General features: G+C 39.1%; 1 protein-coding gene and 1 long non-coding RNA gene across 2 annotated transcripts; both read left to right on the top strand.

Moving 5' to 3' along the window:
- The first annotated feature begins 15,175 nt into the window (after positions 1 to 15,175).
- LOC108677661 lies at positions 15,176 to 24,084 on the top strand. Its single transcript, XM_047880065.1, has 6 exons — positions 15,176 to 15,407; positions 16,037 to 16,093; positions 16,478 to 16,656; positions 18,006 to 18,140; positions 20,874 to 21,009; positions 22,313 to 24,084. The coding sequence occupies exons 1-6, from the start codon at positions 15,324 to 15,326 to the stop codon at positions 22,880 to 22,882; spliced, it is 1,161 nt and encodes a 386-aa protein (XP_047736021.1). The 5' UTR covers positions 15,176 to 15,323; the 3' UTR covers positions 22,883 to 24,084.
- Positions 24,085 to 33,471: 9,387 nt separating this feature from the next.
- Positions 33,472 to 34,224, top strand: LOC125177738. Its single transcript, XR_007156640.1, has 2 exons — positions 33,472 to 33,788; positions 34,134 to 34,224. It is a non-coding gene; the product is annotated as an uncharacterized LOC125177738 (long non-coding RNA).
- Positions 34,225 to 52,162: the final 17,938 nt, after the last annotated feature.

Raw genomic sequence — 52,162 nt, 5'->3', positions numbered from 1 at the left:
TTTAGGCTACTTTGCAGCACACCCTCTTGTTCCTCTTATATGTTGTCCCCTTTTTCCCTCTTATGTGTGTTACTGTGTGTTTATATTGAAGTGTCTAACTATTTTATAAATTCAACTAAAATAATTCTCATTCTTTTCAGGTCAGGCTTAGATCAGTAATTGATTACCTAAATTTATGCCAAAAACTATTCTAAAGTGTGGTGCTGTATAAATTGCTGTCCCACGCTCCCTAGTCCCTAACCTAATGGGAATAAAACTTCATTTCAAAACATTTGAAGCATGCAGAGCGTACTCATCCATTACTAACAGTACTCTGAAGTCCTCCTCTTTCTTTGTAGATGATGTAGAGGTAGAATAAATGACATTTTCTGTGATTTTTACTTGTTTCTCCTTTATTGATATGATATTGCCATATACATTAATTACCGTATTATTGATGTGCAATTATCATATTATTGATGCAATATTACCGTATCCATGAACATGCCATTGAGCATTCACAACAACCTTGTCCACTGCAAGCTTCATATCAGCAGCCTTATAGAATTTTTTTCGTATCTGTAAGCTTACAGGATGGCTCGTAATTTCACATCATTTTAATTGGGTTAAGTGAATTTACTTTAGTAAAAAAGATTGTGAAAAACATACCTGAAACAGAAAGGAATGTTTCAGTGACAACCAACGTATCTTTTGGAGAAATAAATCATAGTTAAGGTCAATTACTTTTCATTCTATGATGCCTGGTGCACAATTCTATACATGACATGCTATGCACAATTTTGTGATGACCGATGATGCACTAATTTTTCGATAAGTGAAATTTATTTCGCTGAGCAAGGAAACTGTGATCAATATTCTTTGTTTTTAATCAATTTTTTTTTTTGTAATTGGAGCCTTTGCTAACTGAGGTTCTACAGTAAATGCGTTTTTGGGGGTGTCCCGAATAGCCCCGGGGGGTTGTCCCGAGTAGCTCTGCCATGCGGAAATGGCTGCCATTTCTTTTCGGAATGAGATAGGCAAATTCTGTCAATTATGTTTTCAAGCCGACACCTGGGTGCAACTTTTATGAAGTAAAATTTTTTAATACAGCGAATATTTTTTTTTGCTACATACCTTAGCAGTTGTAACTTTACAAAATTTAGTTTTTCACCATTTTTTTCAGGAATTTTTCAAAACGAGTAAATGTAGTATTTTTCAACTTCCTTTATACTACATAGATAGGAAAATTGTTGACGTTTACACCACTATTTTTAGTTTTGCAATATTCCAATAAGTTTCGCTACTACAACAGTTTTACGCCATGTTGGAGGCCTGTCCCGAGTAGCCCCGCTTGTCCCGAGTAGCCCCGGTTGACAGCATATTTTTTTATAGTAAATTCACTTGACCCAATTAAAATGGCGCATGAACGAGCGCATGGCGCATAACCGAGCACAATTGTGCTTGCCATGTCTGTCTGTCTGTCCATTCATCTGTGACCTCAAGTTTCCGTCAATGAGAAAATGCGCTCTCTGTCACTCACTGCAGTGAGTACTGAGTTATATTTTTTTTATAGTAAATTCACTTGACCCAATTAAAATGGCGCATGAACGAGCGCATGGCGCATAACCGAGCACAATTGTGCTTGCCATGTCTGTCTGTCTGTCCATTCATCTGTGACCTCAAGTTTCCGTCAATGAGAAAATGCGCTCTCTGTCACTCACTGCAGTGAGTACTGAGTTATATTTTTTTTATAGTAAATTCACTTGACCCAATTAAAATGGCGCATGAACGAGCGCATGGCGCATAACCGAGCACAATTGTGCTTGCCATGTCTGTCTGTCTGTCCATTCATCTGTGACCTCAAGTTTCCGTCAATGAGAAAATGCGCTCTCTGTCACTCACTGCAGTGAGTACTGAGTTATATTTTTTTTATAGTAAATTCACTCAACCCAATTAAAATGGTGTGAAATTACAAGCCGTCCTGTGAGCTTATAGATACAGAAAAAATTCTATAAGGCTGCTGATATGAAGCTTGCAGTGGACAAGGTTGTTGTAAATGCTCAATGGCATGTTCATGGATACTGTAATATCACATTCACATCAATAATACATTAATATCTCATCATTAATATGGTACCGTCAACTGGGGTGACTTCGGCCCCGTTTTTTTATTTTGTTTTGCAAACAAAAGCAGGGTCATAAACAATGGTCAAAGTCACTCTGGCATTTATGACCTTGTTTACGACCCTGGCGTTTATGACCCCGGCGTTTACAACCCCGTTTTTGTTTGCAAAACAAAATAAAAAACGCAGCCAAAGTCACCCAGTTGATGGTAATTAATGTTTATGGTAATATCATCAATAAAGGAAAAACAAGTAAAAATTACTGAAAATGTCATTTATTCTACCTCTACATCATCTACAATGAAAGAGGAGGACTTCAGAGTACTGTTAGTAATGGATGAGTACACTCTGCATGCTTCAAATATTGTAAAATGAAGTTTTATTGCAAGTGTCCCGAGTAGCCCCGTTCGACGAGGCTACTAGGGACACTTTTTTTTTTGCTTCTGGCACCTTACGAATAGCAACTGGAATTTTTTTGATGATGCCATTCAATAGCCCTTGCAAAGAGCTATAAAATGAGCCTAAACTTGTTTATGAAATGTATCAGAGGTCTTGCCTTCAAACTGTACCTGGAATGTACGGCCTGAGAGGTAGGCACGTAGCCATCTTAACAGTGTACCCCGCACCCCACTCTGGCTTAGTTTGTATAGCAGGCCTGTGTGCCACACTCGGTCAAATGCATTGGATAGGTCACAGAACACCACCAACAGCACTGACCTGGTGGCAAGGGCAGCACGGACTGCAGCCTCCAGTCTGGCGACTTGGTCCACTGCAGCTAGACGACGGCGGAACCCTCCCTGTGATGGTCTGAGAGAGCCATTTTGCTCTAGATGGAAGCGCAGTCGTTCATTTATTAAGGACTCCAGCAACTTGCCCAAACAAGACAACAGTGATATTGGCCTGTAGGATGAGACAGAGGTTAAACTCTTAGCTGGTTTAGGAATAGGAACAATTAAGGCTAGTTTCCAAGAGCTAGGAATTGAGGCAGAGCTGTAGCTTTGATTATAGATGCTGAGTAACCACTTCTGATAGTCTTGAGGCAAATGGGACAGGTGAGCATTATGAACAAGATCCAATCCTGGAGATGTATTCTTAAGAGTTTTTAGGGAGCGTTGTAGCTCGTAGGAAGNCCTTTTGAGGGTATAGCAAAAGCGGCAGAGGTAGAATGGCTTGGGGTGCTGATATGGGAGCCATCTGTGTAAATTGCTGTGTGACCAGAGTATTTAAAGTTAACAAGATCAGAGAAAATTTGAACAGCAGCCTCTGAGGATACATCAGATACTGTTGTGGGAGAAAAATCTACTGAGAAAAGATCATCAGTGTTGATCCAAGGAGGGAAAGGAGAAATTAAAGGGGAAGTGAGAAGGCGAGGAATTTGGATTTGCAGTGAAGCCAAGATTGTCCTGGTATGAGGAACAAAACTGATCAAGAGGTTTGTTGTTCTATTTGGCATGACATGAGGCACATTTGGGGAGAACAGTTCAGTTACTATAGGATTTTGGGGCAACTGTATCAGGCGGAAGTAGTATTTGCACATTACTTCTTTGTGATGAATGGATAGGGGAGGGATGTTTGCCTCTACCTCCATGGAGGAAACTGGGGTTGTCTTACGGCAACCCAGTGCGATCCGTAGACAATTATTCTGTATGACATTCAGCTTTGAGAGATTTGTGGGAGCTGCTGATGCATAAAGAGCAGCTGCATAGTCAATTCGACTTCTTATTAGAGCTTTATATAGTTTAATCAACATAGTGCGGTCTGCACCCCAGTGTCTGTTAGAAATAGACTGCAAGAGATTTACAATAGGCATGCATTTTAGTTTCAGTGAGTGGATATGTGGTTCCCATCGTAGTCGTGGGGCGTCAAGGACAACGCCCAGATACCTGTATTGGCTGACAAACTCCAAGTTGCATCCATCCACAGACAAAGGGACCGCTGCAACCTGCCTGTTCGTAAACAGCATGCATTTTGTTTTGGCAAGGTTCAAGGTTAAGCCCCATTGTTTGGTCCAACTGTAAAATTCTCTTAGCTGTGATTGCATTTTTGCTGTGGCTACTGTAATATCATGGCTACCTGTAAAAAAGGCTACATCATCAGCATAGTCTGCAATATGCACCCCCTGCTCTGATGGTATATCGCTCATCATCACATTGAACAACAGTGGTGAGAGTATTGCTCCTTGAGGAACACCTGATTTGATATCTCTTGTATCAGAGGTCTTGCCTTCAAACTGTACCTGGAATGTACGGCCTGTGAGGTAGGCACGTAGCCATCTTAACAGCGTACCCCGCACCCCACTCTGGCTTAGTTTGTATAGTAGGCCTGTGTGCCACACTCGGTCAAATGCATTGGATAGGTCACAGAACACCACCAACAGCACTGACCTGGTGGCAAGGGCAGCACGGACTGCAGCCTCCAGTCTGGCGACTTGGTCCACTGCAGCTAGACGACGGCGGTCTGAGAGAGCCATTTTGCTCTAGATGGAAGCGCAGTCGTTCATTTATTAAGGACTCCAGCAACTTGCCCAAACAAGACAACAGTGATATTGGCCTGTAGGATGAGACAGAGGTCAAACTCTTAGCTGGTTTAGGGATGGGAACAATTAAGGCTAGTTTCCAAGAGTTAGGAATTGAGGCTGAGCTGTAGCTTTGACTATAGATGCTGAGTAACCACTTCTGATAGTCTTGAGGCAAATGGGACAGGTGAGCATTATGGACAAGATCCAATTCAGGAGATGTATTTTTAAGAGATTTTAAGGAGCGTTGTAGCTAGTAGGAAGAAAAGGACTCATTTAAGGGTGAGTCTGAATCATCCCTCAGCGCTAGGGCTAAGGGAAGGAGTAGGGAGATGGGGCAGGATGTGTAAATATTTTTTCATAGTGGAGAGAGAGAGCTTGGGCTTTGCCATGGGAATCTGTAACAATTGAGTCTTGTTGAATGAAAGGTTGTGACCTTTGGACAAATGGTGTTCGGAGACATTTGACTTTCTTCCACAGTTGAGATATGGGGGTGTTTGAGGTGATGGTACCGTCAACCGGGGCTACTCGGGACAAGCGGGGCTACTTAGGACAGGCCTCTGACATGTCGTAAAACTGTTGTAGTAGCAAAACTAATTGGAATATTGCAAAACTAAAAATAGTGGTGTAAACGTCAACATTTTTCCTATCTATGTAGTATAAAGGAAGTCGAAAATACTACATTTACTTGCTTTGAAAAATACCTGAAAAAAATGGTGAAAAACTATATTTTGTAAAGTTACAACTGCTAAGGTATGTAGCAAAAAAAATATTCGCCCTATTAAAAAAATTTACTTACATAAAAGTTGCACTCAGGTGTCGGCTTGAAAATGTAATTGACAGAATTTGCCTATCTCATTCAAAAAAGAAATGGCAGCCATTTCCGCACGGCAGGGCTACTCGGGACACCCCCCCGGGGCTATTAGGGACACCCCCAAAAACGCATTTACGGTAGAACCTCAGTTAGCAAAGGCTCCAGTTAAGAACAAATTGATTAAAACAAAGAATGTTGATTACATTTACCTCGCTGAGCAAAAAAAAGTTCACTTATCGTCACACATATTACAAGCCGTCCTGTATGCTTACAGATACAGAAAAAAATGCTATAAGGCTGCTGATATGAAGCTTGCAGTGAACAAGGTTGTTGTAAATGCTCAATGGCATGTTCATGGATACAGTAATATCACATCAATAATACAGTAATATCCCATCAATAATAGGGTACCGTCAACTGGGGGATTTGGCCATGTTCATAATGATGGCCAAAGCGGGGTCATAAACCATCATAAACAATGGCCAAAGTCACTCCGGCGTTTATGACCTGGTTTACAACCCTGGCGTTTATGACCCCGGCGTTTACGACCCCGCGTTTAGGGCCCCAGCATGAATCAAAAACCAGGCTGAAGTCACCCCAGTTGAAGGTAATTAATGTTTATGGCAATATCATATCAATAAAGGAAAAACAAGTAAAAATCACAGAAAATGTCATTTATTCTACCTCTACATCTTCTACAATGAAAGAGGACTTCAGAGTACTGTTAGTAATGGATGAGTATGCTCTGCATGCTTCAAATGTTTTGAAATGAAGTTTTATTCCCATTGTCCCGAGTAGCCCCGACCACAAACCCACGGGGCTACTCTGGACAATCTTTATTTTGCATCTGGCACCTTAGGAATAGCATATGGAATTTTTTTTCAATGCCATTCGATAGCCCTGGCAAAGAGCTATAAAATGAGCTTAAATTTGTTTATGAAATGTTTCATCATAAGAAGTTATTAACAGTTATTAACAAAAAAAAAATGATCAAATCTGTCCCGAGTAGCCCCAGTTGACGGTACTGCAGTATTTCCTCCATGAGCTCTGCTTTGCTTGCTTTACCTCCCATTTAACCCTGGCCTCACATCGCTTGTATGCAATCAGGTTGGCAGGTGAAGGCTGTGAAATCTGAACTCTCTTAGCAGTTTTCTTGGCTTCAACAGCTTGAGCACAGCTTTGTGTCCACCATGACTTGCTATACTTTGGAGTAATAGTTTCCTTGGTCCTGGGAAAAGCCTGAATGCTGGCTGACATGATATTATTTGTAAAATTGGTGTTGCTAATCTCAATGTTTGGTGATAGGGTTGGATCTGACTGAGGTAGAGCAGCTAACCATGCACTCCATGAGCCTGATTTGAATTTCCAGGATTGTTGCCTTTTGTACCTACTGGACTGCAGAGGCCTCCACTCTGATACAGCTTTCAACTGGGTAGTGATTGCTTCCTATTTCACTCTTCAAGTTCACAGATGCTAATGGTTAAAGATTTGTTGAAACTATTGTAAGGTCAAGGGTAGAAAAAGAGTTATGATAAACACTGAAAAAAGTAGGTAGTGATGGCGGGGTCAAAAGAGCTAGTCTGCTGTTGTTTAGTAAGATATTTTCTAGGTTCCTTCCACTCTGGTTTGGGATTTTGCCTGGCTCCCAAACTGGACTATGGGCATTGAAATCCCCCACGATGAGGCATGAGGGTTCTAACTGTGAGAAATAGAAATCAAACTCTTGATAGGTGACATTTTTATTAAGGTTGTAGAGATTTAGTATTGATACTGGCACATTGTTATTTTTCAGGTATATTTTGATCCCACAAACTTCCAGAAGGCCCTGTGGAAAGGGTTGTAAGTCATGTTCCAAGTAAGTAACATCACTCCTGATCAGCAGAGCAAGCCCTCCTCTAGCCTGAGGAGCCTCTCTATATTTATAAATGGTGTTATAGTTAATAAATGTTGGTTCAAAGTTTAGTGAAAGCCATGTTTTGGACAGACATACTACATGTGGCTTGTTGGAGTAAATGTGCAGTTTTAGGTTGCTAAGTTTGTTACTGAGGCTATGGCAGTTCCACTGGAGTATTCTTAATTCTTGATGGGAAGACATTTAGTATTTGTGTTAGCTTTATCTTTGTTTTCTGGCTGCAGAGGGAAGACGCTTTTGGGTTTTTGGGTTTATTTTTACCTTGATTTGCCATTTGATTCCGACCTAGTTTTGAAGATCCCTGGGCTGTTTTCCTGATGTTTTTTCCAATGATAGGAGATGGCTCAATGAGGTCCTCCATCATTGCTGCATTCTGGGCTGTTTTCTTGTTGTTTTTTCCTATGACAGGAGATGGCTCAATGTGGTCCTCTGTCATTTCCGTATTTGTTGACCCAAGAGGACCCACTGAGTTTGGTTGGCTGACAGGGATATAGAAAGTTTTGTTGCTGAGGACCTGGTATGGGGCTGGATCTGGACAGATGGGGTCTGCAATGGAGCCGTCTAACAGCAGGATCTCTCTAGTTAGTTCAGTGACAATTTTTACTGTATCTAAGTTATCAGTTTTGGTACAGAGGGCAACAATCTTTGACATAAGTTCAATAAATTTGGTAACAGTGAGGCCTTGCAGAGTAGAAGTAGCAGGATTGTCAGCCTGTGTCCCTGTGGTCACAGTGTGGGCAGCTTGGGGATGTCTAGGCTTAACTTTTTGGGCCCAGATTCTCATTTCAGCAGTAGGAGTAGAAGATAGAGGAGACTGAGAAAATTTTTCACCAGAACTTGTTCCATTGTTGAGATGGCAGTCATTTTTTGGGATGGCTTCTTCGCCATCCTCAGGGCATCCCGATAGGAGACCCTTTAGCATAGCATAGCGATCTTGGCATCAGATGTTAGGCTTCCACAGCCTGTTGCCGATTCTGTTGTGCCTGGTACTCGTTTCTTGGTCCATACTGACTGCTGATCCTTTGATCAGCTCTAATAAAGGTGGGAAGCTCATCTACACTGTAGACAAGGTCCCGCATAACACTGTCCAGTCTGTTCTTAAAGGCATCGACGCTGGGAGCCTCCACCACCTGTGCTGGCAGTCTGTTCCACCTCTCCACCACACGCTGGGTGAAAAACCTTTGACAAAGACTCGTATTGCAACGCTGCTTCTCCAGTTTGTAATGGTGACCCCTGGTGTTTGTATTCTTTTCCAGTTTTAGTATACTGTTGTCCAATTTATAAACATTGTGCATGTACTTGTAACACTCGATCATATCACCTCTCACTCTTCTGTACGTCATACTCGGTATTTTCATCCGCTCAAGTCTTCTTTCATACTCAAGATTTTTTAAACCTGGTATTACTTTGGTCGCTCTATGTAACACACTCTCAATGAGCTTTTTGTCTCTTTCCAAGAACGGCGACCATGCTACATTTCCAAATTCTAAGTGCGGACGAACAATTGCTATAAAAAGCATCTTCATAGTCTGAGAGTCCAGATACACAAATGATTTCCTGATGAGACCTAACAGTCTGTTGGCCTTGTTCACCTGAATTTTGACGTGCTGAGAAAACTTCAAACTTGTGTCCACATTCACACCCAAGTCCTTTTCAAGTTCCGTCGCTTGTAATTCAATGCGCTCCGTACTCCTGTGCTTTCGCATATTATACTTATAGTGTCTATTTTGCCTTCCCAAATGTAGCACTTTGCATTTGTCAGCATTGAAATTAAGCTGCCAAGTGTCTGCCCAGTCAACAAGATTATCTAAATTATCTTTGCTCAACCCTGGTTCTTTCCACCACTTGGGCCTCCTTCATGAATTTACATCCCCCATAGTTAGCAGTGCGCTTGCCACCACAGTTGCAACAGAGAGGGCTGCCTTGTGCCAAACAGTCCTTCACATTGTGGGCACCACTGCATGCCACGCAGCGTGGGGCATTTTCGCAACTAATGGCACTGTGGTTAAATCTTTGACATTTAAAACACTGCCAGGGCTTGGCAATGTAGGGGCTTACTTGGAAGTGCTGATACCCAAGATGAAGAAAGGCCGGCAGTGTACTTGTGTTGAAAGTGATCTTGAACATTGATGTATTTAGTTTATCTTTCTCTTTTTGAATTCTCTCTGCAGTGGCATTGCTATGCCCTGCCAGAACAAGAGCCTCAACCAGATCTTCATTCAGGGTTGGCAATGATTAAATCAAAATGATTAAATCATGTGATTAAATCACTTGATTTTTTTATAAAAAATCATGATTTTTTTTATTTTATTCATTTTTTTTATTTTTTCATATATTTAAATATATTGAGTGGCAGTCTTTAATTTATATTGAGGTATTGTTATTCATGGTTTAGTATAAATGTACTATAAATGACAAATTGGTATATAAACTTGTTGCCTTCAGTGTGTATTAGGTTCCAATAAATTGAATGTTTTTGGTACAGAGGCATCATGTGTGCAATACATTGTACGTAGCTAGCAGCTTAGCTAAATCTTATAAGGCTATAAGTAGTCTTTAACTATTTCACCATTTGTTATATATTGATTACAATATACAATTTAAATGTGTTAGCTAGCTTATACAGGGTGGGGCAGAACTGATTGAACAGTTTTGGGACAAAATAAAAGAGTAATGGAGGTACATAAAAAAGAAAGTTTATTTTCCTCAAGATTAGCATAACATACCGTACCATTTAAAATACTTGTTTTGAAAACAATATCAGGAAAATGGGGTTTGTTAGCTGCATCACACTGTTGGAGTCATTCTCGGAAGTTTCCTACAGCACGTTCACACATATGGGGAGGTATGGCCAGAACCTCTGCTGCAATAATCCATCCCCTTAGCTGTGGTAGGGTGTGAGGGCAACTTCTGAACTTCTCTTTTAGATGTCCCCAAAGTTTGGTCTTAATTAAATGGGAACAGTGCAGTCAGTCACTCAGTCACTACTAGTCGGAGTGTATAGAGGGTAGAGTCTGGTAGATTTATAGGACATAAAACTAGTAGATCTATTGATAGTGCTGTGCACTGTGTTATCAGCTACAGTCACTACTAGTCGGTGTGTATAGAGGGTAGAGTCTGGTAGATTTATAGGACATAAAACTAGTAGATCTATTGATAGTGCTGTGCACTGTGGTATCAGCTAGTCACAGGTCACTACTAGTTGGTGTGTATAGAGGTAGAGTCTGGTAAATTTTTAGGACATAAAACTAGTGGATCTATTGATAGTGCTGTGCACTGTGCTATCAGCTACCTATCTGTTATGTGACTCTTCAATGTTTAGAAGATCTGCATTCCTGAAGTGTTTTTGTATATTGAAGCCAGTTGAATGGTCAATATTTAGCTTATTACCTTGCTCCATACAAACTTTACAAAGCTAATGAATAGACATAGTACCAATAATTGTTTAACCAAAAATCCCTAAGTGGTAAACACCACCTTGGCCTGTTGGCCATTATTGAAGGCAATAAGTGCCCTTTTTAGCCATCCATTATGATCCATATACTGTTATTGTTAGTAGGCTAATTGCAACATAAAAAATAACACATCAAAAAGACAAAAAAGTTGACAAAATCAAAAAAATCAAATAGATAAAAAAAATCATGAAAAAATCATTGATTTTTTATTTTATTGATTTAAAAAAAAAATCGCCAACCCTGTCTTCATTTGAAACATCTTCGTCAAGAGGGCCAATGACTCCAACAGATCTTACAAAACTGACAGGAAGATGACACTTTATGTTCCAAGATGCAAGCTGATTTATCTCCAACAAAGAGGCCATCTCAGTGCCAAGATCCCTCTCAAAGGTAACAACAAGAATTTTCAGGCCAAGATTTTTGCTGAATCCGGAAATGCCTGCTCTGCCAAAAGGTGAGTTGGCCAGGGCCCAGGGCCTTACTCAGAGTCAGATCGTTTGAGAAAAATTTATCAACCGGGTGGGCATCAACTGGCTCAATGATAATAACCTTCCCAAATCGTCAAAGGTCAAACAAGCTTGAGGCAGCAGGCTCTGTCCGCTCTGACTCCTGGGTGGGCTCAACCAGGTTTCGAAGGTTGGCATTAGACTGATTAGTCTTGGTGCCTGCAGTTCTATGGGCAGCACTGCAGGAGTAAGCAGGCTCTCACCCTCAGATACATTACATCTGAGTCATTTGGAAGCCAACTAGGGCCATTTAGGCAGTTAGAACTAAATCCTTCAAAATTACTTATAGGGGAACCACCCACCTTATCAGTTATCACCAGACATACTCACATCATAGCCTCTACTTCCACACACTCCACTGCATCCTCCAGGTCCAAGTCAGGCAAAGCCAGATGGTCAGTTAGAGTTAATGCTGCAGTTGCTGCTGAGTTATAGGTTTCCGGAATGTAGTTTGAGTCTCTTGTCAGAGAACTGACATGTCACTGATGTCAGCAACTGGCAATAATGGACTGTTTGGATCAGCCTGATATCCAGATATCGTCTTGGTTGCTTGTGAGGAGTTCTCGGCACCGCTGATGTCGCGGACGCAGAAGCCGATAGAGCAGAAGAACCGGCGTCCCCGTCTGAAACTCTGAATCAGACATTGACGCACTGCCTCCTTTAGGTCGTTTTCGGCGACGGATCGGCATCCTTGGAAAGTTGTTCACTGTTGAGTCAAGGAGCTTCGAACTTTTATTCACCACTCCTATCTGTCGGTACTGACGAAATTAGGCGTCTAACTATATGTACTTTATGTATTTGGAAATTGCACAGTCAGGCACAGAGCAGAACAAAGTTACGTCCATCTTCGACCACGGTTACGGTTCATCCAGCTGACTCTCCCCCATCTACCGGCAACGGGACAGTGCGATAACCCATCCTTTGCAGCGGATTTTATCAGTAAATTCCTTCTTGTTTTCATGATCTGCATGAGTAGCCTATATATAATGCATATGCGAGTGCAGTGCAACTGGAAAATAATAGAAAGAGGTAAGATGTAGCCCATAGTGTCCAAAAAAAAAGGTAGTCTTATGGAAGGATAAATTATAAAGTTGGTAAAGATGAACAATGTGCAAAATAAACAAGAATCAAACAAATTACGAGCGACACGAACGCTGCACGCTTCCTAGGTAGCCCAATTAACTTCAATTAACTTGATTAAAACGGATAAGGAAAGGGTGGCCAACGGGCCCGGTGGACTTACAGTTTTAGTCAAATCGGCGAGGTGGATGGGCGGTTAAGCCCAGAAAGATCGAAGCAGTGAGTTGCATGTTTCGAGACTCGAAATAATCTGTGAATATTCTGCGGTGTTAAAAATTGGCGACAGGTCTAGCGTCCCGATTAACGTTGACATCGCTATACTATAGAACATGAAATGCCTCGACATCAACATGTATTTGTATCGGTTATGTTAATCTTGGATCTGCTTTATCTATTAATTTTTCTATGTCTTTAATACATGGGGCTTGGTATCCGTTCCTTGCATGGTTTTCTCGATTTTCTTCCACGTTTTTTCTCATTACATATTCTATGCTTTATCAATTTAATAACGCATGTACATTTCATCTGTGTCTGATTGAATATTTTATATATATCGTGAATTTGTTTATTCCACCCGTATGTTAAGATTGCTTATTGTATCTGAATCTTCCAGTTTCATTGGGTAACCGCATAACTCATTTATATTCTGGACGAGCATAGTGCACACGTATCATGTATGCATCATGACAATTATCGCCGTATCACGAGTCTCCGGTCTGAACCGACGTACCGCAATCCTGTTGCTAATCATCGTTCTCTTCATCTGGCATTGATAGAATCAAGCTTTGTTCCTGCGTTAATAGATTAGATTGGTCCATAAATTTGGCCATAAGGCGGAAAAATAGGCAAAAATATACGTCCAATTTTTTAGTCACATTTTCCTGTATGAGTGGAACGCACCATGCCCTTGACTAGACTACGTTTGTGATGCTGTAGTATAGACATTCCAGTGTAGGAGACATGTTGCTATTCATTGTGTGTAAACTTTACATTGGGTTGTTTGGGATCTCATTAGCGGCATGATAAAATTAGATGTGCGTGAAAGTATCATCATGAGTTTGAAGATGTGATTCAGCCTCAAATAAGTTATTAGGGCTCTAGTTATCATGCACAATACTGGGAGAGTCTAATCCATGTCAGTTGCCTTAATCTAATCAGTTTCAGTTATTTAGTTAAATAGTCTCAGACAAAAATAAGGGAATGATTGGAGTTCCAATTATTTTCAAGTGGACTTATTACGAACATGAGAGTGGAGTGCTAATAATATCCTTTGAACCAAGTTCCTCTAGAAAGACGATATATATTAATTGTTGTGATGTAGACTTTGTGATGTGAAACGTATATCTAATCGAATAAAAAAAATTGCCATGTACTTAGAATTAAAACGTCATAGTTGACTTATAATGTTGTGCATAATTGATTTGCATTCGCTTGCTCATTAGATGAAGCTAATCAAAAATTGCTTTCTTTTCGGCAATATGCGCTGCATTCACAGCCCGCATTCACAGCAAGAAAATATTATTATATTTTCTTCAACAAAAATACATCAATCATTGAGAATGATTGCCCTGTAATTATTTATTGATTGAGTAATGATTGATGATTGATTGACTCAAGTCTTACGCTAACACTTACCAACCGCGGTATTGACAGCTACGGTGACTCAATGGCAAGGCAATCGGCAATAGTTCTCATTTACATGGGGGGTTTTGAGCCGTTCTAATGGAACAATAGCAATAACAATGAAATAGCAGGCGAAATATGTGTGAACTGCTGACAGCTCTGTGTGAACTGCTGACAGCTCTGTGCGAACTGCTGACAGCTCTGTATGAACTGCTGACAGCTTTGTGTGAACTGCTGACGGCTCTATGTGAACTACTGACAGCTCTGTGTGAACTGCTAGCAGCTCTGTGTGAACTGCTAGCAGCTCTGTGTGAACTGCTGACAGCTCTGTGTGAACTGCTGACAGCTCTGTGTGAACTACTGACAGGACAGCTCTGTGTGAGCTGTTGACAGCTCTGAATGAACTGCTGACGGCTCTGGGTGATCTGCTGGCAGCTCTGTGTGAGCTGCTGACAGCTCTGTGTGAACTGCTGACAGCTCTGTGTGAACTGCTGACAGATCTGTGTGAACTGCTGACAGCTCTGGGTGAACTGCTGACAGCTCTGTGTGAACTGCTGACAGCTCTGTATGAACTACTGACCGCTATGTGTGAGCTGCTGACGGCTCTGTGTGAACTGCTGACAGCTCTGTGTGAACTACTGACCGCTCTGTGTGGGCTGCTGACGGCTCTGTGTGAACTGCTTACAGCTCTGGGTGAACTGCTGACATTTCTGGGTGAACTGCTGACAGCGCTGTGTGAACTACTGACAGCCCTGTGTGAACTGCTAACGGCTCTGTGCGAACTGCTGACAGCTCTGTGTGAACTACTGACAGCTCTGTGTGAGCTGCTGACGGCTCTGTGTGAACTGCTGACAGCTCTGTGTGAACTGCTGACAGCTCTGTGTTAACGTTCATATTTTTGCTTGGCTGGACTTGACCTTGGTGAAAAGTGAATATTTTCGTAACTCTACTGGGCTTTTTTAGCTAACTTAAAAACCAAGCAACTATATTTTCATCATTTTAGTTCATTGTTTTCTTTCCTATAGAAAATTCAACACAATTAAAATGTATTTGAGGATTATTGAACGGATTTTTTCATGTACGATGCGATAAGGCTATATGATTTTTACTTTACGAAGGACAAAAATTGCGTTTTTTATCTGTATATACTATATAGATCCATGATCAATTCCTTGTATCTATTATTGAAATAATTCATGTTCAGTTTCACACAAACTAAAAAGGACAATAGAATGCGCTTGATATCTCGATATGTTTACTAGTAAAAATATGTATAGTTAATTTATCTATTTGTAGCACATTGAAATAGGGCCAACATGGCGGCCATGCGACGACACTGGATGTTGCTGATGGCGACAGCGGCCCTCGCGTTCTTTCTTGTCATGTTGTCTTCTACGTCGGTGAGTCACTTCCATTCTTACATTCAAAATATTAGTCTTAATATTAAACTTTATGTCTAATGATGACAACTCTAATACCCGAACTCTTATAAGTTATTGCTTCCACAGACAGTTCAGACATTTTAAACTACAAGACATTTTACGTTGAATCAACGATCAATAAATTAAACGTTGTTTCAACGTCATTTATCAGCTGGGTCTTGGGTTGCGTTTGGAAAAGTGCAGCGGATCTAAAAGTTCAACTCGCAGCGTTCAGAGTGCAGCGCGACTTGACCAATTTGTGGTGAAACCGAAGGGTTTTATCCCTCAATTGTATTTTACTAAAAGAAGCATATTTGTTGACTCATATACAAGAACATTTGTTGTATTCATTTAATAAAAGAAGCCTATTTGTTGACTCATATACAACAACATTTGTTGTATTTATTTTACTAAAAGAAGCATATTTGTTGGCTCATATACAGCAACATTTGTTGTATTCATTTTAGTAAAAGAAGCCTATTTGTTGTTGTTGAATAACTTTATTATTCAAGTTATACAAAAATAGTTTAACCAATCTTAATACTGTCATAATTTAGATCAATTGCAAACTTTGTTCAATTCATCTAATCTTATTTTTGTTTTGCCAGCTCTCCTCGCACGCTGCCGTCACGGTGCTAGGGGGGCAGAGTGACACGCAAGACGAGGTGCGTGAGCTCTTGTAACCACCCGCAAAAAATTACAATCGGTGGATGTAAATTTTTTCTCACTAAATTCTGTCTAATGAAGAAGTCTGTTTGTGAATGCTTTAACAATTTTGGTTTAATGTTTAAGATTTAAAAATTTTATCCCAAGTAAAATTTTATCCCAAGTTTACTAATTGCAAGTAAATACTTACATGTTTTAACATAACTTCAACAGCTTGAAAATTATGTCTTCCGGATTGCATGGGATATATAGCTGTGACTTTAACATTGTCTTGCTTAATCCGAATTCGCCATTTTTTGCATTTTATTTTGTTATTTTGTATGCATTACTAATTTTTACCCATAATAATATAATGTAAGTAATATGTTGCACAAATTGGGCAGATAGCATGGCGCATGCGTGGCCCCCTCATGGCCGACGACCCGCGCCTCATAGAATACATCAAGCATCACCTGCTCCTACCGCCCTCACGCCTGCCCTACAACCTAACCATCGCCTCCAGTCGCCGAAATGTCTACCTCTCCGCCATCTTCATCGCCAGCATCGCCAGACAGTTGTTCAGGTAAAGGCAACCTCCCTATTTTTAGGAACTTGCATGATCAGGTGCAAGTAGACTTGTTGAAATGTCTACCTCTCCGCCATCTTCATCGCCAGCATCGCCAGACAGTTGTTCAGGTAAAGGCAACCTCCCTATTTTTAGGAACTGCCATCTTCATCGCCAGCATCGTCAGACAGTTGTTCAGGCAAAGGCAACCTCCCTATTTTTAGGAACTTGCATGGTCAGGTGCAGGTAGACTTGTACATGTAAATGCAACCCTCCTCATCTTTAGGAACTTGCATGGTCAGGTGACGGTAGACTTGTGCATGTAAATGCAACCCTCCCCATCGTTAGGAACTGGCATGGTCAGGTGACGGTAGACTTGTACAGGTAAATGCAACCCTCCCCATCTTTAGGAACTGGCATGATCAGGTCACAGAAGCATGCAAGGCATGCATATTTGAGAACGTCTCTAGGGCGAACATGATTTTTCTAGAACAGTTCATGATATTATTTTTCTTTGCATGGTCTTGCATCAATGTTCATTATAATGAACATTGTGTATTATACATTTATAATGTGTATACTGAATACATACATGAATGGTACTAAAGTTCCCAATGAATTACAGTAATTTGTAGGCAAATAGTCAGAGTTTCAGTCGTAGAAACTCAGTATTCCTATGCAATGGAAATAGTACATAGCGGTGTCAGCGTTGCTTCTGCCTTTAGACCTGTAACCGATTCTAAACATCGCCGAATTTTTATAGCTTGCTGCGTGTCTCGACCACGTAACTCACCGCGCCGATTTTGCTGTGCATAACCGCCCTATCTCCTCGCCATTTCGGCCATACTGTATAGCAGGAAGCTGGGATCGAACAATAACGCACTGCTCCAATCTTGGTCATCTGAACTTTAGCTACTGGACCATCCTGCCTCATGTGGATTAAATAGAAAAAAATTATAAGAGATTTAAATAAAATAGAAAGCAGTCGTGACCAAATACAGTATGTTAGCTTAACACTGCACACTCGTGGTGCAATGAAGAGAAATAAATTGCGATGTGCAGTGGTTGTGGTCTTTGAAAAAATGCGGCAGCCACCATTGAACCTTGGTTTGTTCTGGAGTTGTTAACGTTGGGCAGGTGCGGAGTGAAGTGTTCAATTAAATATATGATTCGATATGCTTGAATGAAAAACCTATTTGTACTGGTATGTCTTCAATAGTACTGAGGAGGTGAGGCTTTGATAGAATGTACCCCTTCCCATTAGCACCCTGCTATGTAGGAAGGGCCAAGCAGTTTTGGTGCTGCTGTTATTAATATGTGATCCTTGATTTGAAATAATAATTAATGTATACTTATACTCTGGGCAGGGGGAAGAAGGGGTTCTTCGTGGAGGCGGGGGCGCTGGACGGAGAGTACATGTCGCACACGCTCAACCTGGAGCTTCAGCTGGGCTGGCAGGGGCTGCTCGTCGAGCCTGACCGAAACAACTTCAGCAAACTCAGGTCACTGGAAGTCAGACGTTTTGGTATCTGAAAATTGAACAATGATTGCGCCTGGTCGTGTGGTAGCAAACACAACAGACTCAGATCTCTCGAAGTCAGACGTTTTTGTATCTGAAAATTGAACAACGATTGCGCCTGGTCGTGTGGTAGCAAAGACAGCAGACTCAGGTCACTGGAATTCAGACGTGTTGATCTCTGAAGTTCAACCATGACTGCACCTGGTCGTGGGATGGTTAAGATTTTATATGAATTTTACAGGATGTTCATACCAGTAACTCAACGTAGAACTGAATCGGAAATGTACTGATGCTAATATTGATTAACGTTGGTAATAGATTATTAGTGCTGTAAAACGAGTATGAACGCATTCAAGTACAGACTGACGAAGCCATGCAGGAACATATGTTCAGTCTTGAAATGCCTATAGCACCTTACGAGCCTGGCATTAATAAGCCCAGCATGCAGCTATCTCAATCAATCGTCAGTTATGGAAAGATCGGGTTCAAAAGACCGGAACCCTTGTGGAATCAAGTCGCGAAGAGTACAAGAATCGGCAACAGGCCATGGCCTATTTCTTCAGTGCTGACACTTCTATTCTGTTCTATTATTCACGTCATGAATTAAGCGTTTGAGCAGAAACAAATTCGGACACGTCAGACCTAAACGAGCAGAGATGAAATGCGCAATTTACAATACACATACTGATACATTTAACAGATGTGCACTAAACATTTATCCAACAACACCATTGTTCAAAAAAGGTGACAAAAGGAGCCCCGGCAACTATCGCCCTGTCAGTTTATACAAGTATACTCATGGTTTATACAAGGTCCCCGAAGGATTACTAGAATTTGAAACAAGAACCAACACCAGGGGCCACGGCTATAAACTAAAAAAAACTGCGCTGCAACATCTCCACACGACAAAATTTCCTCTCGCTTCGAATCACCGACATGTGGAACAGACTCCCCAATGACATCGTTGGAGGCTGACATCGTTGGAGGCTGACATCGTTGGACGCGTTCAAGAACAGACTAGATAAAGCTATGGAAAAATATATGTTCAGATTTGAAATGCCTAGCACCATATCAAACCCGGTGCAAGTCTAGTAGCTACTTGAAACTATCGTCAGTCATGAAAATATCCGGTCAAATGAAACGATATTAGATCTTCTGTGAACAAGGCACGAAAAGGAAAAGAATCGGCGACTGGCCACATCAGGCCTACATGCACTTCAGCGCTGAGATCAGTATGTTATGTTATGTTATGTTAAAATAACCAACGTCAAATGAAGCTAATTTTAGTTACCACTGACGTCGTAGCCGAAACTAAATCTATCTAAATTTCGATATATAGATACACTATTGGTAACCCAAATCACCTGGAGTGGAAGCAGTACACTATAATCTCACGTGCAACGATTTCAGAAATCATAGGTTGTTTTTTCGTGAATTTTTTATTCAATAAATAAGCTTTCGTGTGTCTTTTATAGTGCTTCTTACGCGACTATTATTTAGGCATTGACATTAGTTACCTCCTGCTTAAAATTTGTTGAGGAAAATCGTTCCGGAGAAGCAGAAACTTTAAACTTTTCAGCTTCTTACTCCTCAGTTGGAAAGTGCCTTGACTTGCAAGTCTGGATGGTATAGCACTAATATTTTTGTAAAGAGGTAATTTAAGACGAAAACCCACCGTATAGAACGTCGAGTTGAATACCCCCAAGTGTTTTTCAATATTCCCAGTTGAGATTTCTTCCAAATTTCATTAGGGATGGACCTCTTAATAAAATTTTGTTATTCATTTTCCATGATATTACCAAAAGGAATTCTATGCCAATGTTTTTATCAATTAGTGTTACGAATTACATTACAGTATACTTAAGCGATGAGATGCAATTCGGACCAGGAGTTCAGAGATTTTGACAGGAGTTCAGAACAATGTAATTTCTTGGTTTTGTATCGTAAGATCGAGGACGATCTTCTACGAAGAGGGGTCGTGTCAGTGAATAGTTTGTGCATACAAATCCTGATGTATTTATTAGCAGACCTAGTTAACTTTTAGCTTGCCGTAAGCGCTGAGTCGACAGCTTATGTTTCACTAGGACAAGAGCTTTGTGGGCGGAGGAAGTAAGTCTATAAAAGTGATGGTCACTTTAATAAGCTCCTCATTAGCCAACAGGACCACCGCGCGATGTTGCACTCATTGTAAGACTTACTCCGACCGTATGGTCCAAACTGTTATAGCCGTGTTTGTACCTCTAATGACTCTGCGACGTATGCGAGTCTGTCAAGATAAGTCTATAGGCTAGACAGAGTTTGTCTTTACTTATCCTTCACATAGTCATCGGATAATTGTGCTCAGGTTAAATCTAACTTCAATATATAGTCCCGTCAACTTTGCCCCCTCCCCGGACAGTTTTCCCGCTCAGCCGAAGCAATTAGGGTGAAACATTTTCCATATTACAAGTTGCTATAGCTCAGCTTTGTCACCAAGTATTTCATGAAAAATTGGCGCTTTAAGGGTAATGTTTTCAGTATATTAATGTATTAATGTTGTAACAGCGTTCGTTATCATTGCTTCCGTCATTCGAGCATGTATTTTTGATGGTGATGTTGCCCCCATACAGGCGAGACATGTAGGGCTCAGTTTCGTAATTGACATAATTAGCTAATTAATTGCTTTGTGTCTGTAGTTAATTATAATTATTATTAATGTTCTGTGACCCGAGAACAGATCAAAACAAAGGAAGGCTTGGACGAGCGCCGTCTGCCTCTCCGTCACCCCATACGCTGAGGAGATGCTCCTCTGGCGCGCCGTGGAGGGTCATGGAACCCCAAGCCTCATACAGGGCACTGGCAGGCTCTTTTCGGTGAGTGCAGGGCATATACTCGTGGCAGGTCCTCGCCGTGGACTGCTAAATTTCGTTTCATATTATTATTAATATGTTATTATATTATAGATTAAACTAGTATTGATATTGATATATTAGTAAGTAGTGTTAGGTGCGTTCATCTGCCTTAATGAACTTACAACTAGCATATATAGTAAATGCACTGTTTGTATTCAATAGCCAACCGGAAGATTTTATCATCTGCGCTAAGTGTGGCAACTGTTGTGAATTGTTGCCAGATTATCTTGTGTTAAGCACTAATCATTTAATAAATTAGAGAATAAGCTGAATAACTGCCTGAAAATTCAACGCTGATCCGCTGGGACTTATCTATTTGCCATTACGATAATTTCGGGATAACAAAAATTGTCTTCACTTAAAAGTTTGCTTAAGGCTTGTAGTCAGAATGCAGCGAAGTCTGAGAGCGAGGTTTTCGCGACCATCGTGTAAAATCCTTGATCTGCCCGAAGCTCGGCCAGTTGCTACCCTCGAGCTTGTACTCTTTGTAATATGATATCCTAGCCAGCCCCTTTCTCGCGGCAACTGGTTGCTTTCAGGTGGCCGAGGAATGGCCAACGGTCGGCTATAACTAATTGGACTAGGCCGACCACTGGCCACGTATTATTCTTCGTTCCTCATTGAGTTCGCCTTCACCATGCCGCCCGTCGTGAACTGACAGTCGAGTAATTTACGACGTCTCTTTCCCCTCAAACTTTCCACAACGCCGCATTTGAGCAGCTGGTATGCGGGATTTTTCCTCCGCGTATCAGCAGGCTCGATCATAACTGTTTTTTGAGAAATAATATTTATAACAAGGAGGCTGATCAAGGAATACCGAGTATACCATTCAATGGAGAACAAAAATTACAGCCCGTTTACATCTCGAAAAAAGTATAAAAGTCGCAGACTTGATGAACAATAATATTCAAAGTTTCTTGAAATTTCCTTTCATTCAAACTCTTTTAATGCAAAGTTTACATATTTTTTGTTCCTGTCCACCGTTTATAAATAAATAGCTGTGTAAGCATGGAAAAATCCGCAACGCCATCTCATTTACGAGTTGAGTAAAGTCTAATCTAATTTGTGAAGAAACGCATAGGGAAGAGCCGAGCCCGTTCGAAGCCTCTCGGTTCTCAATCAGACTAGGACAAAGGATATTAAAATTGGGATAGAAACCGCCAGCGTGAAGTAAATGCTATAATTACACGTTATCGTTAGCTTACCTGGAACTGCTATATTTCTCTATCTTTGCATGTTTAAACGCCAGTTCTTTGCTGTGCAGAGATATGAGCTAGCCACGGAGTCCGAGCTTTACAACACTGTACTCTCATCGGCGCAGTGCGTGCCAGTTTCTTCACTACTTCTGGCATTAAACATCACTCACGTCGATTTCTTCGTCCTAGATGTGGAGCAAGTCGAAGAGAAAATATTATTCTACTTTCCGTTTGAGAAAATAAGCGTGGATGTTTGGGCTGTAGAACACGTGACTGGCTACGAAGACCAGAGTTTCATTCGTTTCATGATCAGCAAAGGTTACTACTATTTCGACGCGCTGTGTGCCGAGGTGCCAGACTTTATTTTCGTCCGAAAGGGGAGTGAAATTTTTGAGTCTTTGCAAGTGCCAATGGAGCCAACGAACAGATCAGCCATCTGCCACTTCAAGAAGGTCAGAACAAGAACCAACTACTCTCTCGCAGTCGAAGACTTGCGTGACTTGCATCACTATCCTCAGTTGATTTATAGAGATGTTCCTGAGGTCAATCCCGTGCCGTTGGTTGGAGATTACTTCTTATCATGGAGTCCAAAAGCTGAAAATTCGAGTACAATGACAAAATATGTCGTACTGCAATAACCCGAAGCCCATGTTGATCAGGGCTGATTACTCGCACTATTTTATACCTCGTCAAATGTGATTATTAGAATTGACATAAAAATCCACGATTGCGGCTTCAGGCACTCATTATGAATTGTATATATGAGAATTTACAGTTTACTTTACCTGCCACCATATCATCAATTACCTTAAAGAAAATTCAAGTTAAGTTCATAGTTCATCTGTAACAACTATGCCGAGCCTTCACATAATACTGAAGAATATAATCAAAAGGCAATGGACCTCCTATCAATAAACTGATGATGTGAGCAATGATACAAAAATAATACTATAAGAAGTCCTTTCTCCTCTCGCAAGATCCAAGCCTAAGGACAGCAGTATTGGATAAGCACACTTCTGACGTCTTGTGTTAAGGGCATTAGCAGTGGATAAGTACACCTCTGACGTCTTATGTTAAGGGTATTAGCAGTGGATAAGTACACCTCTGACGTCTTGTGTTAAGGGCATTAGCAGTGTATAAGTAAACCTCTGACGTCTTATGTTAAGGGCATTAGCAGTGGATAAGTTACACCTCTGACGTCTTGTGTTAAGGGCATTAGCAGTGGATAAGTACATTTCTAACGTCTTGTGCTATGGGCATTAGCAGTTGATAAGTACACATCTAACGTCTTGTGTTAAGGGCATTAACAGTGTATAAGCACACCTCTAACGTCTCATGCTAGGGGCATTAGCAGTGGATAAGTACACCTCTGACGTCTTGTGTTAAGGGCATTAGCAGTGTATAAGTAAACCTCTGACGTCTTATGTTAAGGGCATTAGCAGTGGATAAGTTACACCTCTGACGTCTTGTGTTAAGGGCATTAGCAGTGGATAAGTACATTTCTAACGTCTTGTGCTAAGGGCATTAGTAGAGGATAAGTACACCTCTAACGTCTTATGTTTAGGGCATTAGCAGTGTATAAGTACACTTCTATAACGTCTTGTGTTAGGGGCGGTAGCAATTGATAAGCAAGAGACGTCGGCAACCCGCACCAAGGAGAGACTATGTAGAAAAATTCACGTTAACCTGCTACCGTGATAACTTTACATAGTAAATAAGACGAAGTCAATACCCGAGATCTGCGCTGTGGCGTAAACGAACTGTGTCCATAGAACTACTCTCAAGATAATAGCATCGATATCAGTTTCAAAAATAAATTAAAATTTTACCCGAAACCTAATCAGCATTTTTGGTCAAAATTTTTTTTATTCATGTTTCCATGATGAACAATATAAAAATGTAGTTTCTTCACTTAAATAATTATAATCAGACACACTTTCATCTAATCGAAGGCGTACGTACCGAGCGTGACTGGATATGCTCTGCCAAGGAGAAGGGATGAAAACGAACGTGTATACAAACTGAAATGAATGTATTACGTGAAAAAATAGGTATTATTTGAGTTAATAGCAATGTCAATTAGATTAAGAAAAGATACACAAAAATACTAATAGGTAAATAAACGGTGCCAGTGGGAAAAATAATTTCAAATCTTCAACATATTTACCATCAAATTTTTCGTATTTCCCTACTTAGGTGTGAATCTGTATAGCGATATCCGCGAACAGGAGATTATTCCTTTTACATAGATTGGTAAGATTTCGTTAGTAAATATCTTATCTTTTCTTGGACAAGACGGATTAAAAAGTCGTTAAAAAGTAATTCATCCAAATTCTAAAAAGAAGTCGCAAAAGGAACTGACTAATTTGAGACATGGAATCTTGTTCTTGCTTCAATTTTCTGCTAAAATGTGTTGGTCTAAAGGCGAGTTGGGTGTTCACAAACATATGAAAGCTAACAAATGATATATAATGCAGGCCAGGTGCTGCAGCAGCACATTCGGTGCGTGGCTCGTAGCTGGACGATCCAGGAACGTCTTCTCTGTCACCAGCTTCATCTGGAGCTCCTACAGGTGTGTGCGATGCTCCATGGCCGTGCTGGTGACACAGAGACAACAATGAATTATACTTAAAAAATCAAATAAAGAAGATGCGTCTACTACCACTTTTACTCGTGCTTAGTGAGCCTCCCGTTAAGAAAAATATGGGTCACGGAAGGACCCATATCATGATAAAGATAAATTATTATGATAATTATTATGATATTAATCATTATGATGAAGTTAATAAAGAGATCTAACATCACCAAATTTCTCAAGTTAACGACACATATATTGGCTCAGGTTCTACAATTAACGCTTATAAAAAAGTTGAAATATTCCAGAAAACATCCCAGTGGAATCATTATCATTAAATTTGATTAGCTTGAATATCCATGAAATTCTCGCAATCATTTAGACAATTATGAAGGCCCAACAAATATCATCCGGCACGGCCACTGGACGGAATACGGCCGTTATTAAGGCAGAGGACTTTCATGATCGCTACGGTTACGGCACGCAGTCGCGCCACTCTACGGGATAGCATTACGGATCAGCGTACGGCGGAAAAATTACTGAGCATGAAAATTGTTTGGAAACATTTAATTCCAAAGCGGTTGATTCCGCTATATGTTGAAGAATTAGGAGTGATCAAGTGCTGAAACATCACGATCGAACATCAATCTATACACGTCTCTATGTTTTTGTAATGTAATTATATCAAACATTAAGCTATATACGTCTCTGTCTTTTGTGATATAAATTGTATCAAACATTAACTCTATGCACGTCTATGTCTTTTGTGATAGTAAATAAATTAGACATCAATCTATACACGTCTCTGTTTTTTTGTAATAGTAATTAAATCAAACATTTATCTATACATGTCTCTATGTCTCAGGTAATATTAATTATATCAAACATAAATCTATACACGTCTCTATGTCTTTTTAAATAAATTAAATCAAACATCAAATCTATACACGTTTTATTTTACGCGTAACGAGCGTTTCAATTCAATCCCCATACCCACAAGTTGCCGTTGAATATGAAAAACAAAAATACAATAAAAAACAATACAAACATAATATAAAACAAGACAATACATCCAAGCCCAAGTAAGTAGAGCTAAGTCAATTTCCCAGCTGTGTCAAACATGTAATTTTCTTTTTTTTTCTTCGTTATTCAAATTATAAATTTGTCCACGAATTATGTTGCATCCAGAGGAACCACGGGCGGTGCAGCACAATGTCTTCCCATCAATCCAACAAATTACGGGCCACACAAAGTTTCTTGCCGCGCACGTTCCTCAAGATCTGTCGGGAGCCGCGAGATCATCACACGACTATTTATTTTATAGTATGAAGGCACGTTGGTTTTATTCATTTAACGAGTACCATCAGTTTATTCTACCGTGAAATCATAACAAAGTAAAAGCGTTTAGTGTTGCAAGTTTTGGCAGTGTGGGTCAGTAGGGAACTGAAAAGCGTGACATAAGCACTACAGGTACTCGTATTGGGTTAAAGCACACACTTAATTGTTCAGAACACTACGCCTCCGCTACCAACAACAGTTCATTTGAGGTATGGCAGCACAGCAGCAGGAGGGAATCTTACTCAGGAAAAGCTCTCCCTGTGGGACTGATCTGATGACCGCATACACTTATGCCGTACATCAAAGGCAGACCATGATCGTCTCTGATAAAATATGAAAATCTTTTACAGTGTCTCTATCAGACGAAAAACTAGTACGAGGGTATGATTATAAGCATTAAAATTAAGGCAGGATAAATTTTCGTCTATTGTGCTGTTCAACATGTATTTTACCTGTTACTATTTACCTGTTGCTTCTTCTGAGACTCGTATCCAATCTCATCGTCTGACTTCTTCGAGTTCTCTACTGAACCTCCGAGGTCTGGGGATGGGACACCATCTTCCAGGTTATGACTATAGGCTATTTCTACACGATTTGCGAGAACAAATTATCAATTATAATTATTAACCGACATTAACTTTTCACGCATTTGTCACTCGAGTTTAAATGTACTTTTGTGTCACGATTTTTCTTCTAATCGTAAAGTTGATCGTCTTCACAATTCACTTAGAAGTACTAGGTATACACAGGCACAGATTACTTGATTTTGAACTTGTAGCACAGCAGAGCAAATGAAGTAATCCAACACTTCAACATACAAGACTTCAACAAGAACAATTTGTCTATATAGCTCTTGCTGCAGCTGTTGGCCAGATCATCTGATTCTTCGTCGTCGTCGCCAAGTTGATTCACTCAATAAATTCCGATCTGAGTCTGAGAGAAACTTATTAATAGCTTTAAATTTAATCTGGGTTTCTTATGTTGAATGTGAAATTCATTTATTTAGCAATTCATTGAGGTACTGTAATAATTGCATAGAATTATTAATCGAATTCAGGTAATGATCTAATGCGCGAAAACAGTTCATGTCAGTCAGGAGCATCAGTCGATCAATTTCTCACGAATAATCTTTACCAAAGTAATTGACGCAAGTTCTCGTATGTCCACTTTTATCTTATTTGGGCGGCGGGAACTTTAAATAATAATTCTTATTTACTCATCGTCTCTCATTTCTTAGATCTGCAGGATTAGCAAAAGTGCACATATTGCAGAGTGACCTCAGATCGGTTCATATGTGGACCGATTTCTAATTGATGCTGTATATAGTTTTTCGCTTGATAACTTAAAAACGTTCGTTAAAATATGACATATGGAGACAATTATGTTATATCTAACTTACATAGACTGCAAATAAATTTGAAACTTAGCATCAACAATTATAAATTGGAATTATTAATGACTCATACAAAATGCATTTTAATTTTCCACATTCATTTCCCCAATTTTGATGCCTCACAAATTCGTCCCGACATTTAATCAGATCTACCAATTTTAAGCAGGAAGGTTATCCCAATCGAACAATTTCGACCATCGATTTTACGAAATGTGCCCGAAAAACCAAAAGGAAATTACGACAGTTCCATAATCTCTCAAATTAATGTCGTGTCTCTTCATATACCATCATCTTCCATGCAGTCCTTACGTCTCGTTCGATTTGAGAATTGCCCCTTTGTACCCCGAACAGCCAGGTTGTAAACAATTCGCCGCGATTTTATTGTTAATGAACAAAGTTACTAATTATCCAATATAATTAATTTTGATTATATTGTATAATAATTAATCACACAGAAAATTAGGATTTAGTTCGTAAAATAAACACACTTATTAAGTTTAATACCATAAGAAAAATATTAAATTGGCTTACTTTAAACAAAATGTTGAAAACCAGGGAATGCAGGACCGGGCAACACGTCTCCCTGCTACGACAATCAATGCACTAACTTATGTGCTATTATTACCTTATGCTGTTGTTCAATATTAAATTTTAATTCATAAAATAATGGACGTATCCTTCTGTTCCGTATGCCACATTTTACCGCACTTTCTCCTATAATATTGACATTGGCAAACTTGCAAATAAATTTCATAACATATATTAATAAAAATCTCGAATCATGCCATAACATTTCAATCTTTGGTTCAGAGCCTATACTCAATGATTGGAAGAATACAATTCAACAGGTTAATCATGGTTGTTACTCAAAGCAGTTATTCGTTAAAAAAGTTGAAACATAGAAGCAAACTATGACATGAGATGAAGTAGACAAAAAAGGAAATAATAATAGGCTTTATCGAAAAATAGGTTTTTGCAGTCGTAAAAATTTAACACCGATAATAACTCTGACCGTGAAAACATGTGGCTCGTGTTTGTAATACACTTTGATTTGATTTAGGATTCAAAGTATGGCATGAAGGACCGAGTTTCAAACTTTATCACAATGAAATTGATAACAAACTTCATCAACTCATCAACAAACTTCATCAACTCATCAACAAACTTTATAAACTCATCGACAAACTATTAATTCATCAGGGAGACGTCCAGCAAACTTGAGAAATAAGAATGTTACGTTTGCGTCATAAAATTCCGATCGTTAAAGAAATGCTTGTAAAATTGCAAAAATATATAAGAAACTAAACCACTAAAAAATAGTGACAAGTGTCAAATTCTTTCTGATCAACTTATTTCCTTCAATTCAATATCAAATTTGTTCCTAACTAATCAATCACAGTTTATTTGTAACATATGAAATTTATTTACACAGCAGGAGCGAGTAAGATGTATAACAAAATAAAATAAGGTTCTTATTTAACTAGGGCCGGATGGGTAAATTATATTTTAACCTCAATCATCATAATCTTGATATTGAATAACTTCCCAGGCACTTGTCAATTAAACTAAATAGTGAGAAGAGTTTTCTAAATATTAACCAATATCATTTTTTAGCCTTTTCTAGTCTTCGCCGAAAGCTTTTAATGTTTATCAAGAATGAATTGTTGAGTTGGCAAGGTTCAATTTCGACGCACTGACCAGTCCCACTTCATTACATTATTTTTTTGATGCAGTTAGCTGAAGGTCGGAACCCAATTTCAAGATTGTAGGACGGAAGGACTGCGTGACACTTTGATTGACCCAGCTGTAGCAAGTGCAGTGAGCTCACCGGTGGGCGGTAATCACACCCGCTGTACAGAAGACTGTAGCGCGGTAGCAGTTATATAATTCACAGCTTCCCCCCTTAAGGAAAGATGAACCAGTATAGTGAACAGATGCTGCAGGAGCGTCATACCGCCATTTTCTCCCACAGTCCAAAATCATGCGTACCATGGGATATGGTTTGAATGTGGCTCACGAAGCTCCCAAGCCCCAGTTATTGTTTCTGGCACCGGCGTCACACTAGCAGGGCTTTAGGCTCTGGTGGTGGTCGAGGGAGAGGTACCGGAAGTGGAGGGAGATGGGCGAAGGCAGAAAGGGTGGCCAGGAACGCCGCCGCCTCTTCGGGACTGCCCCACAATGAGGAGACGCTGAGGGACGTGGGAAGGAGGGACAGGTAAAGACGTGCTGGACGGCTGGAGGGGGTCCCCGCTTTTCGGGCAGCTGGGGGAGCGTCCGACCCTGAATTACGGTGTAGTACTCCAGGGAACTACAGTATCCCGAGCGGAGCTGCATGGGATAGCGAAGTGCGGTGGAGGCGAGGAAGCGAGGCCTCTTCTGATGCAATCGGTGGTGGGGCAGCACAGTCGAGGATCTGGCGCATGATTGTCCGGTAGGTGACGATGAGGTCCTCCTTGGATAAACCTCCGTTAGTGCCAGCCAGGGCTTTAAGGATACGTAGAGAGCCCACCGCTTTAGTGGCTGTAGCTCTGACATTTGGTGAAAACGTGTAGTGGGTATCCGAGGTGCGCCTAGAATTTTGGGAGTTTTATCTAGACTCTATAGTCTAGAGGGATACTGCCGTTGCAGATAGTGGCGGAAGGGGGTGAGCGGGATTGGTGGGTGTCTGTGGTGATGAACGTGACGGATGACTTGCACGGTCCAGTTTCTTGGAGGCAGACCAGTCGGAGGCGCCCCGAAGAAGCCCAGCGAGGTCAGCCTCCGCAGCGTCAAGAATCGAGGACGACACGAAGATCGTGAGGTCGTCCACGTGTGAGTCCAAGAACTGGCTGCTGGACATATGAGGAAGATGGGGCGGTAGGATGAACCCTGGCTACCAGGTATACCGGGCCAAGCCCCAGTCAGTCATCTTCAACGTTGCGCCATCGCCTGAAAATAATTTTAAATGGTCAAATCACTTTACAGGTCACTATTAAAGCTATTGTAAGCAAGGTGTATGACTGAATTTCAGCTGAAAACTTTACTGGGATTGCTGTGAATTATGAGTCAACTTTTCTTAGTACTGCCACTTTGTTCAACACAATCTGACTGATGCAATGTATGATGCAAAACCCATCTTATTGCTAGACGAACTCATGCCAATTTATGGTAAAGTCACTCCTGTTTACGGCATCTTTGAAATAGCTGAAATACTCCTTGGAGCTGTGCAGCTTCACCTAACGACAATTAGGCCTTGCTAACAAATGTCAGCAAGGCTGCTACGACTAGGTCATTATTGAAAGGAGCGTTGAATATTGGTTAGACATATTTTTAATAATATAATGGTAATGCTAAATACAATTTAATAATTTATCATGTGTTGCACAGATTACATTGTACATCAAATTCACAATCAACTTACTGCTTGTCAAGGTATTTCCTTAGTCCGGCTGCTCCCGAAGGAGTGAAGTCGAGACAGGTAGGACCAATAGCTGAACCGCTCAATCCATCATCAGCGTCGAGGTTGGAGCAACCGTCTCAACTCGCAAGAATAGCTGTAATAACAAGTAGCAGATCAGAAGCTATTTTGGGGGGGGGGAATTATAGTATAGGTTATAGCTACCGTGAAGCAATTCATGTTCCTTAGGAACATTGTAACTTTTATTGTTGTTGCCTAAATGAAAAATGCATTCTTCACGACACCTCAAAAATTGTATTTTAGTCATGAGTGATTCTGATCTGTAATGGAGTACAGTAAATGAAATCATGAGAAAAGTCAGGTGGTGAAACACTTCATGAGGTTTATAGCTATTTGATGAGCACTTGGGATGATGTAAACTTTCTACATGAAGAAAAATAAGGTTATTGGTCTCAACTTCTAAAGAAACTTGATATGATTAGATATATTTAGAGTTTAAAGGCCAGATTAGGATTTAAGGTCGGTCAATTCCTGTTCACACTTATTTAGGATTTTTGGTAACCTTCAAAAAAAGTTTTTTTTAATTAATAATGGAATTATGTGCCACGTGTAAGAAGTTATAGAATCATTATATTAACATGTATATAATTGTTAGTATTGATAATTGTTGAATCTGAAATCCTACTGTTTGTACCTGCTAAAATTGTAACTGAATTCAAATTGAAATGGCATATCCATAGTTATCATTGACTTAATTATTTCCGTCATTTCAGTAATCAAACAATCATGTGCCTCAGTGATCAACATAAAATAAGATTATATTAACCCATAATTCACCTAATAATGAAGAAAAATCCATGCAAGTTACATTATTAAGTTTGGCACAATATCTACAAGACAGCAACAGGGTAGTTGATGAGAAATTTAGATTCATATCTCTGAAAATGATTCACAGCTCAAAAATTCTTCCTAATGTCTTGAAGTGAAGTTATGATTATTTCAACATCAATCCTGCTGGATCACTCAGTTTAGCAAAAAATATCAGCTATTTTATGATTCAAATTTAATGATATTTTTTGTCAGATACCTTGATGAGAACGCAGTTGTTGTGTGGACACTTGATGTATAGTTTGATGCCGGCCACTTAGACCTTTATCCGCTGCATTGATGCCGGCCACTTAGACCTTCATCCACTTCATTGATGCCGGCACTTAGACCTTCATCCGCTGCATTGATGCCGGCCACTTAGCCCTTCATTCACTGAATTGATAAAGGCCACTTAGACCTTCATCCACTTCTCATTGATGCCGGCCACTTAGACCTTCATCCGCGGCATTGATGCCGGCCATCTAGCCCTTCATTCACTGAATTGATAAAGGCCACTTAGACCTTCATCCACTTCTCTGATGCCGGCCACTTAGACCTTCATCCACTTCATTGATGCCGGTCAGTTACGCCACGACGCTTCCCAAGCTCAGAGCCTCAGAACGAATGTATATATAAACATAAACTATATATATAATGGCTAATAAAAAGAATATTTGTAGAATTGTTGCTATAAATGTTGGTCAAATGTTCGATCTGGAGTGATTTTACTTACCAATTTGCAGGAATTGGGATCATGAATCTTCGATCATATGCATAAGCGCGTTTCTTATCAACATCACCAAAGTCAAACCAAACTTCTACTATGTAAATTAGTCGCGTGGAGAGGCAAGTTCGAACCAAAACTTCACTCTACACCAGATTGTACGAGACGATCACCATTAAAGGCAGGATTAGTGGAGTTTAAACAAAGCAGGTGATGACGCAATGGCTACGGTCAACAATGCCTAGACATGGGTTGCTCACGGGAGGATTGCTGCGTAACGACTGGCCTAGGGCTCGGTCCATCTCTCTTGTCGAAGATTTCCAACCGGTGCCATCCGACATTGAATTCACAACCTTATACAGGTGGCGACATTTTTCTCGGATATGAGTTACCTTCAGATTTCTAATAAATCAGCTCCTATAACATTTCACGGTTAGCCGTTACGATGACCTCTAAAAGTTACAAATCACATTAAAGCATTTTTATACCATCCCATTATTGTAGGTTTCAAGAGGTGAGTGCCTCATACATACATAAGTCATGTGAGATATGAAATTTAATGTAAAATTACGCTAATTTCATAGTATCTTTCATCCATGATGTAATACTGTGAATTTAAAAAATATTCACACGATATTTTTTTCAAATAAATTAAGTAATTTCGATTGTTTAGGTATATATGAATCAACGAGGAAAAGTTATTTGATAGGGTAACTCAAGTAATTGTAGAGTCGCATTGAAACTATATTTAAACAAAAAACTAAGATTAGTTTTTCTATAATTTTGAGTAGTTAAAGCTTTTCGGGTCATAGCCTCATTACTACTTACTCTGTGCTTTACTTGGGGTGACGCGTCATGCAGTTTTAACGAGTACAATTGAGGTGAAACTAATATCGCCCGTGCTGCTTCACTTCACCCCTGTTTTGATTGACTTCACGTCAGTTCACATTTCCTTGTGGGATCTTCATTGATACGCCACCGAGATGTACAGCCTCGAACCTGTTCTAGCATTCATGGAGTAGAAGCTTAACTTCGGAAGCCTCGCCCGAGTACGGTTGGGATTTGGATGCGAGCATTGGGCACGTGCTGGATTTGGTGTTGTCAGCACTACGATGACCTCCTTCGGCACTCCTGGTTACCACGTTGGCTACGACTACGTTTTTTGGCCCCGGCAACATCTGCGCGGGTGTGTACCAGCCGCTGGACCAGCTACGCACCGACGTTCACCGAGGGATTTTTTAGTACCTCAGGTACGTCACCCCACCTTCGTAGGCACGGAGTGGGTGGTAGTGAGGTGCTAAATCCTGTTCCCTTTCACTTATGACCCGAACAAAGAATAAGCCCGTAATTATCAATTTTGAAACTATTCCTTAAAACATTTGTTGAATTATTAACTTTATAGCAATAAAAACCTTATAACTTATACGAACGTATGGTAAACCCTTTTAATGACTCGGATTATCTTTTTGCTACGATGCGCAGCCCTCTTTCACCTTTCCTTAAAAAGGACCTTTTTCGCATTGAGCCCTTTTAACGTCCGAGCATTTTTTTTTTTCATGATCACTGTAATCACCGTTTCGTTTTTGATTGTCCAGGATTTACGGGTTGGGCAGACGCGGAAGCAAGGCGCAACTCCATTGCCTCTTCACACCCAGTGAAGTGGAGTCGCTACCGCAAATTTTGGAGGCAGTACCGAACAAGCTTAGGGATGATGGCATTAATGCCATTTAGTTAATTTCATAAAAGAATCTACTATTTGAAACTTGCTTGTAATCGTGTTTTGTTTGACCTCAATTCCTATTGATTAGTTTCCTTGCTTCCCAAAGTTTTGTCCAATATTGGAATCAATTATTCCAAATTCCGTCTATTTCGTATAGACAATTTCTGTATATGATGTCAAAAATGAATAAATTGCGCTATTTTACCGTCGAAAAGCTTAAAGAATTTGCATATTTCGATTTTGCGCTCAGGAGAAGCTGTTGGATACAAGTGCCCCGCAGTAATTGGCCGCACCAATTTTATAATTTTGCACGTGACCATGTCGGTGGTAAATTTCTTATTTAGTTTAGATTCCATTTGCAGCAGGTCACAATATTTTTCAGAATAGCACTTTCGTCTCCAATTACTGGGCACTTCAAAAACTTAGACCTAAACTTAAGGCTTTCGACGCGGCCGAGTAGTCAAAGATTTATTAATTGATTCCATTTATTGATACACGCTTCACTTCAAATAAAATATCCCATTATTTCGCGCAGAAAAACTTTGAAAGCCCAAATTTTATCGTATTTTCAAGGCTTGTATGCAGTTTCAAACGATTGCAAAAACTTTGCAATTAATGTGAATAATGATCAAAATTACAAATTTAATTCATGACATCTAGTTAAGCAATAATTATACAATATTTACCATCTACTTAATCAAAGCAGCATCACTGACGTTCCGTGAGGGCTTCTTCCTCGCGGTTACTTCCATAGATACAATCGCTTCTTCATTAACCTCCCTTGCATAACTTATAATCTAACTAATTACACTTTCTCTCCTATTCTCAATAGGGGTACAAATGCATAAAGTTCTACTGAATATACAGAAATAAGAATATTTTATTGGCATATTCGATTATCTTGCTATGTGTGTCATCAACTCTCGTACGATTTCAACTTGCAATAAATTATTATTACAATCGAATTCTTTTTCAAACATCGATATGGATTTTCAAAATGAGAGCAGCAAAATAGGTTTCAAGTTAAGACGCTGCAATTTAAATTCATCTCATGTAATTTCCTGACAACACACTGAGTTTTATAGCAAAAAAAAAACAAAATCAACGATTAAAGGACTCATGCGAGAGTCGCGGATCGGAATCCTATTAAATGCTTTTCAAAAGAAATGGACCTAGATTCCTAGAAGTTAGAAACACAACAACAAGCAGTGAAGAATGAAGCATTCTGCAGGTGAATTTATTGGAAGATGTAATAGCCTGAAAATCGTTAGCGGAACTGATTTTCCTAAGCCTATCCATGAAATCCGGCAACATGAAAAACGAGACGAGAGAGTTTTCGATTGCAAGGGAGACTACTTTCTTGTTAGGGCTGCACGCGTGGCTCAGTCAGGACTCTGGAGGCTGTGGCTGAGCAAGTGCTACCCATTTGTAATTGTACAAATAGGCGAGACACTCAGAAAAGTTCGTGCAATTGTCCACCAAGTTGCAGACGCTCAAGCGTGCTTTACTTATAACTGAATATACACACCTATGAACCTTTAACATATTTATAGGAAAAAATTCATATTAAACAGGTCAAATTTCTCGATAATTGCGACTATTGGATGGTTATTGGTACTCTGGAATGTTATTAGTTTAATTACTCGCAATATGCGATCTTCGTTCTATAAGTCCCGTTATTTTTATTTAATCTGAATCGTGGCACGGCAATTTCCTTCCGTGTGTTGGATCGAATTCTGAAAAGAATCTAGTATGAGTAAATTAATCTAGATAATCAGAAAGCTTGCTACATGTTCCAAATTTTAATAATAGAGCTATATCAGTGAAATATGATTGGTGATGTAGGTTTGCAGTACATTCAAAAATCCATTTTTTATGTGTCAGTCATTTTATGTCCTTGAGTGGCAGAAATAGTTCAGTTTGTGCTGAATTTTGCCTGATTAACTGCATATTCAGTTTATTGTTATATCAATCACTCCCATCACAATATCTTGCTTAATTGCACTTAAATTTATATATGACTGTATTTTTGAGCCCCAACGGGTTAATAAGAAATATTTAGTAACTGGCTACTCAGAGGAGGCTGTGCACTGGGGCATGGATGGCATTACCTAGCTGATGATTATTTGAAGGCATTTGTAAAGAAGAATCGTATCACAGGTTGTAAATAAAAATTGTGTCACAAACTCTGAAATGGTTCTTGGCCATTATCATTAAATGAAAAGAACGATAGAAGTTTATATCTTGAAAGTCTTAGCCGCGTTTCCCCCAATAATGTTCAATTGAGCTGGTGTTGCTCTCAGCTGGGCACTACGAGGTTCGGGGTGAATGCATGCGCTGTAGTGCGGTGATCATTTTCGGCTATCAGGCGCGTTTCATGCGCATGTCTTCCTCGAGTTGGACGTTGATTGTCTGTCTAGTTCTAATTGTTGTCTTCTAATTCACATTAAACCTTAGCGATGCCAAACTTCAGTTAGCTTGTATAAGAATTGATAAAATTTCACATGCACGTAAGGAGCGAATCAGCGCCGTGGTGTAGGCTTTCCATAAATCAGATAGATATATCTAAATAATAAATATACAATATTGAATTTCTGATTCGTCAAGAAGGCTTCACGGAAGGACCATGAAGGCTACCTTCTCGCGGTAATTTTCAGACGCTTCTTTTTCTCCCTCACTACGATACATTATAACTATACACTTTGAAATATCTCTCCATTATTCATTATATGTTAATATTCTATAGATAATTTTTACTAAATATATCTGAAATCATCATATTTTTTGGCATACTTAAATATCTTCAGCTAACTACTGAACACTATATATTAAATTAAAGCATTAGAAAACGCTTGTATCCCAGACTAATCTAATTAACTAAACTAATTAACATTCAAACTTCGTTGCCGTCAGCTAGATTCTGTTTCATGAATATGCTATGCATAGCAGACATACAATGAATAATTTCATTAATTGCTTAACTTCAAATAATTTATTAGCACTTGATATCGTTTGTCCCGTTAAATAAGTGATCGAGTTGAAAAAACATCATTGCTGACAGATAAACTTCGGGCTCAGCAAGTGCAGTTCGATCGTGTCCGCGCAATACCGCATGTGAACGTTTGACATGTTGTATGGTTTTATATAGACTTATATTGAAAAACCTTAACCGGTGTCCATTGCCGGTATGGATGGAAAATTTTAAGCAAGAACAGCTGAATCATTTGGTAAGTGCTTGCATGTTCCAGTAAGTGTAAATTCCAGCAACCGTGCCCCAAAATATGAGGAAATTTTGTGATAAATAGACTAAATACTGAATTTATAATGAACTAATTCCAATATGACTATACTTGGGTGAACATTTCTTAGTGCCCAGCTTCTGACAATTGAACTCGCGCCAGCACCAAAGTATCACAAATCACGGCCAAGAATTCATCGTAGCTCTGATATCAACTAAACGAATTTCTCGTAGGGAATAGTTTTACAATCAAAAACGTTAATAAACAGTGTGGACGTCGGTAGCAGGTTGAGAGCTGTTATACTTCAAAGCTGTTCACTGGATCGACACTTCTCCGAACTCGCCGGCGCAACTGTCCCAGTCATAATTCTGGAATCAAGTCCTCGATTGCGTCATTTATTTATCAATGCATTCCATTAATCCCACATTTATCAAGAGGAATGACTTTACAAAAATTTGAACCGTCGCTGAAACATGCGCCTCAGAAAGTTTTGTGCGTCGTCATTATATTCGCATTTCATCAAAATTTTCATGGACTGATTTCCTCTCGGTTTCTTAGCGTAAACAATTATTCTGACAACAAAACTGCGTCTGAATTGCCTTTCAAGTTCATGCAAATATTCACGATATCCGCCGATATTCATTTATATTGGACTTCAAATTTAAAGGAAAATGTCTTTTATTTTGTACATATTTTAAGTTCTCAGTTGACCACTGAAATGAATACCCAGAAACTGCACAAATATGCCCATGACAACTTACACGTAGTTGTGGTATCGGGCCACAAGCTATACGTGTCGGGCAATTTTACGGCCAGAATTCGCGGTCGGTCTCACAGCCGGTCCCCAAATCCAATAACCAGAACTATATTCTAGACAATTAAAGTGATACTATGGGACTTGACTCTAGTTTCATTTACTTAACTTAGTTTGCGAAATTCTGTTTATTGTTTAAAACTTCGGAAAAAGGCCGTAAAAGAATTTTTTTCAATTATAATTTTATTAATATGACTTTTTGATTTGAGAATATGAACTAGTCGAATATTTCTTTTTATCATTGTCAAAAATGGGTCGAAAAACAAAATATTTATTGAAGATTTAACTTTCATATGTTATCACGAGAACAAGAATTCAATAAAAAATACAATTCCGCCAAATCCAAATCATAAATGACTAGTTAGTTACATTTCATTAATACAGTGGAATTTATTCATCCAATTTATTCAAAATTAACTGAATTTGGTCACTGGACCGGGCGCTTCAAGAGGCGCGCGAGTTGCGCGCTGTGGAGGAGCAGGCGAGCGTCGACGCGACGACTTCAACTGCTTTTAAAATTTGCGTGCGTTCAAAACCACAGATTTTAGAGAAGCATCAAAGACGGAAACATCCAACATTACATAAAATCCATGTTAGATATGACTGGTAATTTGAAATATATCGATATATTGAAATTCATCAGGAAAATTGTAGCAGTAGCAAGTGAAACTTTGATTTTTGTAAAAATATATTAGAAAAAACTGCCGTTTTTTCTTTGTAAGGATCACCTGCTGCAATTAGAGGTAATAAGGACAACCAATAATTCGCAGGAGATATAATTGAAATCGAAATAATACAAACACTGACAACATAATGAAGTATGTATGTTGAAACAATCAACATGATGTATCAACAAATGTAGTGAAATATCAATTTCATATACTTCAAATTCTACCTATAATTGTAACCGCAACCGCTGATCGAATAAAATAATTGAGAGTCAACGCAGCCCACTCTACACGTTGCCAGCGTGAACCTGCATGCCCAGTCAGAAATCGCCGCAGTCTGGAAGCCAGCCGCGGGTGAACTTGCCTGCGCCAACGCTCGCCCCAGCGCAACGCCAGGGTGGCCAACAGCGCAGGAATGTCCACAGCAGCGCAATATTGTGGCAGCTCTTCTCGGACTGGAAAGGGCCTGCTGCCGCAGTCAGTCTGTCCTACCGCAAGCGACCAGGACGGCAGGCACTGCCAGCTTCCGCGCTATCGCGAAGGTGGTTGCCGCGATTGGCGGGACCGTTGCGCAAAAATCCCGCAGGCCAGAGGTGGCCGAACGTGAATTTCAAGCCAAAAAAAATCCCTACGCCCTCCACTATATATATAGCTCCTCTACTTTGTGGAGCTATATATAATAATTGTGGAGGGCATGGGGAATTATGTAACAACGAACACATACAAAATTATAAAGCGAATTTTAATGCAGTCATTCTGAGATATGAAGTAGGAACAAGTATTTATCTTTTGTACAACTTGTGCCTGGCAAAATGCTACCTGCGATGCATCGTTCTCTGACATCTGTATAGTTAGTGCCTTGAAGATAGCGTCGTCTTTGAACATGTACGAGCAAGCACCTTAGTTAGGTCGTGTGACAATGGGAGTTTGGGACAGCATCCGCCATGCTGCACGCAGCGCAACTAGGAAAAAGTCCCTTCATCATGAAGTAGAGATGCAAACTTAGGCGTCCATTTGATTTCTTACCTTTATTAACAATCATCGTGTGGTGCAATAAGCAGAAATTTGACAGCATATCATGTCCCTCCTGAACCCGATATCGATGCAGTCAATGCCGTGAAACTTGAGAGAATGTTCACCCGATTCCTCTCGGACCTCGACTGCTTCGCGGGCAAAGTTATAGTCGGGTTTAGCTGCATTCAACATTTGCCTGCAATAAAATGGATTCCATCAGTTTTGATCAGTGAACCTGTGACCAGTAATACGAGCTTACAGACGTGCTAAGTTTAACTGACTCTGTCATCTCGATCAGTTTAAAAATATCAGCTAATTTAATATAGAAATAAAGTAGGCTTCTCGAAATTTTTACGGTGGCACATTTATACATAACTCCGAGACAAAAAGTTCATTTCAAATCATAATCATAACGTTTAACTAGAATTGAGTGGATTGACAACGGATTCAATAGGCAAGCGTGCCTTTCGATAGCAATACAGTAAGTTAGGCTGGAGATGAATCCTTGAACGAGAATCAATGTTTCATGACTTGCAGTAACCAAAATTTCCCCTTGATAGTTGCGCATGAGATCTTAAACCGGATGAAAATGTAAATACATTAAATTTTGACGTTTTATCTGTTCCTTACCTCCAATATTTATCCAAAATTAACCGAATTCGGGTCGTGTGCACTGCACCACACGTACATTCTAGGTACTTCCCGGCCACACCACTGTATAGGGCGGAGACTAGAACTTAGACAACTGCGCATGCGCTGCAGTCAGTGCAGTGTTCGCTGTCGCGCATGCGCAGTAGCCTGGCAGTTACCGTTTGCGTTCATTTAGTATTTCTATTATTTTGTAAATTTATATTATATTTACTTTCAGATTATATACCGATTTCGCGTTTTTCATCGAATTTATGTCAATAAACTGAACACACACAATACTGGATGGAACTAGTTCCACAAATACTGGCGACATGGATTCGCTGTAGTATACTGTATAGAATAGAATAGAACTTTCGAGAAAACTGTAGAAAATAAAAACTCATGTAAACCTCATAATTTTAGAGAAATTAAATAAGTGAATAATTCAATCAGTTTCTTCCGGTAAAAGCTCCATATTGAGATTCATGCCTAGAAGGTTCTTTCAATATTCTTCCGCCTTCCCCACCCTTCACCCCCTTCCTCTCCCTGCCTCCTCAAAGCTTGAACCGTTACCGCCGGCATATTCGACGTAGGCCGCGGCAGAGGTGCGACCAGTTGCCTGCCGCAGCTTTTGCCGACCGAGGCCTCGCGCTGTTCGCGGCAGATGAGGCCATATCATCGCTAGACTGCTTGGCGCGAGGTGAAGTCGGCAACAACGGCCTAGATTTGAGCGTTTGCGAACGTCTCTGCGGCGAACGGCCGCAATGACTGCGAGAATTTCGAACTGTGTGGCAACCACATGAAGGACAAATAGCGCAGCTACAGCGGCACTGACTGCAAGAACATGCCTCGCATCCAACATCCAATAGTATATATGAGAGAAATTATAAGCAAATGCTTCTCTGTTCCAAGGTAGCCCTGATGTTTCACAGAAACTAGTTTATGCCAAACGATAATAAATCGATTTAAATACAGCAAAGTTAGAACATTGAGCGCAATAAATATTAAACCGATTGGATGCCATCAATTAATTTGAAGAGAAAAACCTCTTTACACGCCACATGTGCTGGTAAAAGGTATAATTCAAGAAGAAAACGTACTTGTTTCTGCCCCGCTTTACTGATGACGCTAGCAATGTTGTTAAGTTTCGCAAGGACCCCGCGAGGAGAGGTCTGTGCAGCCTTAAGATATTTCTCGTAGACAATTTCCACCTCACGGCGCAGCTTGTGCTTCACTGCAGCCAACCTGTTACCTGCAAGTAAAGATCAAGCATTTATCTTTCCGATGAAAGGCGCCGATGAAAAAACTTTTTAATGGTTGTGAGCAAGATGATCCATATGAAAGTTCAAAAATATTTGAATTTGTTTGTGCGACCCTGCACGTATAGATCAAGCATTTATCTTTCCGACGAAAGGCGCCGATGAAAAAAACATTTTAATGGTTAGGGCAAGTATATTCATATGAAAGTTTAAAAATATTTGAATTTGTTTATGCGGTATCTGCAAGCAATGATCAAGCATTTATCTTTCCGATGAAGGGCACCGATGAGTAAACTTTTTATTGGTTGTGGGCAAGTTCATCCAAATGAAAGTTCATAAATATTTGAATTTGTTTATGCGGGACCTGCAAGTCAAGCATTTATCTTTCTGATGAATGGCACCGATGAGAAAACTTTTTAATGGTTGTGGCAAGATTATCCATATGAAAGTTCAAAAATATTTTAATTTGTTTATGAGGTACCTGCAAGTAAAGATCAATCATTTATCTTTCAAATGAAAGGCAGCGATGAAAAAACTATTTTAATGGTCGTGGCCAAGATTATCCATATGAAAGTTCAATATATTAGAAATTGTTCAATGTCAAATCAGCTTAAGCGCGGGATCAAAAATCACTGTAATTTTCGATTTTCAGCAGAAAAGGCGAAAATTTACCTCTATCTACGTCGCTCAGTGCAGCCAGTATGGAACTCGGGGCCCAGTGATGTCTCGGCTGTGAAGGAATGTTTGGTGCTGCGGTTACTTGAGAATATAAACCCCCTGGTAAATCTTATTGTATAAACCCTGGTAAATCTTATTGTATAAGCCCTGGTAAATCTTATTATATAAACCCTGGATAAATCTTATTGTATAAACCCTGGTAAATCTTATTATATAAACCCTGGGAAAATCTTATTAAATAAACCCCGTTAAATCTTATTATATAAACCCTAGTAAATCTTCTTGTATAAACCCTGGTAAATCTTATTAAATAAACCCTGGANATCTTATTACATAAACCTTGGTAAATCTTATTATATAAACCCTGGTAAATCTTATTATATAAACCATGGTAAATCTTATTATATAAACCCTGGTAAATCTTATTATAAAAACCCTGTTAAATCTTATTATATAAACCCTGGTAAACCTTATTATAAATCTTATTATATAAACCCTGGTTAATCTTATTATATAAACCCTGGTAAATCTTATTATATAAACCCTGGTGAATCTTATTATATAAAGCCTGTTAAATCTTATTATATAAACCCTGGTAAATCTTATTATGTAAACCCTGGTAAATCTTATTATATAAACTCTGCTGAATCTTATTATATAAAGCCTGTTAAATCTTATTATATAAACCCTGGTAAATCTTATTATATAAACTCTGCTGAATCTTATTATATAAAGCCTGGTAAATCTTCTTATATAAACCCAGGTAAATCTTATTATATCAACCCTCGTAAATCTTATTATAAAAACCCTGGTAAATCTTATTATAGAAACCCTGGTAAATCTTATTATATAAACCCTGGACGGATGGACGGATGGACGGACAGACAGACAGACGGACAGACGGACGGACAGACGGACGGACGGACGGACGGACAGACGGACGGACAGACGGACGGACGGACGGACAGACGAACGGACGGACAGACGGACGGACAGACGGACGGACGGACATGACGAGCACAATGGGGCATTTTTTCCCTAAATGAGAAAATGCGCTAAAAATGTCAATGAGCAAAATTACAATACAAAGAATAAACTGTCAGAGATGAGCGCACGAGCTTCGTGCACCTGGGCAGTGGCAGGTCTGGTGAGGGCAGTGGCAGGTCTGGTGAGGGCAGTGGCAGGTCTGGTAAGGGCTGACCCTCATAGAGCAGCACCAGCAGCAGGGCAGTCGGACTCATGGTGTCCAGCACGACGCGCCCCTCGCCAGGCAACGCGCGCTCCATATGGCCTTCAGAAGCTGGCGGCGCACAACGCGCTGTCGGATATACAACATTGTCATCTCAGTGCCTGGTTACATTAAAACCTGTTAATTTCTTCTTAAAATAAGTTCAATATTGGTCTTTTCAGTGCCTCGTTACATTAAAACGTGTTAATTTCTTCTTAGAATAAGTATAATATTGGTCATCTCAGAACCTCGTTACATTAAAACGTCTTAATTTCTTCTTAAAATAAATATAATTTTGGTAATCTCAGCGCCTCGTTACATTAAAAACGTGTTTGAGGTTTATTTTCTTCTTAAAATAAGTATAATATTGGTCATCTCAGTACCACGTTACATTGAAAACGTGGTAATTTCTCCTTAACATAAGTACAATATTGGTCATCTGAGTACCTCGTTCCATTAAAAATGAGTGAATTTCTTCTTGTAATAAGTACAATATTGGTCATCTCAGGACCTAGTTACATTAAAAACGTGTTAATTTCTTCTTAAAATAAGTACAATATTGGTCTTCTCAGTGCCTCGTTACATTAAAAACGTGTTAATTTCTTGTTAAAATAAGTACAATATTTGTCATCTCAGTACCCAGAGGTGGGCAGTAGCGCACTACATGTAGCGGCCGCTACATTTTCAGTAGCGGTAGCGGTAGCGGCTCTACATTTAAGGCAATGTAGCGGTAGCAGTAGCGCCCGCTACATATTTAAGTAGCGATACGAGGTTTTGCCGCTACAGCGCTCCCGCTACATTTATAGATAAAGCCTTTAGATTTTACTTAAGGGGACCGGCTACCCTCCATCAAAACTTTTTTGTTTACAGACGGATCATTTTGAAACTTGGTACACATATGTAAAACAGAAATCTAAGACCTTTTTGTTCATGTAAATTAAAAAAAATAAAAAAAAACGTGGAATTAATAGAAAATGGCAAATAAGGGGTACTCTAAAAAAGTTTATAACTTTTGCAAATCACATGCTACAATGTCGAGACACATATCATTCGATTTGTAACAACAATACCTAGCGACTGTAGAGCCCCGATTCTTCATTTTCCTCATCGTTTTTTTTTATTCGCGTTTTTCCCATTTTTTTCACATTTTTACCCCCCCACCCCCTCCACCTCCCATATATAAGTCAAACCACGCACATATTAAAAAAAAGGCTTCTAGAGTCGCTAGGTATTGTTTATACAAATCGAATGTTATGTCTCTCATTGCCGTAGCTTAAAAACTGTTGGAGTTATAATTTTTTTAAGATGGCGTTTTTTGGATTTTTAAATTGTTCAGGGGAGCCAAATAAAGTAAAATTCATTGAAAACAGAAGAATATGCCCACAAAGTCTTGATATTGTAGCCGAAGCTTTCCCATTGCCAATTATTTGCATTCAAGGTACCAGCACGCGTCTTTCGACCTATTTATGTTCAATTTAACGTGAATAATAGGCTATAAATGGGACTTTTTATATATAAATATATGTATAAAATATTCATTTTACATAACTTTCCAACTGCATTACGCAAAATCTATTGCATGTACATCCATGGTAGTAGCTTTGTTCAACGCGTCTTGTTTGTAGCTTTCAAACGAGTGCAAACACTTTGCAATTAACCTAAATAATGACATATGAATACCATTTATTTGTGAATAATTAGCACATAATAGAATGTTCTTTGCTCAAAATTTCCAATAAAGAATATATTGCCTTAAAATTGCACTTACTATAATTGAGTGAAAAAATTCAAATTAAGAAAGTATTTTGGTTATGTTTGTCTCATTACGAGCCACCGCTCTAAAGAGTTAAGAATTCTTGATCCGTATTTGATCCTTTTAAGCAATCTCACCTCGCCTGTTGCATCAATGTCAGTAATGCACAACGCTATAATTCTTTATCTTATGATAGTTACCTACAAGACTACCTTGGTATCCATGAGATAGCGATACAATAGCTATCCATGAGACCCTGTGTATTTTATTAGTGTATATTATTAATGTACTTTATTAGTGTACTTTATATGTGTTCTTTATTAGCGTATTTTAATGGTGTATTTTATTGTTGTTTTTCATAAGTGTATTTTATTAGTATATTTTATTAGTGTATTAAACTAGTGTATTTTGTTGGTGTACTTTATTAGCGTATTTTATTAGCGTATTTTATTGATGTACAGGGTGCGGCGCGGGAACTTACTTATTTGAATTGCGCGCCACGTGGCGGCCATTAGTCCTAGGAAGGTGGCGCCATGCGCAATATGGTGCGCCTGTCTCTTATACACATCTAGATGTGTATAAGAGACAGCCCCTGTATGACCGAAAACAGGAAACTAATTATTGTTTTCCGGGAACTCACAATGGAAGGTTACAAATATTAGTTGGAGAATCATGCCGTGTACTTATATTCTTCAAACTTGACTTCTCTGCAATATATTTATAGATTACTCCCTACAATCGAGCCTGCAGATGCGTTTCAATTCAAATAACAATTAACGTCGTTGCATTGTTCACTCTGAATTAAGTCAAACTTGTTTATTCCATTCGTACATTCGAGACAGAGAGCTATGTTAACTTCACATTTCGATAACAGGAACTGTCTTATCATGCATATATTCAGCAGTACCTCGGCGACACTTACCCGAGCTCACCTCACTCACCTGTGAGCTCTCCCAGCGAACTCAAACGCACAGCGCGACTCCAGCGCAACTCAACAGCGCATAATTCCCACAATTCTAAACGCATTTGCATGAAGTTAAGAACTTTGGAAATTAGTAGCAATAAGCCGTGATATGAATTATTAAGGATTATTATAGTAAACCTGAATATCATAAAGGTTTCAAACAGCATTCGGCAAGTATGCAGATTTATGGGAAAAAAGAAGACATTCAATCATTAACACCAGTCGGGTCCTGCAATTAAAAACGAGAAATTCTGTAAAATTCTGAAAATAAGTAGTAATTATTAGCAATAGGCCGCGATAAGATTTACCAAAAATTTGTGCGACATTACTTTTTTGCTTGAAACGAAATAAATAAAAAATTAGCTAGGTTATGTCAAGATAAGTTAGGATAGGATAAGTTTAGCCAGGATAGGTTGGATCATGATAAATGACATAGATCGTNGCAGCACCTCCTGCAGCACCTCCTGCAGCACCTCCTGCAGCACCTCCTGCAGCACCTCCTGCAGCACCTCCTGCAGCACCTCCTGCAGCGCAGGTAACGGCGTCTCGTCAATGAAGTTTGCGTCCGCGAGACTCGAGGAATATTGAAGAATTAATTAAATTAATTAAAATATTGAAGAATTGATTAAATTAATTGAAATATCGAAGAATTAAATCATTTTTTATGTAACTCCACATGAACATTTCTTTTATTGAGGCAGCGCTGCACTGGTACCTAGTGCTTTGTATAGCTTACTGTTAGATTAGACCAGCTCATTTACTGGTTTATGCAACTACTAAGAACTATCTTGTGTTTGTGATTTTTTATTATATATTAATTCTAGTAACATCTAGTACTTTGTTTAAATAATTCTTATTAGTAATTAAGACTCGCTCTTACTTTCAACTGACTCGCTCTTACCTTCAACTGACTCGCTCTTACCTTCAACTGACTCTATAAGTATAATATGGGTCATCTCAGTACCTAGTTTCATTAAAAACGTGTTAATTTCTTCTCAAATAGGTACAATATTTGTCATCTGAGTTTCTCGTTACATTAAAAACGTGTTCTTTTTTTCTTAAAGTAAGTACAACATTGGTCATCTCAGTGCCTCGTCACATTAAAAACCTGTTACTTTCTGCTTAAAATAGGTACACTATTAATCATCTCAGTGCCTCGTTACATTAAAACCTGTTAATTTCTTCTTAAAATAAACATTATTGGTCATCTCAGTGCCTCGTTACAATAAAAACCTGTTAATTTCTTCTTAAAATTAGTGTAATATTGGTCATCTCTGTGCCTCGTTGCATTAAAAACCTGCTAATTTCTTCTTAAAATAAGTACAACATTGGTCATCTCAGTGCCACGTTACATTAAAACGTGTTAAATTCTTCTTACAATAAGTATAATATATGTCATCTCAGTGTCTCGTTACATTAAAAACGTGTTAATTTCTTCTTAAAATAATACAATATTGGTCATCTCAGTGCCTCGTTACGTTAAAAACGTGTTAATTTCTTCTTAAAATAAGTACAATATGTGTCATCTCAGTACCTCGTTACGTTAAAAACGTGTTAATTTCTTCTTAAAATAATACAATATTGATCATCTCAGTGCCTCGTTACATTAAAAACGTGTTAATTTCTTCTTAAAATAAGTACAATATTCGTCATCTCAGTGCCTCGTTACATTAAAAACGGGGTAATTTTTCTTTAAAATAAGTACCGCCTCGTTACATTGAAAACGTGTTAATTTCTTCTTAAAATAGGTACAGTATTGGTCATCTCAGTACCTCGTTACATTAAAAGCGTTTTAATTTCTTCTTAAAATAAGTATAATATTGGTCATCTCAGTGCCTCACGTAACATTAAAAACGTGTTCATTTCTTCATAAAATGAGTATAATATGGGTCATCTCAGTACCTCGTTACATTAAAAACGTGTTAATTTCTCCTTAAAATAAGTACAATATTTGTCATCTCAGTGCCTCGTTACGTTAAAACGTGTTAATTTCTCCTTAAAATAAGTACAATATTTGTCATCTCAGTGCCTCACGTTACATTAAAAACGTGTTAATTCCTTCTTAAAATAAGTACAATATTGGTCATCCCAGTACCTCGTTACATTAAAAACGTGTTAAATTCTTCTTAAAATAAGTACAATATTGGCCATCCCAGTACCTCGTTACATTAAAAACGTGTTAATTTCTTCTTAAAATAAGCATAATATGGGTCATCCCAGTACCTCGTTACATTGAAAACGTGTTAATTTCTTCTTAAAATAATTACAGTATTGGTTATCTCAGTACCTCGTTACATTAAAAACATGTTAATTTCTTCTCAAACTAAGTACAATATTGGTCATCTCAGTGCCTCGGCACATTAAAAACCTGTTACTTTCTTCTTAAAATAAATACAATATTGGTCCTCTCAGTGCCTCGTTACATTAAAAACATGTTAATTTCTTCTTAAAATAAGTACAACATTGGTCCTCTCAGTGCCTAGTTACATTAAAAACCTGTTAATTTCTTCTTAAAATAGGTATAACATTGGTCATCTCAGTGCCTCGTTACATTAAAACGTGTTAATTTCCTCTTAAAATAAGTGTAATATTGGTCATCTCAGTGCCTCGTTACATTAAAAATCTGCTAATTTCTTTTTAAAATAATTACATCATTGGTCATCTCAGTGCCTCATTACATTAAAAACCTGCTAATTTCTTCTTAAAATAAGTACAACATTGGTCATCTCAGTGCCTCATTACATTAAAAACCTGTTAATTTCTTCTTAAAATAAGTGTAAAATTGGTCATCTCAGTACCTCGTTACATTAAAAACCTGTTAANAAACGTGTTAATTAATTTTAAAATAAGCACAATATTGGTCATCTCAGTACCTCGTTAAATAAAAACGTGTTAATTTCTTCTTAAAATAAGTACAATATTGGTCATCTCAGTGCCTCGTTACATTAAAAAGTGTTCATTTCTTCTTAAAATAAGTATATTATTGGTCATTTCATTACCTCGTTACATTAAAAGCGTGTTAATTTCTTCTTATAATAAGTATAATATGGGTCATCTCAGTACCTCGTTACATTAAAAACGTGTTAATTTCTTCTTGAAATAAGTAAAATATTGGTCATCTCAGCAGCTTGGCAGCAGCAGCAGCAGCAGCAGCAGTAGTAACAGGGCAGCAGCAGCAGCAGCAGCAGCATCAGCAGCAGCAGCTGGCAGCAGCAGAGCAGCAGCAGCAGCAGCAGGCAGCAACAGCAGCATCAGCAGCAGCAGCAGGGCAGCAGCAGGGCAGCAGGAGCAGCAGCAGGGCAGCAGCAGCAGCANCTTAAAATAAGTACAATATTGGTCATCTCAGTGCCTCGTTACATTAAAAACGTGTTAATTTCTTCTTAAAATAAGTACAATATTGGTCATCTCAGTACCTCGTTACATTAAAAACGTGTTCATTTCTTCTTAGAATAAGAATAATATTGGTCATCTTACTACTTCGTTACATTAAAAACATTTCAATTTCTTCTTAAAATGAGTATAATATTGGTCATCTCAGTGCCTCGTTAGATTAAAAACGTGTTAATTTATTCTTAAAATAAGTATAATATTGGTCATCTCAGTGCCTCGTTACATTAAAAACGTGTTGACTCCTTCTTTGAATAAGTATAATAATGGTCATCACAATTAATAAATCATAAACACAAGAGAGTTCCTAATAGATGCATAGTCAAGTAAGTGAGCTGGTCTAATCTAAAAGTAAGCTATACAAAGCACTAGGTACCAGTGCAGCGCAGCGTCAATAAAAGAAATGTTCATGTGGCGTTACATAAAAAATGATTTTAAATATTTTAGTTACAATATTTTAATTAATTTAATTAATTCTTCAATATTCCTCGAGTCTCTCGGGCGCAAACTTCATTGACGAGAAGCCGTTACCTGCGCTGCAGGAGGTGCTGCAGGAGGAGGATACCGTGGCGTCCTGCGCGAGCAAATATGAATTATTTCGTACCTCAGATGAGCCTATTGCGAAAACCTGGATACACTAATAAAAAACACTAATAAAATACGCTAGTATAATACGCTAATAAAGTACACTAATAAAGTAGACCTACAAAATACACCAGTACAATACACTAATAAAATATACTAATAAAATACACTTATGAAATACAACAATAAAGTACATTAATAAAATACACTAATAAAATACACACGGTCTCAGGGGTCTCGAATGTGATGCATTGTTTATCAAGAATACTTCGTACATTACAGGCGATGATAACACAAAATCCATAAATTCTAAAAGCCTAAATCTAAATATTTATCTGAATTGAAGACAATATTAGGTTTCCGAATAATATTTGCTGGGTGTAGAAGATGTCAAGAGTGAAGCGACACGAAGGACATGGCAGTCGTGACGCGACAGACATGGCAGAGTGAAGGATGTCTTTGTGCACCTTGCTGCCGTTGTCTCGTGACACGACAGACATGGCAGAGTGGAGGATGTCTTTGTGCACCTTGCTGCCGTTGTCTCGTATCAGTGATACCGCGCACGTCAGGCACCAGCCTCGAACACCGCGCCCGCCTCCCGCGTGCATATCAACTCCAGCGCCTGCCAGTAAATACGTATCAATTATCGCTATCTCATGGATAGCTATCGTAACGCTATCTCATGGATAGCTATTGTACCGCTATCTCACGGATAGCTATTGTATCGCTATCTCACGGATAGCTATTGTATCGCTATCTCACGGATAGCTATTGTATCGCTATCTCATGGATACCAAAGGTAGTCTTGTAGGTAACCATCTTTAAGATTAAAAAGTATAGTGCTGTGCATTACTGACGTTGATGCAGCAGGTGAGGTGATATTGCTTAAAAGGTTCAAATGAGGATCAATAATTCTGAGCTCTATAGAGCGGTGGCTCGTAATGATTCAAGCATAACCAAAATACGGCTTAATTTGTATTTTTTCCACTCAATTATAGTAGGTGCAATTTTAAGACGATATATTCTTTATTGGAAATTTTGAGCAAAGAACACTCTATTATTGCTTTAGCGTGAGTCACACAAATAAAGTCTCCGTGTAATAATTCGCGCAATGGTTAGTCGAGTGCTTGGTAGCATATCTAATTTCAAATAAACATCCCATAATTATGATATTTGAGTGCGTTCTAAGCACCAAGCACGGTGCCTAGGATTAGGGTTAACGACCTAATTAACACATGCACAATAATAGATTGAAGTCAAGTAGACGTAACAGTAGAAGTTTAAAAATAACTTATTAATTCCAGTTTCTTGACGCAGAGGCTAATCTCATTGGAAAACATTGTAAAGAAGCGCTCAATTTTCACTCTAATGCACATGTAATAGTTTGAGTTTGAATAATACGAGTAAACTAATTAATATCAATTTCACGATAAACCGCATATTATTAAGAAGGCATTGAACAGGTCACCTCAATGCACAGCTCGGCAAGATCTTTGCTGGTGCGGCCGCTGCAGACGCCGGCGACTACGAGCCTGCAACTGATGGCCTTGAGAGCGCCTGCTTCAGCTCTGCGATAAGCAGCGTCTTGTTACTTCTTGTTACATGTACTACTTGTAGGTACATGTGCTACTACGTTACATGTGCTACGTGTAGGTACATGTGCTACGTGTAGGTACATGTGCTAC

This window comes from Hyalella azteca, unplaced genomic scaffold (genome assembly GCF_000764305.2).
Source record: "Hyalella azteca isolate HAZT.00-mixed unplaced genomic scaffold, Hazt_2.0.2 contig4592, whole genome shotgun sequence".
Lineage (NCBI taxonomy): Eukaryota > Metazoa > Arthropoda > Malacostraca > Amphipoda > Hyalellidae > Hyalella > Hyalella azteca.
The sequence above is the reverse complement of the archived record's forward strand: the minus strand, read 5'-3'. Positions and strand labels throughout refer to the sequence as shown.

Bases quoted from the DNA above. Each gene is read 5' to 3' on its own strand.
- LOC108677661 (XM_047880065.1), top strand. From the start codon at position 15,324: ATGGCGGCCATGCGACGACACTGGATGTTGCTGATGGCGACAGCGGCC. The intron at 18,141-20,873 runs GTCACTGGAAGT...ACCCGAGAACAG, and splicing joins AACAACTTCAGCAAACTCAG to ATCAAAACAAAGGAAGGCTT. The intron at 21,010-22,312 runs GTGAGTGCAGGG...TTTGCTGTGCAG, and splicing joins GCACTGGCAGGCTCTTTTCG to AGATATGAGCTAGCCACGGA.